Source organism: Prunus dulcis, chromosome 4 (assembly GCF_902201215.1).
Source record: "Prunus dulcis chromosome 4, ALMONDv2, whole genome shotgun sequence".
Taxonomy (NCBI): domain Eukaryota; kingdom Viridiplantae; phylum Streptophyta; class Magnoliopsida; order Rosales; family Rosaceae; genus Prunus; species Prunus dulcis.
The window spans coordinates 14,470,590-14,539,383 of record NC_047653.1 but is presented as its reverse complement, the minus strand read 5'-3'; the positions used below and the strand labels follow the sequence as shown (position 1 = coordinate 14,539,383).

The following is a 68,794-nucleotide window of genomic DNA, read 5'->3' as shown; positions in this document are numbered from 1 at the left end:
ACGCTTACAGAAAAGAACAGACGTTTAAAGGATATTACATGTCAAGAATTATATCGTAACTGACGTAAAATAGTTTAATCACGACACAGGGGTAGAATGACCGCCGCTTATAACATCTTACACGTCACCATCCAGGAACCCACCGCCTTGTTAAATGTATTCCATGTTGCAAAAAATCAAGAATTGACGTTCAAAAGCAATATTAACATCATAATATGTTAAACACTTATGTCTGAAGTCTTTAGCATGGCACAATTGCACTCTTTAGACCACGGTAATTAATATCTATTAGCCGTCATGTAATTTATCAGTAGAAGTAGTGTTTTCCCATAATTCGTTGGTTGGAGCACTGTTTCGTCGTATTATTTTTAAATCTACGAGGTGAATTATTTTCATGACCGTAGTTGTTGTTAATATCTATTAGCCGTTGTGTAATTTAATTTTAATTAACCGACATATTTTCTTTTTCAAATGGCAGTTTTTATTTCTTTAAGGTCTTTTGCATAGTCATTCCACGTTGTTTGTAAAAATACGGCGTTGGTTACAATTTAGACGTCTGTTTTTGCAATTTATTAACTGGACCGCCGTATTTTACATTTTAACCCAGTATTTTTAATATTATCGTGCCCAAAGCCTGCATAATGAAAATGTGATCAGAATAATGTCAAAATTGAAATTTGTTGCAAAATTAATGTCATGCGGAGCTATTAATTAATGTCATACAATTAACTGCATAACTAATGTCATTCATTACAACAATCAATCAATCCATATATCTTCACCCCCATCTCTAATATTTTCACGCCCAAACTCAGCCACTAGGTCATCAAATATGTCAACGTTAGGTATCCCTCTAGTAAATGGCTCACACTCAATTCTAATATCACCTAGCACATCATCACCAATAACAACATTATATTCTCTATTAGGGATTGATAACACTACCGACCAACCACGATGCATTGAGTCGTCAACAAAAAATATTTTGTTTAACTTAAGAAGCCATAACAAATTGGTCATTTCTATGTCCAATTTTACTCAGATCTACAAGGGTAAATCCAAGTTCGTTGACTACAAGGCCCGAAGTGTTATCTATCCAATCACACCTGAAAACTGGGATTCTAAACTTTTGGTAGTCAATGTCCCAAATTTCTTGAATGACACCATAAAAACCCATATTGGAGACAATAGGGTTTTTATCCTTAGCACTAGCAACTTGTATAGTATGTGCAAGTAAATAAACTCCACTATTTTGGATAGTTCACGCATCATCTTGTGCCTTGGCGTTAAATTTAACATCATTAATAAGATAGCTCATATATGATGGCACTGCCATGTTGGACTAGCTGGTAGCCATCTCAAATTTTCTGATACGCTATTATTGTCTTCCCCATTAAGTTCACTTTGAACCTGCAAATTAATCATATCTTAATTCAATCTAACATAGAAAGAAGAAAATTAAAAGTCCAATATGTTATTCAATAACATATACCTTAAAGTGTAGTCATTGAATGAAAGCTATTGTACTTATCTTGCATCCACTTTGTTCTCTTTCTAAATTTGGATAAGTGGTCTTGATGTGGATCATATGCTCCCTACATGACACGAAAAAATCAAGCATTACGGTCCGTTGTATATAAAATAAATATAAGGAATAATTTAAACTGGCTACTTAAAGAATAAAACTCATACTCGATATAAGGTAGGACTTCCTCCGTATTCTCCAAGACATATAGACGTGTCTGGTTCAACAGGTCCCGATCAACTAAGCTCACTGTGCAACCTGATAATGACTTTGAAACTCTCATCTTCTAGCTTGATGGCACTCCAACTGTACTAACATCAGATAAATATTCGATGCAAAACTCTACAGCTTCTTTAGCTTTATACCGTTCAGAAAATCAACCTTCGAGACGAGTACGGTTCTAAACATACCCCTTTAGCACTTTCATATATCTTTCGAACGGATACATCCATCTAAAATAAACTGGCCCACATGGACGAACTTCTCTAACAAGATGTACTACTAGATGAACCATGATATCAAATCATGAAGGGGGAAAGTATTTCTCAAGCAAACACAAAGTAAGTACTACATATTCTTCCAACTTGTCTAGCTTGGAAACATCTACCATCTTTGCACATATAGCATTGAAGAAGCACAATCGAGTTATTCCATACATTGCTGGCTTCTCCAAAATAGAACGAATTGCCAGAATGAGCAATTGTTGCATCAATGTATGACAATCATGAGATTTAAGGCCAAGAAGTCTTGAATATTTTAAGATACAAGATTTTTTATATTTGAAAAATAACCTTCAAGGACCTTCATACCATAGAAAGAATTGCAAAACACTCTCTTCTCTGCTCTTGACAAATTCCAAGGCCCTGGAGGCAAGTGAGTACATTTTTCTCCATATTCGGGTTGCAAATCAGTTTTGACCCCTATGTTCAATAAATCTAACCGAGCAGCAATCCCATTTTTATTTTTTCCAGGGATCTCCAGCAATTTACCAATGATACTATCGCAAACATTCTTCTCAATGTGCATAACATCTAGGACATGCCTCACAGGAAGTTATTTCCAATACTCGAGATCAAAGAATTTTAATTTCTTCTTCCAATAAACTTTGTCACCATCATTCTCACCAACACTTTCCCTACTTTTCGAGCCCCATTTGTAATTAATACATTCAACCATTTGCAGCACTTCTTCTCCTGTTAATGGCTCGGGAGGCGTGCCATATTCAGGTTTCCCATTAAAAGCTACATGCTGCCTCCGATATGAATGATATGTTGGTAACCATTTTCAGTGCCTGATGTAACAAATTTTGTGGTCATTTTTCAACCTGTGACTAGGTGTATCATCACCGCATATTATATAAGCTTTATATCCTTTAATGACGCAACTAGATAAGTTCCCATAGGCAGGAAAATCATTAATTGTCTACAGTAATACACCTCTCTGAGTGTAAAGTATTCTCCTATGTGTGCATCATACACTCCTCTAATCCCATCCCACAGAGATTTTAAATCATCAATCAAAGCTCTAAATAGACGTCTATATCATTTTCGGGTTGTTTAGGACTGAAAATCAATAAGGTCAAAATCTGAACTTTTGTTTCATGCATAGCCATTGTGGGAGATTATATGTAACTAAGATAACTGGCCAACAACTTTATCTGCTACTTAAAGAACTGTGGGGATTGAATCCATCATATGAGAGAGCTAATCTCAAGGTTCTCGGCTCTTTACCAAACTCGGGTTATTTATCATCAACAAGTTTCCAAGAAAGGGAATTCGTTGGATGAGGCATATAATAGTCAACTGATTTTCTATCAACATGCTAAGTCAAACTCTTAGCTGTCTTACGTGATTGAAACATCCTTTTCAACCTTGGAATTGACGGAAAATACCACACCACATTCGCTGGTACACCCTCTTTCAAGATTGAATCTTTGCATTCCTTCCACCTTGAGATACCACAAGTAGGACAATTAGTTGAATCTTCATAATCCTTCCTATACAAGATGCAGTCATTGGGGCATGCATGAATTTTTTTTCAACGATCCGAACCATCTATTTTTTGAGTCTACATTCATAGATCACCCTTGTAAAAAATTGGACAAATTAGAAACCGTTTCAATATCTAATTATGTCCAACAAAATCAATAAAAACGGTTTGATGAGCACAAATTTATTACATTTATTATCATGAAATTGTATTTGTTAGTGGCGGATTTGGTTTAATTAAGTTAATTAATTAGTTGTTTTTGTGTCTCAATAGCGTATATTGTTGGGATAAGTAAAAATGCATTCTATTTTCATGATTTCTACCAACTCACGTGGTTTTATTGGGTTCAACTTCATTAGTTATCTTTTTAATTTCTTATTACATTTAAATGCAGGAGTGTGTTATGTGGCAACCAAGTCATATTTGTGTGAAAGCTTTAGAACAGTAGGATGAAAAGAGAAAAGCAGATAGGATGTATCACAGGCCCCACCACCTTTTGTCTTTCCAACTAATGAGAAATTGATGAGGTTCCTTAAGTTATTACATCGGAATATCTGGGGCTCTGATTCACAATCCATGAATTCCTACACGATCTTAGAAATTCCTAGATTAACATATATTGAATTCAAGATGATCCAACGGTTCAAACCTATCGAACCCGGATAATGCACAATAGGCAAAATCCGTTCGGGGTCCAAACGTCAACCAAATTGAAATTCGAGCACACCGACGCATTTGAGACAACAAGGGGATTGCATCGGGACACAATGCACCTTTTCTGCAATACCCACGCTCCGCCATGCGCCCCAACAACGAGTGGGTGTCCAAAGCGATTACACATTGCCAGAAAATCTCAAAACCACGGCTCAAGACTCCTACTCTAGGTGTAACACTCTATTTGGAACCACTTTTGTTCTTGTACCTACCCCAAAAAGTGACCGGAAGTGGCCAGAATCGGAGGCCGCAAATCGGCCAAACATTCATCGCTTAATCGACCTTCAAAACGCAGAAATCTCTCAAATCTAACACAACAGGCAGCAAGAACAGCTCGAGAGGTTCAAAATCCATAATTGGATCGTCAGAAATGGTGGCCGGACGACGGCAAACAAAGCCGGCGAAGTTTCTGTCAAAACTAGCGCGATTCCGAGCTTTTTCCAACTGAATTCTGTGGTTCAAGGGGTGGGGCTGGTCAGGAAAGGAAGGGGGAGAAGCGACGGTTCGAACAAGACCAGTCTCGAGGCCGGTCGTGTACGGTGGTGGAGGCGGTGGCTTTTAGAAGCCACCGGCTGTGCAGAAAACGAAGGAGGGTTCTGCTCACAGGAGAGAGAGAGAGAGAGAGAGAGAGAGAGAGAGAAGCCAGATTTTTATCAAATCCTTTTCTCCAAAATTATAGTTATGCCACTGAGGGTATTTTGATCGTATCCCTCTCGTTACAACTCCGATTCAAGCCTACCACGTGTCTATGAACTCATCTCGCCGTGCCCTACGCACTGGTACAGTCGAAATTCCCAAATTTCTCCCCAATCAAAAAGTCAGCTTTAAACCTAATAAAATATTCTAGGGGCAAATGGTCTTTTATCATGTTTAATTAATAATTAAACATTTATTTAGGACCGGGTCGTTACGCAGAAACTAACAGGTTATCTAATTCTCAATTTCCGTCTCAGCAACACCAGGCCCTCCTTTGCCGTGGTGGCCGTGGCCATATCCTCCATGTCGGTGGCCATACCCTCCATGTCCGTGGCCATAACCTCCATGTCCGTGGCCATCACCGTTGACTGTACTCTCCTCTGACTCTGAGAGAACAAACAAAAACTTTATATATAAAGCAAAAACAATATACATAACTTATAACAATCATAGATCGGTTTGTATTTAATAAGGTGCAAATTAAGTCATGCAAGTGCAACAACCACTAATCCTACATGCAGAAAAAGAGTTTGAAGCATAATCATTTTCACGACCAGTGCACCTTAATTAAAATGTGCATAATTCACAAATCATTACTGGAAAGAAAGATACAATTACTAATTTAATATATATGATTTAGTTAAGAAAGTGAGAAACTCACGAGTTGGAATAGCTGAGACCTCAAAGGAGATGAGGAGAACAGCAAAGACAAGACCAAGAAGAAGAAAAGCCTTTGAGGATGCCATGTTTTGCTTAACAACAAGCACGATAATGTATATATGAAAGTATGCAAGAGATGATTGCTGAGTGAGTATATTGTGGCTTGGTTCTCCCTATTTATAGACCTTTCTGAGATACCAGTGGGGTTGGAAAGATAAGGAGAGAGAAGAGAAGAATTTGTGACTCTTGTGGTGATTAAAGGCTAAAGAGCGCCAAATTCAACCCCTACTTTGATGGTAGGGATTGATGGGACTACGTATTAAGTAAGCTTTTATTAGAGGCGGGACGGGGACGGCAAAAGCTAGCTAAGTTGTCTTGTGTGATCAAGTTCAAAAGAAGTTGTTTTTGTGTGATTAATTGGGTGGGATACTTTCAAGGTATGTGGCAAATGGGGTGAAACTTAAGCTGCTGATTCATCATTCAGGTCACAATCTTGTAGAGTGATCACGAGAGTTATTTAACTGTCAGTTTTCATTCCTAATTTAGCATTTTTAGATTTTCACAAAAGGTGTGGTGTGTATATATATACTGTTAGAAGGAGACTGATATGGCTTTAGTTGAGGGATTTTTCAAATAAGCTTATTTGAAGGACACCCTTATAAGACTCACCATGTATTTCAATAATCCAATACCATCTAGTTTTTAGAAATTTCTTCAAAGATCATCTATGTGACAATCACTTGGATTCGAAACCATTTGATCATTATTCAATTAGATAGTTGTTATTATAGTCTTTTCTTGAAATATCATGTTTGTCTATTTTGTTGATTTCATCCTACCGCAATAATCATCTAAAAACAAGGGTAGTTTTTATATATAAGTTGTTTCAAACAAATTCTTATGAAAAGTAAATGGAATTACAAAAGATAAACACAAATGTATCCGTAGGTTTTCTTTGCAAGTCATAGAATCCGTATATCATGTATAAATATGTTCAAGATTAAAGATTTATTTTGTATTGGATATACCTAATTATATAGTAAAAGGACATTTACACTAATTGTATTAGTCAAGCAAAAATGCACAGGTAGTAGGACCTATATACTGCTTCCTTCTGGTCCACAGTTATTAAAGTTTTGGTAGCCTTTGTGGTAAGTTGCTTCGTGTACAAGATTACATGAATGTGACCAACGCAGAAGGGTTGAAGATGTAGCTAAAGCACACCATGAAGAAAAGTCGTTCACACTGTCATTGTTGACAATCCAGAGCCACAATATCTATCCCTCATGTCCACAAACTTTGACGATTTGTGCTTTTTCAAAGTAATTTACCTAATAATTGATATGCAAATCGGGACCCCACCAACCAACACTCATTAATAAGATTGACAAGGTCAAAGAATACACACAACTTCCATACCCACCCACGTAAACCATTATATTTGCCTTTGGGTTCTTAATAGCCCTTTGATTAATGAAAATGTTTAAAGTTCAATAATTTCTTTATATTATTAGACGGATGGATTGAACCCTTCAATACACCTCATGAAGCTCAACGCAGACTCCTCGTTGTCGAAGGTCCATTCAGGTTGGGCTTCCCAACAAACTTTGGACCATGGGCTTCATCAATAAAAACTAAACGTTAATAAGCTCATTTGAAATGGAGTTTTGCACTTTTTGGCCCAAAAGGATATTGGGTTAAATCTTGGGTCCGAGTTTGTTTTCTTTTGAATTAACAAAAAAGCCTCTGTCCTTCGGATGGACCCACGACCCGGCGTTCCAAAATCGAGTGTAAGATCCCCAAATATTTTTCGTTTCTTTTAATTTCTTTTCCCACACTTTCTCGGCAGCCAAACAGGCCGGTAGGGTTTCCATTTCTTGTTTCATTCTGAATTATTTGCCCTTTATTTTTTCTGATCTAGCTAAATTAAATTATTCAAAATTTCAAATCCTAAATCGCATTCAATTTCCTTTTTGTTTCTCTTTTCTATTGTAGAAATTGAACTTTTCTGGTTGTGTGCATCGAGATCGAAGAGAAATCCAACATGGGGTTTTTGGTAACGACCTTAATTTTCCTTGTGATTGGGATCATTGCTTCTCTGTGTACCAGAATTTGCTGCAACCGAGGACCTTCTACTAATTTGTACGTTTCCCCATTATCCAATTTCACTGTTTTCTTTCTCATTTCTTCTTTTATTGTTTTTGGTTGTAGCTCTTAAATATGTTGGGTCTTTTTCTTTATGTACAATATGTGTTTAGCTGCTGAATTTGTTAATTTTAAGATCACACTAGTCTTACAATTTAAGAAATATTTGGTATTGGGGAGCTTAGGATTTGATTCATGTCAATGTGCTTAGATGTTGTTCAATCATACATATGATTAGGGATTTCGCTATTGAATTAGTTGCAGTATTAGGGGACGCGTTTATGCTTTGTTACAAGTTAATTGGTTGAATAACTGCTCATTTATGCTTATATATGACTTTGGAGAATTATGCACTTCTTGTAATGTAAAGAGCTTTTTTATACTGGGGAACTTGTGTGGAAACTGGGTGAATTTGGTTAGTTGGTTCGTTTGCTCTATGTTACAATTAAATGGTTTATCTGTGTGTACTAAGACTCTCGATTGTAGATTCCAACCCATTCATGTGTAGATGTAACTCGAAACCTTCATTCCACCTGGGGCCATCTATAAGCCACTGGCGCAGGGGCTTTCAAGGCCCTTGGCCTCGAATTGTTCAATTCTTAGTTCTTTGTTAAGACATTTTGTTTTGTTGAATATGATTGAATTTATAAAAATACGTAGTCTTATTTTGTTTTGTGAAAATAAAAAATTCAGCTTAATATATTTGCTTTCACAGTTTCTAGTTGATCTTGTATGTTATGTCTGCTTACGAATGTGACAATTCAGAATATCAGTTCGTGAAAGTTTATTGTTCAGCGTCTAAGAGTGGTTTGAGAAAATATGTGGTTTGATTTGGTTATTTTGTCTTGAACGTATTGATACTTTTCTCCTTGTTAATACTTCTTTTTGCTTCCTTATTTATCTAAACTCATGCTTTTCTTGTGCAAAATACTGACCTTTATATTTTTATGCAGGTTCCATCTAACATTGGTTATTACAGCAACAATCTGCTGCTGGATGATGTAAGTTTTTGTGCAAGATGTATATTTTATCTCTTTTTTCTTTCATCGGTATTAAGAAGGTTTTTCATTAATCAATAGGTAGTGGAACATAAATTTGTGCCAAACGTCCTATATAAATTTGTAGTTGTGCATCTTAACGTCCTATATAAATTTGTAGTTGTGCATCTTTGGACTATATTTTTGCTGTCTTGCATCTACGCTGTGCTTTATACATCCCTGTTTGAGTGCAAGAAAAGGGCGTATGGCCCGAAACAAGCAGTTATGCTCAATTATTGGATTATTTCCATTTTGTTCTCACCCTTAATATTTAACGAAGCCTTTGGAAAAACAATGTGTATGTTATATGCTTCACATTGAAAATCCTCCTCCTCGGAGGCCTATAGAGCTTAGCCCATATAGTCATTTGACTCATTGCAACAGCCAATCCACCCCCAGCAGTGACATTGTGTCACATCATGGTGGAGGACTTGTTCCAAGTTCCAAGGGGTAGAGAAAGGAAAAAACTGAATCTTCTTGTTTCAAGTGACATGAAATAAAAAACCCCATGCCTTCCTTGATCCGTTAGACTGCATGAATGTGGTGGCGGCAGTCATGTTGTTACAGTGATAGCTTAGGAAGAGTTTGTCATTGTGCTTGATAGTGCTATTGCCTATGAGGTTAACTTTCTTTCTTTCCTCTCCTGCCTTGATATGAAGATGTAAAGACTCAATTGGGGCCTGTTGAGTTTATGTATTTTCTTATTTTGTTTAATCTGTTACTATGTGGTATTGATGAGTGTTTTTAATCATTATTAATCTTTGATACAATTTCTTAGTGTAATGTCCTTTTCTTTTCACCCTTAATCTTCCTGACATCATTTTATTCTTTGGCGTTGTTAGGTGGGCAATTGTATATCTTGCACAAATGAAACCACTCATAGTTCCTATTCTAAATGAAGGAGAGTGAAGTTCTGTTTCGAAAAGCATAGATTGCCATATTGGTTACGTGCCAATCGGATTATGGATTATCTTCAGAGAACAGCAAGTTTTAGTCCAATTGATTATTTAGCATCTTCTGGTGTTGGATTTGTATGTAAATGTTGGAGTGTCAACTTTGAAATTGTTTGGCATTGTTGCCCTACATCACCTGCTATTAAATGTTATATGTACCCTCATTCATTTAGAATTCACTGTCAGACAGTATGAAAAGTATAAATGTGATTGGAATGGAATAAGTTATAGAGATCGAATGAGCTGACAAGTTTGATTTACTCGTGTTGCCAACTTTAGCCTATGAATGATGCTTTAGGCTTCTGTTATTTTTTTCCTACCCTCCTTTGATTGTCATCTTAGATTTTCAAGTTACCTATGACCAAAAAGAATCCAAATTCCCAATAACCAAAAACCTCTTAATTTATTCCTACATGGTTTTCAATGATCTCAATTTCATACCCAACACATAATTTGAAGATCCTTTTAAAAGAAAACAAGAATTATTTCATAAAATCCACATATTCGAAATCGAGTAATGCTATATTCCCAAAACAGAAGTGAAAAAATCCAAATTATGGGCAGAATTGAGGAAACTGTTATTTTTTTAACTATAGTATTGTTGTTTGAGTTCAGCTTTGCTGTAAAGGTTGGATAAGCATGTTTTGGATGTGATTGTGTTGGCATGGGATTGTAAATTGAAAATTGAGTTTTGTTTAAAAGATAGGTAGATGATGGTTACACTCTCAATTTGTCATTCTATAATTCAAAAGTAATAATTTTATTATATTTTTAAAGCACTCAAAGGGAGGAAAAAAAAAAAAGTAGAAGGAGAAAATGAAAGATGAATTTTGAAAAATAAAATAAAATTTGGCAAAAGAATTAGAGATAAAAGTGTTTTTGGTGCAACAAATTGTGGAGTTGTTTGCTTCTTTTACATTTTTGTTTGTTTTATGCATAAAGTGACCTGGAAATAACTCCGGAAACGAAAACGATGCATTTCTATTTTTGTAAAACCCTAAAAACCCAAAACCCATTTGTAAATCCTTGACTGAGAGAACCAAACACGAAAACGATGGCTACATGGACAAACCCAAACGAGCTAATCTCAACGACGTCGTCGACAATTCCCACAGCATTTCACCACCATAAGGCAGTGCCCTCCTTCAGGACATGCATTTCTCTAAGTAGCAAAAGAAGAAGTGCACTGAAACGGCGATGTTTTGGAGTTGTGAGCTGTTCATTTGCACCCATGGAATCGGCCAAGATTAAGGTGGTTGGGGTTGGTGGCGGTGGCAACAATGCCGTTAATCGCATGATTGGCAGCGGTTTACATGTGGGTTTTCCTTTTACTTTTTCTGGGTCTTTGCTCAAAGTTTGAACTTTTCTCTCTCTGTAACAGGAAAATAGGGTATTTTGTTTGAAGCCCATTTCTTAATGTGCATAAATTTTGCTGTTTATATATCTCAGTTTGTACATTGTTTGTATTTTAAACATGTATCTCTTCTTGGGTTTTTGCAATGTGTTATAATTGCCTTACTGTACAAACCCTCTTCTGTTTCATAGTTGTTAAATAACTTTGATTTTTCTTTTTCTTATTTGTTTCTGGTACTGGATTGGCTTGATTGAGTAACCAACATTAGCATGGCATGGTAATTTAGGCCTAAAAAGGAATTTTCTGAAAGTAGTGTTAGCAATGCCTTGAAGATTACTTGCAATGATTTGATTCCTGATGGTATGTTGCTTATTTTGACATTAGGGTGTTGATTTCTATGCCATAAACACGGATGCTCAAGCACTATTACAGTCTGCTGCCGAGTACCCACTTCAAATTGGAGAGCTTTTGACTCGTGGACTAGGTCGGGCACTCTCCTTTCGATATAGGAAATCTTCATAATTTATGTGGGCGTGTACATTTATATGTCAATTCATGATGTATGTATGAATATAGTTATGTAGCACCACATTTAATATTTGCACCTACATCTGGTGGTGTTTGCAGTATCACGGATCTGAATTTGTTGTATACTCTATGGGGTTCTTTGATTTCAATCATTTGATAGAGATGCAGGTACCGGTGGGAATCCACTTTTGGGGGAGCAAGCAGCTGAGGAATCAAAAGAGGCCATTTCAAATGCTCTGAAGGGCTCAGATCTTGTGTTTATAACAGCTGGTATGGGTGGAGGCACAGGGTCTGGTGCTGCCCCTGTTGTTGCACAGATATCCAAAGAGGCAGGCTATTTGACTGTTGGTGTGGTTACCTATCCTTTCAGCTTTGAAGGGCGTAAAAGATCCTTGCAGGCAGGTGTCAATTTGGTCCTTATTTTTATATCTTACGTTGGCAACTTCATAAGTGCATACGAGGGATCTCTATTAGTAAATACTTGATGCACTTTTCTTGAATTGTATAAAATCAAATGTTTCCTTTCCTAATATGCTTAGATAGTTTATTTATATTATGAGTTTATTACTCACTACTTAGCATACACATCTTCTTAGCCTGTTGTTATGTTGTTTTGAATGTTGTATTCTTTAAAATCATTCTATGAGACTTTCATTTACATTAGTTAAATAATTGATTCAGGGGGTAGCAGAATCAAAAGATCTTCATGTCATCTTGACCAATTTAAAAATCCAAGGAAGTTGATGTGACTGTAGTTCTTCTTTAATGGTGCTTTTGGGCCTTAGGCCGAACTACGATAGTATCCTACTTCCCTATATCTAAATCATAACTGAAAGCTTTTACATTATCTAAAGTTAACTAAACTATTTTCAGTTATTGATTGTTTTTTCCATCCATTATGAGCATTGACGAGAATTCTTACATGCATTCATTGGCGTCAGGATGATGTGTATGCAGGCTCCAAATTTTGACATAAAACCAATATTTCCGTTTATCATTGACATGCATATAGATAAGATTATATGTTTACCAGTATTATGGATTGAAGAGAATTATAAGTTTTTAAATGTTCGGCATTATCTAAATCATAGTGCCACTTTCTTTGTCATCCAAAATTTTAAAAATTGTTGTCTTGTTTTTGCTTCTGTCAGGCATTCGAGGCCATTGACAAGTTGCAGAAGAATGTTGACACTCTTATAGTGATACCCAATGATCGCCTTCTTGATATTGCTGATGAGCAGACACCCCTTCAGGATGCTTTCCTTCTTGCTGATGATGTTTTACGTCAGGGAGTGCAAGGAATTTCCGACATAATCACGGTGAGTACTTTTTTGAGATACTGAAACATATCAGAAGTTCTAATTTATTGACAACTAAATTCAATTAAGCATAGCCTTGCCCTATTAATAGTTATATTATAATCGGTTAAATACATGATGATTTGTGAATAAGAAAGGAGTGAGATGCTGAAACTATTCCAATTATTTTAGAATAGCTTTATTTGTATACTTTTGGATTTGAATCATATAGTCACCATATTCTGATAAATTAAAGTGTTGCTCCCTTTATTTGCAGATACCTGGACTGGTAAATGTGGATTTTGCAGATGTAAAGGCAGTTATGAAAAACTCAGGAACTGCAATGCTTGGAGTAGGGGTTTCCTCCAGCAAAAACCGTGCAGAAGAAGCAGCTGAACAGGCAACTTTGGCTCCTCTGATTGGATCTTCAATTCAATCAGCTACTGGCGTAGTGTATAATATCACTGGAGGAAAGGACATAACCCTGCAGGAAGTCAACAGAGTGTCTCAGGTACACTTCAGTGTTTTATGAATAATTTAATCTCGAAGGCCCTTATAATTTTCTGTTTATTTAAAAATGTAACAAGAGCGTTCAATTTATTGAGAAGTGCATGTTCTTGTATAGATGCTCCTTTCCTCAAAAAGTTTCATGTATTTATGCAACTCTCATCAGTGTATGTGATATAAAATGTCAGTCTTTCCCCCAAAATCTTAAGAGAAAAGGTAATAAGTTCAATATGCTCCTCAATTAGTTTTGCAAATTGTCCTACCTCAGTGTTTTTATTTTTAAAAACGAGGGGAAGTTGTAAATTTTTGTTTGTGGTTGGTGCTGGTGACAGTTTTTTATTTTTCCCTTTCCAGTCTAATGAAGTTTGCATATTAATGTAAATTTTCAGGTTGTGACAAGTTTGGCAGATCCTGCTGCTAACATAATATTTGGAGCTGTTGTGGATGACCGCTACAATGGAGAGATCCATGTGACTATTATTGCAACAGGCTTTTCACAGTCGTTTCAGAAGACACTGCTAACAGACCCCAAGGCAGCAAAGCTGTTGGACAAAGTAGCAGGGGGTCAAGAAAGCAGGGGAATTCCCCTTCCCCTGAAGTCCTCAACCTTGCCACCCAGCAGTTCATCAAAGCCATCTCCCAGAAAGCTTTTCTTTTAAATCAGTTTGTTGTTTTTTAGTCTCTTGTGCATTTTGCCTTGTAATGATATTGAAGATCCGATTTATGAAATGTCGTTACTTTTTATCCATTGTCCTTGTCAAGATTTAGCGCGAATAATAAACCTTTTTAAGAAACGCAACTAGTGACTATAAGGTGACTAAATTCCTATTCTATTTTTCAGCCAGAAACTGTATAAGGGGACTAAATCAGTAGCTACAAATATAAGTAAAACCATGATGTTTCAATCCCCTTTCCTCATGAGAAGAAATATGTGTTTTTTTCTTTGAAGTAAAAAGGGTGAAACTTATACTGTCAAGCACATCGATTCAGCACCATTCGACAGCATAGAACCTTAATGCTCATACTGCTGGGGTGTGGGAACTTTGTGAATCTTAACGTTATGATTGTGGTATGCAAGTGGCCATTAGCTGTATTCTGGTATCAAAATTCCAAGCAAGGTCTGTAAGTTTAATTTATCTAATCGTTAGGGCCTGAGATACGAGTACAGCCACTGGAACCTACAGATTACTTCCAATGAAAAAACCAAATAGTTTTGGTATGGACACATCTTTAACCTACAAGATTTTCTTCTTCCTTCCACAAAAGAATCAGAGCAGTAAAACATATGATTTACACGTTCTTGAGAACAATAAGTACCACTGACCACAAATTAATCACAGGAAAAGAGACAACTCTGATTTGGGCATAAAGGTGAACACACTTTCACCAAAATATTCAAACAGGGATGCCAGTAAATGTCCTGCATCCGTCTCCTCTTTCCACGCCTGAGCAAGAACTGTAGAACCCTTTACCATTTGACCACTGACCTCCCTTCCTGACATGTGTTCCTTTGGTAACTGGTGTGACATGGATGGTAAACCAACATTTAAACCCCCAACAGATGAGGAAAATCCACCTACAGCCCCTTGCATGTCAACTTGCATGGAGTTCATTGGCATTGCTCCCCCTGTGCCATCGGAAGCTAATTTTTTGAGTGGTGGTTGCTGCATCAAGTTGTCTGTGCTTGCTTTGCGTTTATCTTGAATGAAAAGAAAGAGGTTAAGCACAAGGATGATATGGGACAAAGTAGATATTCGAGTTAAATGAGGTAAATCTCGTCACCATTTTCAAACCTTGTTCAATAGAGGCTAAAGCTACCATGTGAATTGAAAAACAAATGTGCTGTATATTGTTGTGTATGTAAGCAGATTGCTCTTACAAAGGAACCATAGAAGTTCAATTATACTCCAGTTGCATATGTTTGACCCATGCAAGGCACACCCAGAGAACAGTACGCATGTGCACAAAGAGAGAACGCTTCCAATAACATAAAAGAGGCATTTTAGATTTAAGTATTCAATCAAAGTTACAGGTATAATTTCACCTTTTCCATGTTCCTTGAAAGTTCGAAACAACAAAGACTAGCAGAACATTAAATCCAACAACCAAAACCCTTCAACAAAGGGGTGGAGCTGAACTGTAAGGTTTGGGTGGGGGGCGGGGCGGTGGTGTGCCCGAAATAGAAAATACAAGTATGTCAAATACATAAGTTTTCAAGAGTTATGTGTTAGAGCTAAATATTTCTAGCTTAGTATGTCTAATTTATTTTAGAGGGGCCATTAACTTAAATTAAAAATTGTCTATTACTAGTTGTATGTATTATATGATATATTAGAGGAGAGATGAAAAACTGGGGGGGGGCCAGTGCCACTGCTTCAACAGGTAATTCATACCATTTTGAAGTTTCTTCTAATCACACCCTATTTCTTGTCAACTCTACAAACACACACAAGCTGCATGTGCATACCTAGGCCAAACAGAAGCAAACTAACACCAAATCTAAAATCCAACACGCTCAACCTACATGCAAACTACAGAAGCATGCAATATAACGATTCTGTCAGAATTACACTTCAAAGCAAACATCTGACATCCCCACGTTTATAGGCCATGACGTCACAAAACACATCCCAATCTTTTTGGTAACGTATGTTTGGCCTCATCATGTCGGTGGCTTACACACTGTATACCATAAGTGCATACATGCATCACCTTTCCCTGCCTTCAACCATCTTCCAAAGGAGGACAATTACAAGTCACACTACTGGCCATTAGAAACTCTCTTTTCAATACATCCACAAATACGATCTTGCATCACACAGCAATGTGAAAAAAATACACATACAACTCTGAATATATATAATATATATAGGGTTCCCTTTTTTTTCTTGCAAAAAAAGGGGGGATGACTTGGGGCCTCACTCTGCATTGTAATTCAATTTTTATCACGATAACTTTAGTGTTTATCAAAAACACCGTGTTTACCTATATTACATGATTGCATTTAGTTGGGCCCGAATGCAATCCCTTTCTTCTCTTATCAGAGAGGAACCCTCTTCTTAAGTTCTTCTGACACCGCACTCAAAAACACTGTGTTTACCTATATTACATGATTGAATTGAGTTGGGCCCGAACGCAATCCCTTTCTTCTCTTATCAGTGAGGAACCCTCTTCTTAAGTTTTCCAATATGTGTCTGTGTGTGTCTGTGTCTCTGTGTAATGTACACATAACCCTGAATACTGGACGCACATCATCGCACACACACAGGAGCACTATGAGGGGATCAGTGTATCTCCAGGCATGTAGCATAGCAACTAAACAAGTTAAAGGAAGGCATACTTGTCATTGTTGTTGCAACCCTTCCCTTGCTCTTCCAAATGGCATGAGCTGGAGGAGACAACAAACTGTGGAACATCTTGAGCCGATCATGCATGCATTGGCCAGCCGCTTTCTGGAAGTGGCTTTGTTAGTTCCATGTCATGTCAATTTAAAAGCAAAACCCATAAACATAAAAACAAAATTCCAATTTGAAATATGAACTCACCAGCAAGGCCCCATAGACACGCCAAGCTTCATGCCTCTTTATTTCATTCTTTGGCTTCTCTAGTATCATTTCTGGTTCAAGAAGTTGCATATACGAATCAAGATTTGGTAGTATAAGTAGACGAACCTGCTCAAAGTTGAGAAGCATGGCAATTAGATCAAACCCAAAAAAAAAAAAAAAAAGATGTTTCCACTAGGTTAAGCAGAAAAACACACAGAGACAATGAAGGCAGCCACAACTAAAACTAGATGCAAATATGCTAAGAAACCATGTCCAACACCAAGACTGCAGCCTTATTAGAAAATCCATGTAATATAAAAGCATGCAGAAGAGCATACCACACTAGGACCAAGGGCTGCTAGCCCTTGAATTGCACCATAATGCTGAGGTAATGTTTTTGTTGGGTCCAAGAAAGCATGAAGCAGAGTCCTTGTCAAACGTGGTTGAAGATTGTGATAAACATGCCCAAATCTGCAAAAATACACTGCTAATAAAAAGATAGAAGCATCTCGATGTAATGAGTAAATTTTATAATGCTCAGTATCTCATTGTTTTTAAAGAGTCTTGATATCTCTGCGTGTTGCCAAATTACTTAGCAAACTAAATTACCATAGGTAATTGGTCACAGTGTCAGACAAAGCTTTACTAGAATGATAAATTCCACAGGCCAAGTCAGCTAGATCAGCTGAAACATGGTACTTGGTCTATGGAAATGGAGCCCTGACTAAAATGTACAATGCACATGTGTTAGAGCATATAATTAGTCAATAATGACATATACACATGCCCCCTTTTAGCTCTATGTGTGTAATTTTCTGTTACAAGAATGACCTTGAGGCAATATGGACAAGATTTGCCAGGACCCAGTGGACATGATAAACCAAATTGAAATTAATAATAAACTTTTCTTCTTTTTGGTACACATATCTTACTTGATAGTTTTCAAATACATATATAGCACAACATTGTTATATTTGTTGCACGTGTCTTTGCCTTAAACAAAGAAAGAGGTTTAACAAAATAAAAAAAATCTTCACCTTTTGCAAATTGAAGAAACCAGGTTTGCGGTAAAGTTTCTAAGTTCCCAGTGATTGTCAGTATATCTATTCCCTAATCTTTTGGCAACAAGGCAGGTAATAACAGATGGCATCAATTGTTGTAGCTGGAACAAATTACAAAATTAGATAGATAAAATCTCACTTGAAATGAAACATGTAAGTATCAGATAGACAAAGACTATAAATTCTTCTGAAAGGTTATATGGCTATAAAACCTATGTACTTAAACAGTTGATAGAATTAAATGCTTACATAAGGTTCAATATGTATGTGAGGATTTTGAAGAAGGCTCCGGACAAGGCGCATCAAAGCAAATAGGAGGGGGAAACTATTCAAATTCCTTGTAACCTGAGATGATTGCAGGAAAACATCATGTAAAATGCGTAACAAAAAGTAATTAGACCAAGATACCATCAGAATGACTACCTCATCAGCAATAAAGCATGTGAAGTAAGGAACCAACGCATGGAGTCCTGAATCTGTTGCCAAGCTGACTAATGCTTCTTTGAAGAGGGTGGAACTAGACCTGCGAGTAAGCTCTGTAATCTTCTCAAAGTAAAGCTGCAGAGGCAACCACAGAGAAATTATGGCATTTAATAGTATTTTACGCAAGGTGCTTACAGAACATGGAAAATAATATACCTGAAGTTCCCTTGACAGTACATGCTTAACAGGCAATTTAATGTCTACAGGGATTCCATCTTCCTTGTATTCAGATTTTTTCACATCAGAGTATGCTGCTAGTGCTACAAAACAAAGCATTATGGCAATCCAAATTACTATTGATGGTAAAGTTAAAATTTCAAATAAAATAGGTCATACATAAGAATGCAACACAAAGATTATTGCAAACTGTAAGTAAATTATTAGACAGGGTTCATATCATCGTAAATCAGAAGTGAACATGATTAAACAGGTTTTATGTAATCGATATGCAAATGATAATTCAATGCATGATGCCTGCCTCAGCATGGTGGTCTAGAATAAGAATTTGGTAAAGATCAGATCCCTAGTTAGCCAAGCAATCTTGCACGTAACTTTAGCAGGATACCTTCAATAGGAGCATTTTCTGGAATTGCAGGTTGAACGCCTTCAATTGCCAGCCAGTGAGCAGTAACAGATACACCAAGAGGTGCTCTTGGTAAAGGTGCTTCAATGACCTATAAATATCATGCAATATATGAAACGTCAAAAGATAACTAGTAAATGTAGCATAGAAAACCATGTTTAAATTCATCAATAAACTCTTACATCTTTAAATTCCACGTCATTGTCATCGATGTAGAACAAATCCTTATGTCCCGCAGCTCTCTTGAACCTCAAAGGATCTCCAGAGGCAAAGCCATATATCGGCTAAAGCAGGTAGAAGACAAGGAATCTTTTATCTCTTTTTTTTTAATAAAGAAAAATGTGAAGATTGAACACAAAATTAAATAAACAAAATCGGAAAATGAATGAAGGCCAAGCTTTTCAAACTTAGACCTTGTCAGCACAGTATCCACATATGAGACAAACATAATACACTTATAGATGTTCAAGGAAGCACCGAAGCACACACCCCTAAAAAAGCAAAAGGGAGCAACGGTTGACAAAGACATGTGGAGAACTTCTTCTCCACCACTCTACCCATCACGTGAAACCCGTCCCACATTACACCAGACTGCGTCACATAATGTCACCCTCAGGAAATTGTCTCAAGATTTCATTCCTTATTAGAGTACTGAATCCATCTAGCATTCCTTTCCCATATACTTTCTATTACAAGTCCCAGGAATCATTTTCTGTTTGCTGCCGTCCAGACTTACTTCCATGAAGATTCCAGAGGGTTCTCCCAAAAAGACTACAAGTTCTAACATGTGTCCTCGGTCGCACGGACATCATAATACTAATCATGCTACAGACTAACAAAATGCATAAAACAACAGCTTCCAACAAAGAAGCTCAAAGCATTTGACTTAACAGAGCTTAAAAAAACAAACAGAAACAATTAATAAGCTTTTAGAATGAAGGAAAATCAATTTTGCATTTCCAACTCAAAGAAAACCATAGAATTAAACAAGCACAACAAGGGTAGTCACATCTGAATAACAACACAGCTTACCTCCACATTTCTTAATTTAAGTGCACTATCCACATCATCTGTAGTCAGAACAGTTCGCCTTGAGTGTCGCATGCATTTAATTGCCTCCTGCGATTTTAAAATGACAACCATTTATTTCCTTCCTCACAGGCTCTATATAAATGGAAAGCATACACCACACAATGAGCTCAACCCTCATATTTTCTTCATAATCTACCTTAATGAAGAAAACAAGAAGTTGCTGCTGTAGTTGAATCTTACCTTAACTTAATTTACAACTTTAAAAAAAATAATTTAAAAAAACGTTCAGGGGATATTTTACACAATTAAGATTTTAGGGTTATATTTGGCAATGAAAGATAAGAATTTACACATTAAAACACTGGGGATATGTCTGATTCCTCTATCCAAAGCTAGCAAGTTCTTCTATTTTTGTAGCAACTAAAGGTTGAAAACTCCACAGCACTACAAAATGACAATTATAACTAAATAAAATTTAAGAAAAAGCTTTCTGTAACCGCATTAACCAGGCAGATACCTGCATGATCTCTCGGACCCGGTACTCGACATCTGGGGTGAGAGCAAGCGCGACATCGGGGGACAAATTGGAAATGCCAATGCTCTGTGCTACGACCTCTATCGCTTCTTTAGGCACATTGCTCATTTTTATTGTTTTTTTCTTTGGTAATTTTTTTTGCTTAATTACTTCACAAAGCTCTTGCACCAAAGGCCACCCCACTGGTTCTGCAAAGCAATTATTAAAATAATAAGTAAAACCCTACTTCGTTACGGAGCTGGGTATGCTATTTTCAAGCAATATATACATGAAATTGAGATTAGGCACAAAGAAAGTCGCAAAAACTCATCTGGGTTCGGTCAGCTTGATGATTATGTATTTATATGTATACCAATATAGGTTTACATATTGCTCAAGGCAATTCAAACTGTAAAGAGAGAGAATTTTGAAAAGAAGTACCTGAAAATGGCAAGCCAAATCCGAGTTGGGGTCGACTGTCAATTATGGACGACGAGTTCCGGTGAGGAAGTTACAGGCTTAGAGCCATGGTTGTCAGTTCATGAAAGAGGTTTACTGGGCTTTTATTTATATAGGCCTAACAGTTGATGAACCCAGTCATTCGTTACCGGACTGGACACTAATGAGAATACATAAGCCAATTTGGGCTAACAAGGACTGAATTCTTTTTTTTCTTTGTTCATCGGTAGGAGTAGGAGATTTGGAACAAAAAATAAAAAAATTTAATATATGCGATATTTAGGGAGGTGGATTCAAACACAGAATCTAGAGATAACTGTGTTGAGGCCCAAAAAATTCAGGGTTAGGCTCAAATGAATTCTAGGGCCAATGCAATGCCTTATTAAGAAAAAACTCGATTTGGAGCACGCGAAAGTATGTCATTCATGCTTTCACGAGCCACGACCACGTGCCATGCCAAATAAATATGCAATTTATCACGATAAGAATTAAAATGAGCCTATAAAAGGCACTAGCTCTATAAGCCAATGCTAATTATTCCGTCAAGCATTATATCCCACTTCAAAGCGACAAAATTCAAGTAGGCCAAGCAACATGCAATGCCAAACGAAAAATTATTATTATTACATCTAGCCACGCTACAAGTTTAAGTGGATCCAAGTCACGCAAATGTCCGGGGCTTGCTTAAATGGGTTCTGGTATGGATGGTAACGAGCTTTCATAAAGCCCATTGATGAGCCAAAAAATGGAAGTTTTGGGCTGCTTGGGAGCCCCCAAACTCAAGCCCATTTCTTAAACCCAAATATGTGGGTAAGCATAAAAGAGAGAAAAAAGCTCAATACTCTAGAAGAGATAGCCCAATACTTTAGGAAAAATAAGCTCATCATCTCAATAAAAATGGTCCATCACTTAATAGGTTGGCCCATTCCCTTAACACACTAACCCATCACCTTAGGAAGGCCCAAATAGCCCAAGTGGCTTAGAAAATATCCCAAAAATCTCCAGCACATGGTTTGAAATGAAACCATGATAGAAAACTAGGAGATGTTTGTACGCTCAGAAAGCTGGGAGACTCCAGCACATGGCCAAAGACAAACCCAACGCAAGCCATCAGAAAAATCAAGGGATACTTAAGCAAAACACTCTTCAAACCAGCGTGCATACCCATTTCTTTCCCCCCCCCCCAAATCAGATCTAGTCATGGAAGATGGGAGAAAAGAAGGAAGAAAGATGGCTGAAAATTAGATTCTCTCACTGGAACAGCTGCCGGAAAAGCCTAGAGCTCCCCAAACCCTGTTTTTGTGCGATTGGGTGTAGAGAATTTCACCAGTCAAAGGATGAGAACAGAAATGAAAGGAAAGACTTGGCCAAATTGGATAGAAACCATAGGGTTTCTTGGGAAGGAGAAGCTTCCAACGGCTATAAAAAGAGGTACCTCCTACCTATTAAACTCAACCAGAGCAGTCAAGCAGGCTTATTCTCTAACTGCTAACATCAAGCCCAAGTGCCTCACATTCTATCTCCTTCTTCTTTATCCTAACCTACACATTCAGAGAGCAAGCTTCATCTCTTATATCTGAATCCTCTGCAAGATTCAAGCTCTGTTCTTCCATCTTCTCATTATATGTATATATATATATATATATCTCTCTCTCTCTCTCTCCAAAAACGATATTACAGATCTGAAACACTTATCTTCTGAAGCCAAGTTGAAATCATGGGCATCACCTTTTTGGTGAAAAATCCAAAGGTGTAACCAAGCATTCGTCAAGTTGCCAGAAACCCAATCAAACAAGCTGTTGGAACACCTGTTCTACTATGTTTCAAGCAAACCCCGTCTAACGTCTACTGCACCTGTATCATCAAGCAATAGCTTCACAGTAGCTGATGTATCCTTCTCATCAAAACTTTCAATGTACTGAAGAGCCATTGAAGAATACCAAAGCACTCCCTAAGATCTCAACTCTTTCGGGGTGTTTTGGGGCCTGGTGCGGCAAACTCAGACAGGGGCACAACAGAGCTCGATCTACTTCGCAGTAGTCCAACAAGCCCATTGTAGCTCTGAACAAAAAGACCCCAACAAACTGCTACTAATTAGTTAAGCTAGCCTCTTACAATTTGCAACCTCTTTTAATATTAGGGAGAGAAAAAAAATAAATAATTTTAGGAATCGAACTCGGATCGTATGATAGTTACAGGACTAACACAATGGTCATTAAATTTATCACTAATTTGTTCATCATATATGTGCACATGTGGATATTTTACTTGTTAAAAATAAGTGCCCGTTTGGCATTGCTTATTTAGGGTGATGAGTGATTTTTAAAAAAATTTGGGAAGCCCAATCCGTTTGGTAAACTATGAAAAAATCACTTATTGTTAAAAATTGTTGTGAGACAAAGCTATAAGGAAAAGCAGCTAATGAGTTGCTTTCGTTTTCTGATTATGCAGGAATCAGTTTCGAAGAGGTGTTGAGTTTATTGATTATGCGGCAATCATTTTCTGATTATGTAGGAATCAGTACCAATAACACTTTTAACAAAAAGTTGACCAAATGCCAAACTACTTTATCTCACAGCAAATCTGACAGAGATTATTTTCATAGCACAGCACAGCAATACCAAACTGGCACTAAATAGTGTTAGGAATTGAACTCAGAATGCTAGGTGCACGGACAATTGTTGTTAACCACTCCAGTATAATATTGACATTTCATTTATTACTTAAAACACATAAATACTAATTAGTGCAGAATATTGCTTGCCTCCTTTCCTGTAAGGAGATACTCCTCTTTTCTGTGAATCACAGTTTGACACATATTCAAAAATAATTTATCAAAAACACACACAAAAAAACTTATACATACACATCACACTGCTAGTGACATGAACGTAAAAATTCCTACATATTGTAACAGTACTTGAAAAAGAAAAATTACAAACTAATTCCATTTTTCCGTTAAATTATAGGACTTCTTGACAAGCGAATATTTTCGTCTTCTCAAGTTCTCCGATGTCCTCGCGTGATTTTACCCGTTTGTTTTGATAGAGAGATGAGCTCTGCCTCCATTAATTTATCGAGAGTCAATTGAACGGGAGTGAAAAAAAAAAAAAAAAATACCAAAAAAATATCAGATCTCCTCTCCAGTTAACACAATCGTGAAAGGATTTTTTAGTCCCATTCCTCCAAAAGATGAGAATAGTTTGCAAAATCCCCTTCCAAGCAGCAGAAGCATTGGACTTCTTAGCAATAGAAAAGAAACTGGAATTTTCTCTCTCGCACACAAGTGAAAAATGGGGAGTTAGGAACTTCGAACTTTGGTGGTCTATTTGCTCCGGAACCTCCAACAATTAAAAACAGAAAACATTATCAACAAAATATCGTACTTAAAGGCGCCAATGAGCCATGCAATTTACAATTATTTTAACAACACACAAATTCACAAAACTAAACACCAAAGAAAGCCGCATGCAACATCACAACCAAGACAGCACTCCACAACAAGACACACAAACAGGAGGTCTTTGTGTTCTGTATAGACTTATAGTTGGTAGTAGATTACAAGTATTTGATCAGCAAAAATATAACGGCAAGCAGAACCACAATCCCGACAACACATAGAAGCATGCACATGCACGAGCAACCACCCTTTGTGCGCTTGTTCAAAACTGCCAAGTTCTTCTGCACCCGCTGTTTTGACAATATCAGATAGACAAAATAGTATGTGATTACTATTTCCCCATAATAAAATATTTTAATTCTTAATAAATGGAAAACAGAAAAATCAAATAATCCAATTTAACTTCCGTGACTGCCCTTGGCATGATACGGTATACCCTACAATGCCTACAACATGCTCCAACTGCTTTGGCATAAAACCTCATATCAATTTGGAATCAGATGCTTTTTTTTTCACTGTGACAACACTTACAAACTCAGATCAGATGCCATCCTATTTTAGTTTTAGTTTTTCCTTTTCTAATAAAGCAGAAACCACCCAAAGTAGTTGCAGCACAATATTGAAGTTTAGTTTTGTTGACAAATGAAGTGAATAGTTTCTTCTTTTACCGGTCACCTAACCATTTTCTTCCTTTTCCCTTCTTTTGAGTCAACCAATAGAATATGAAATTCAAAGGCCAACATAGCAGCATAAAGAAATGCAACTGGGACTCCCAAACATGCTACAACAAAAGTATGATAAATTGATTTATGTTAACATTTGAGTTTTAAGCTGATAAAACCCAATGATCTTGTGCACCGAGCACATTTATAGCCTCCTCAATGCAATTTAATGACAAATATCAGTGCTGAAGTCGGTTCAAGTTAACAGCACCTATTTCCAAAAGAGAATATAGGTTTCCAATAAATTAAATTTCTATTGGTAAGATTTAGCCTAAGAGCTATCCAAACCCTACGCCATCTGTAACGATCTCAGTCAAGACCCTTGAGAGTTACATATATAAAAAATGAACCATTGACCGCCAACAAGATGAAAAGAAAAATTTATAACTCAAATCCCCTTGCATTTCTTTTCTTCTATTTCCCTAGTGATTAAGCGTGTGCATTCTATAATTTTCCCTTCACAATTTGACAACTAAATAAAAAGGCATATACCAGAGTCATTCCAAACATCTTTAATATATCTTTTTTCTTTTTTTAAAAAATTTCTCCATAACATCTATTTTCCTCGTGTCGATCTTACTTTTATTGATAAGTTTTTCCTAAGAAATTCAAGAATGAATTAACTAAGACTGGACGGATCACAATGCATATAAAACCACACGAAATATCCACCCAGCACACACCTTTTGCTTGTCAGGGTACAAGAAGGGGACAAGCTATTTTAAAATACATGAGTTAGAACATTACCCGTAGCCGGGAGTCTGTAACTTCCACATGTTCATCCAAATCATCCTGTACAGTGGGCCAGAAAGAATAAGTAATAGTCAGAAAAGCGAAACACATTTTAGATAAATAAGTAATTACTTTTTAGATGGAAGAGACAAAGACAAAAAGATTTGGATGCAAGAACATACGATAAGTCTAGCGTGTAGGTCAAGTTCCTCATTGACTGCCAATGCAATATGTTTTGTGCTTACTACAGTCTCCTCCAATTTCTCAAGCCCCTCATCTTGCTCTGCTTCAAAGGCATACCATGATAAGATCAATATAGTGAAATCCAAACCATGTGAAAGAAGATTAAAGAATGTTAAAAGGTTAGAACTTAATATTAAGGAACTTGCCTTTCATAACTTGTCGCTGCAGACCAACAAGGCCATAGTTGTCCAGACCAACTGTTCTTCCCATGGCATCAGCTTTATTTATTTCTGGCCCAAGCAAGCTGTCTCGGTTCGCAGAGTGCGACGTCAGCGTTGTTGACATCTGTTGAACTTTCGATCTTAAAGTTCCGATCATATCCTTCCGACGATTCAGCTCTTTCTCTGATCTGAGTATTACAATAGGCAGCACACAAAATTTCATATGATGATAGCCAGAATCATTTTTGCATCAACAGTTGAAATAACTTTTATCACAAAAGAGGATCACATGAAAAAACCAACTTAAAAAACTCATAATATGGGAATAAACCCCTTCACATGACATTGACAAACACACGCAGGAAAAGAAAGAAGAGTTGACAACATTGTTAAGTTCTAGATATATTTGCTCCAATGGCAGGTTGTTTTATGTAGTAATACAATTCACCTAAGATGACTCACATGGGCTGCTTTCCAGGGAGTTTTGATAAAAGGGACTGTAAGCTATCAAGTCTAGTCCCTAATATTGTAATCTTCCTCCGTATGGCAGACACATAACGCTGAGCGTCTGGACCTGATGCAGGCAACGTACTCCGTTCAGATATCATACCATTGATATCATCTGCAAGTTTTGTTGCTTCATTATATTCCTTCATCCATGAGTCCGAAGAAGATGCCATTGAACTGCAATATATCAGGCATACTAATTCATCAACAGCATATTCGAGAATTCTTTATAAACAAATAAACACAACATCTTTACATATACTTGGACCTTGCATAAGATTATAAAAAGGCAATAACAAGAAAAATACAAGACTAAACATATACAGTTGATATAAGAGAAAATGGAAGATTACATTTAGAATAGGATCATACAACGATATTTCATCATTCTGTTTAGCACAATTTTCTTTCCCAATACCTCCTCTAAACCACCCTATTCTTGACCTTAAGTTAAAATCCCAAGGATTATTTTGGTAAGTGCAGCACAGCAGGAGCGGAATATGTTTGGTTGATAAACGCTTAAGAAACAAAATAAACTCAAATAAAAAATCAACAGTTCCCTCTGTGATCCTACTGCTAATTTCCAAAAAACTTAAACCTACCAATCCCAAAGCAGTGTCAACTAGTTATAAATTCAGCCAAAACTACTTGGTGCATCTTCAGCAAAGCATGCAGTTACACTACCATCTGTATAGCATCTCTGTATAGATAGTCTAATCCTACCAAATCTCAAAAAACTACAATATCCATGAAGCAACCTATACATGAACATACATCATGAACATTGCTACTTCCAGAAAAGTAATATAATTCCACTTTCTCCCAGCAGTTGACCACAAACCTCCAACGACATATAAAGGACCTCTAGCTTGCACCCACTAGCTCATATAACCCAAAAAAAAATATCAAGGAAACAGGCTATAAAATAAATTGCATCAGCTCATTATGAAAACCCTATTCTTTCTTTTATTCCCAAATGCGGGGACACCAGCCACAACTAAGCTCTTAATTCTCCTAATTCTAAGTAAGTTGAGTGGACTACATGCACATTCTTGCACCAATTTTGCTCTATCGAGAGCAACAAAGGTAAAAAAGATTATCAAAGTCAAAAGCCGCAAATCCAGCTCTTTTAGTGCTTCAAATCAACAAACCACAGAATTCAAGCTAAGTAAAACAATTTGAACCAATTCAAGTAAATGTTAATTCAAAGCAACTCATACCCAAATTCGGCATGTATAAAATGGATTCAAATGCAAACTTTTAATCAAATTATCACTAATTTTAAAAAACAAAAACAAACCTAAACGATCCAAAATAATCCATAATTCGCCCAAAAAAAGAAGATGATCGATTGTAAAATCCAATCACGAAATTGATCTCAAACATAAAAAGGACAGGAAAAACAAGATTCCAATACAGATGATCCCAATGTAGTGGGTGAGGAATTACCTAATTTAGGGATTGCGATCGTGGGTCGCGGAGAATGGGATTTGGTGGTGACGAAACGGGGTCGTATAAGGATATAGATGAGAAGGGAGATGAGGGAGACAGTTTAATTGTTTAAAAATTGATGAATGAAAAGGGGTTTGAGCTGGAACTGGAGGCGACCGCGACCGCGACGACGCCGTACGGCACAACCAACACAGGGAAGTCTTTGTCCGACCCCGACGTGTACTTCACACTCCGTTGTATAAACGTTGAGCTGTCCAACCGTCTTTATTATTGTTGGAGTAGCCGAAGCCTTTATCTCTATCGGGAGCGGATCTGCAGTCCCCAAATTACATGTCCCCTTGTGTTCCCTATTTAAGTGTTTGACACATGTCCATCCACTTAACCTTGAATTAACACCGTTAACTTAATAAAATTCAGAAAGATACCAGTGAATGAATCTCAGAAACGTGTCAACAAATTATACAGCGTTATTATTGTTTTGTTTTGGGTTTAATTTCTTTTAATTTTTATTTTATTAAAAATTAACAGTGTTATTATTGGAATTAAGTGAATAGACATGTGTCAACAAATTATACAAGGAACTCGAAGGGACATGAAAAATAGGGACAGCGAATCCCCTCCCATCTCTATCAGTTTAGAGAGAAAAATAAGGCTAAAACGCATTTTTGGTTTGTCATTTCAATTTTAACAATTTTAGTTATGTAAAAGTATCTTTTCTAACCAAAAAATTAAAAATTTAGTCTTGTAGTTTCATTTAATTAGCAATTAAGTTCTATAAATCTAATATTAATAACAAAAAGGAAAATGATAGAATTCCCACATTTTTATACCACATTATATATCCTCTCTAATAAAGGTGTGCCCTATTGTATTTGTGGATTCCAAGGTCTTAAATATCGAGGGTTTAGGAAATATCGGTGGTTCAAAAACACAGAAATATCGATGAAAATATTGAAAAAATATCGATATCGATGAAAATATCGATATCGATAAAAATAGGATAAAAACCACGAAAATTGTGATAAATACATGGAAATTTTTAATGAAACTTTGTAAAAAGTTTATTTAGTCAATCATCTATTATTTTAACACAAAAGATTGGAAGGAAATGCATTGCATAGCATGTTTGAGTGATTTAAGTTGATTATATTGCGAGCTGACAAACTCTATGACTTAGAAAATCTAGAGTAATTAATGAAAGAAAATTATACACCCTCTAGTAATTTATTTATCATTTTTACTACAATATTTTACATTTTATAAATTGCATGATAAAATACATGAGTAACTTTATTTCACGTTATTCACTGGACATCATGACATGGTACACGTTCTTATATTTATTATTTATCAAAAATTGAAAAATAATTAAAGATGTAAACCAACTTAATTTGTCATGAAAATTAAGCACTTTACCATGCTTAAAAATTAATAGTGAAGATTGAAAATTAACTAAGGACATAAATAAAGTTATCCAATGATGAATTAAATAAGAAAAAAAGAAAATAATTATAGAGATTTAATTTATTAAGCAACAATTTGAAAGGGAATTTAGTAATGTAAGTACTTACAATGAATAATAAAATAAACAATAACATTAAATATATTTAATAGGAAAGAAAGAAATTATATTAAGTAATTAAATATTTGATCAACAATATAGAACAATAAGTAATTATTTTCTATTTTGAGAAACAGCTTGGAAGAGTTATAAATACCATATTACATAAGTACTAATTACAAAGTGATGACTAGCGTGGTGGTTAAGTGGCTCAAAACTTGGAAGTGGGGAGGAGTTCGAACCCTTCTGTGTGTGTGAGTTCAAGCGAAATATTTCAGATTTCAGATAAGATTTTCACCCTCTAAAATTGTATTATGCTTTGTTTTTAATTATGCTTTATTTTGTGTGTGGTGTTTTTTGGAATTATATTTTTTTTAATATTATTATTATAATACTTTTATGTATGGTTTGTTTTGTGTGTTGTTTGCAATAAATTAAGGTTTGTTTTTAATTAATCTGTGTTTTGATGCTCAAATGTTTTTAATAAATAGTCGTATTATTTAATGAAAATGAAACAATACAACAAATTAAAGGATAATACAACAATACAACATATGGAAAAGGTGTTTCAATACAACCTAATGGTTTTCATCATTTAACCAATCCGTATTGCTAGGTCCGTCGTCATGGAAAAGTTTTCTTCTCATCACATCCCTTCGTCTATGCTTCCAATAGGCCTTTGTTTCAGGAGACATATGGCTCGTATCCATGGCCATGATTTTCATCTCTCTATCATCCATGTCTTTTTCTTGTGCCTGCTGCTGTTGAATTGCAAATGCTTCCTCTCGTGCCTTGTCCGCTTCATCTCTTTTCAAGTCTCTCTCAATTCTTAGTGAGGTGTTCTTAGCTATTTGCTCCAATAATTGTACACATTCATTGTTTGAAGTGCCCCCTCTCTTGGCCTTTGCCGCCTTTCTCCCAATAGGTCTCGGCGGACGTGGGAGTGGTGACTCCGTTTCCATTGGGGAGTCCAATGGCGAATCGGTTGATGGTGAATCGTGGAGCGGCGTCTCATTCAACACAACCGGCGGACCGGTGGGAATAATTTTGAATCTCGAACAATCCTTCACAACTTCCCAACATTGGAAATGCACGAAACTTTTTTTGCCTTGCCCCATGGCACCGAACCACATTTGTGCTTGTATGATCTATTAAAAATAAATAATTGGAAGTGCAAGAAAAAAAAATTATTATGCAAGAAAATATAAACTATTTTGAAATGCAAGAATAAAATTGATTATGCAAGAAAATATAGACAAATTGGAAATGCAAAAAGAAAAAAAAAAGATTATGCAAGAAAAAGAAATAGAATATGCAATTACATTAAATTGATTAAAATGGCAATTATAAATATTTTACCTCATCGGATAGATTTTGACCGCTTCGAATGTTCTCCCTTGCTTTTGTCAAGGCATTTCTCCATTTGCCTAACTCTTTATTCAGAAGTTTCCATCTACTAGACAACGCCATTTCGGTCCGAATGGAACCCGATCTTTGACAAAATTCTCCATGAATTTTGCTCCACATATGATGGAACTTCATCTCATTGCCCGTGATAGGGTCATGACTAACGTTCACCCAAGACTGACACAACGCAATATCTTCCTGAGTTGACCACGAGCCTCCGGTTTCGACAGAAGATGCCATTTGTTTTTTTTTTTTTTATACAAATGGAAAGTAGTAGAAAAATGTGACTAGAGAGTAAAAAATATTGAAAGGAGAAGAGTTTGTATGGAGAATTGGTGTGGGAAGTGAAAAATGTGAGTGGAGAGTAAAAAAATATTGGAAGGAGAATAGTTTGTATGGAGAATTGGTGTGGAAAGTGAATAATGTGAGGGGAGGATAAAAAATATTGGATGGAGAAGAAATTGTATGAAGATTTGGTGTGGAAAGTAAATAAAATGGTTAGGTATTTATAGGGAAAAATACATAATTTTTTGGTATTTTTTTAAAAAAAATTCAGAATTTTTTTTTTTTTTTGCAATTTTTTAAGCCAAAAAAAGAGGACCGTCGTATTTCTGGAAAAAAAACAAATCGGAGCGTTCCTGTTGCGACACGTGGCACATGCCCATTGGGTTATGTCAGCGTGCGGAAGTCAAATTTTTTTACCTTTGGCGTGTGAGTTACAGCGCGCTGACGTCAGTGCTGATGTCACCAACCCTCGGGTTGAAGCCTAGGCGAAACTTGCCCTTGGCCCTGCTCGGGCTGGTGGGACCCAACTCTTGCCCGGGCCTCTTCTCTCGCGCTGGAGGGCGTTTGGGCTCGGTCGGGGAGCCTTTTGCCCGGGTTTGAAGCAGCGCTAGAGCTGCTCTTAGAGAGGTGGTATATAATGTGGTAAGTCTAGCATTGCTCAATTGGTAAAATTGAATGACATAAACTAGAGTGTAAAATGAGTCATTCAATTGAATGACATAGGCTAAAGTGTAAAATGACTCATGAACATAATTATTCTCAAAGAAATCCTAGTTGTTCTCTCTTTCTTTCTTTGAGTTTCACAGAAAAAACTCAATAGAGAGGAAGGATGAAGAAGCGTCACAACCTCTCCTTCCATTTACTATTTTCCTTTCTTTGAGCCTTATGAATAAGAAGCCCTATGTGGGAATTTTTTCTGAGTCATGCTTAGTTCGAAATTCCCCATCACCTCTTTTGGGCTAATTCTTCAATTGAATCATTCTCTCAAAACCATCTCTCTACAACTTCTCAGCTTCTCTAAATTCAATTCTACCTCCCATCTAATCCTAAAAACCGCAAAAGAGATTCCATCAGAAGGCTGGCCAGCCTAACAAACCTGAGCTTCTAGTTTTGCTGCTTGGAGCCATAGTTGCAGCAGGGAACATAGTACTTTTCCTTGTCTATGACTTACTACTCCCTAAAGCCATTAATATGTGAGTAAATTGCTGAAACACCCCCCTCCTCTTCCATGAACTAAAAAATTCAGCCAATTTAACACACAAATTAATTAAAATGGCCAATTTCACACATTACGTTAGATTTTAGATAATTTCATCCAATTCTCCATTAATATTAGGGGTATATTTGTATTTTCAAATAAAATAAAAGTTAAATACATTAAATCAAAATAAATAATAAATAAATAAGAGGGGGAGATTTAGGAAAGGAGAGAAGCTTATGCCAGTTCATTTTTCTATTTTCTAAATATTTTAGATAGTAAAAAAAAATCAAATAGTAACTCACATGCATAACTTCTTCTTCGGGGTTGAAAGTGGGAAATTTGTAGAGCGCATTCGTTTCTTGACATTAGAGAAGGTTGTACACCAACAAATCAGTTGGCTTGACGTTTGACGACCCTAAAAATTCAAGGTGCGTATAAGAACAAATCATTTTTACGAGCTTTGAACTATTAATATGTTTAACTGAAATCTTTTGTGCTTCCAGTGATTCAAATGTAGGATCGTCAAACCAATTGATTTGTTGGTGTACAACCTTCTCGAATGTCAAGGAACGAATGTGCTCTACCAATTTCGCACCTACAACTCCAAAGAAGAAGTTACGAACTGACGACCAGACCAATGCAACCCATATACATGCAAACACTACTGCCCATTTTTTCGAGTCACTTCCTAGCTCATTATAAGGTTGATAGAACATATTAATGGCTTTAAAGAGCTAAATATAGGTAAAAGGACTCCATTCCCTACTGCAGCAATGGCTCCAATCAACAAAACTATAATTTATAAGCATGTGTTCATATATTGGCATGAAAAATTGTGTAAACCATCATTGTCTACAAATTAGGTAGTACAGGGAACATAATTGATTCTGTTAGTTTGAAAATTGAGAGGTTTTTCTGTCTTTTTTGAAAAAGCTTTGGCTTTTTCCAAAAGTGAAAGTTTTTTTTTTGGGTAAAACCCAAATTTACTCAAACAAAATTGGATTCAATAAATAAAAAAAACTAGAAAATCAAATTCCCAACAAATCAAAATATGAAAATCCAGTTTCTAGTATAAGATAAAGTTTATACCAATATTGATACCTCAATTAGTCAATGAATACCTTATCCTAAAATCTCATAAAATCGTGTTTGATTATTTAAGTTGTAAGAAATATAAATAGCCAAAAATATCATTGAAAACATTAAGGCCTGTCCGGTAACGTTTTCAGAGAATGTTTTCTTGGAATATTTTCAGAGAATGAAAACAAAAAAACGAATTTGCATTTTCAGGAAATAAAAATGCGTCTGGTAGATTAATTAAAATACATCTTTAGAAAACAAAAACAATGAAAACGTGTCTAGTAGTACAATTTGAAATAATAATATGTGAGTTATTTTTATGAAAACATTTCCCATGAGAATGAAAACAACTTTTTTCTGTTTTCTACAAGTACACATGAACTTGTTTTCATTTTATGAAAACATTCTCAGTGTTTTTTGTTTTTGGGCCACCGAACGTGTTTTTGCCTCATTTTTGTTCTCTGAAAATGAAAACAACCCCTTAAAACATTACCAAACGGGGCCTTATAGTATTTCAAAAGTCTATTTTGCATTCTTAGTCAAATTTTAAGAGGACAATTTTTCAAGTATGATATGTAGTAATCTATATTATTGTTTAAGAGTTATGTAAGGCTAACATAATGCAAACATTATTTTTGTACCTTAAGTTTGTAAAGTGCAAGTGATTGATAAGTGTGTAAGTGCCAATTTAGTTGAGATATGTATATATTTAGTTCTGCCAACCTAGATCACTACATATCATACTTGAAAAATTGTTTTCTATCAAAATCTGATTTAGTATGAAAAATGGACTTTTGAAATACTAATGTTTTCAATGACATTTTTGGCAGCTTATATTCCTTACAACTTAAATAATCAAACATGATTTTATGAGATTTTAGTATAAAGTATACGTTGACAGAGAGTAGTAGGTTTCTTGGATTGAAATAGCATAGTAATCTGACAATAGGGTGTAGAGGAGTTTATGTTTTTCTAAAACTTAATATGAAGAGTGATGGGTGTGTGTGCATAGATGTACTAGGGTTAAGTATTAAGTTGGATGACATTTTTTGTCTTTTTACACAATAATAAAACTTAAGAGCTTAATGATTTAAGTATTGTGATGAACAAAGAAAAATGTGGAATTTAAATAGAAAAACTCTAAAAAAATAATATTATAATTACTAAGGGCTTGTTTGAGGCTTTCTGATAATCAAAAACGCTTTTTAACAATGTTTGGTAGAAAAATTTAGAAGTGTTTTTAGGTCATAGGAGCAATTTCCGAAGAATCACCTACTATGTGCTTCTTTAATAAGTATTTGGATTGTTAGAAGACATTACATAGAAGATTTTCAACCATTTGAATGAGCTACTCATCTATAAGAGCTCAGATTTTTATTAATTAGGGCTTATTCCTACTCTATTTCTGTGGCAAGAGGAGAGGAAGTCTGAATAATTTTGTTCATTTTGAGCATTTAGCAGCAAAACTCTAGACGCCAATTTTGCACCTCAAAATATTGGCTTTGTTTGCATCTTCATAAATAAGCCACGAGGGGGCCACATTGGAAAGGAAGTGCATAGGCAGCAAAGAACACCCTTTCTGGAAAATTTGTTGTCTCAATGGAAGATGGAAATACATGCATTATTCAAACTACAAAACACGCGGTACTGAGTAATGACCCTAAAAGAATCATCTTACACATCACACACCTGATCTAAAGAAAGGGCAGGCGATCATAGGAAAGATTTTCCCACGAATATACATTTATTTCATCTCATACAGTCAATTCTCAAGCTTTAAGAGACTCCCCCACTTTAACAAGTTCCTCGAGTGCCTTTGAGATCTGTGGCTCTGTCAAACCTTCCAAACGAACGCCCCTCTCAACACCCATGTCTGTTTAATAATCAAAGGTTATGTAAATGGAGCAAGGGTGCAACATTCAAGTTAACAACACAGGACTAAAGAACCAACAAAAGAACTTGCGTAGCTTGAACAAAACATGAGCAATACCAGGCCATTAAGCATACTGGAACGTATTGTACTTGCACCTAATTGTGAAAAGAGAATTTGTTTACCATTTATCAAGTACTCATACCCAGAATTATTACATGGCTGTTAATCCGCACCTAAAATGACAACTAGATGGCTAAATCGTTATCCACTAGGGTGAAAGCAGGCAGACTGGGGTATCTCTAATGTTGATTGTTGCAAAGTTTCTCCATACTTGAGTTACAATTTTAAAATGACCTATAAAACTCAGGCCATGCATCCCCATAACATCTGCAATACTTTTCAAAATAGAAGCAAAGCCAAAACTTTGGGATTCCTAAGAGCATTTCTTACAGAAGAAAAGAAAAAAGAAAAAAGCTTGGCTTCAACATAGAACAATACTGAAAATCATTTGCTGGAGGTTAGCTAGAACAGTCATAGTTGGCTATCCAACAAAGACATTTTCTGTTGTCATGAATCATGCTCCTCTAATTTCCCTCACCTAAGTTCCGCCCACTCTTGATCTCTGGTTGCATTTTCAACTTAAATAAGATAAATAAATTTGGCACCACCAATCAAAACAGTAACTGAAACGACTATAAGTTCATAAGAGTAACAGAGGAGACATTTGTCTTTTTTCTTACATAAATTGTTGCTTGAATAAACCCTACATCGTTGAAAAGTTAGTTTAGGCATTAACTTATTTTTAAAGTAATCAATTACCATCTTTATTAGACATTTTCAAATAAGGCTTTCAATACACAGTTTAATTCATAGACATGATATGGTGAAGAAAACAAACACATGACAGGTGCATATTCAAGCTCGTTAATAAACAATTGTCACTATATCCTAGGCCATACAAGGAAAGATAAAAACTCAATTTCCCCACTGAACTTAACAGACAATGCTAAATAGTTTTAACCAAATAATTTTAAAATGTTCAACGCACTTCATGGAGCAACTCACAAACACTGCTGCATTTCCTTTCCATTTAGCAGCTTTCACAACTATAGGTAACATTTTATAATTACTCTCCTAATTGAAAAAGGTAACATAGATCTAGTTATAAAAAAAGGGTATTATCACAAGTCTAGAGCAAAAAAATCTAGAAGTTCCCCAGATTTAGAAATCTCAAATTCCTTTTGTCGATCCGCTCTAAAGAATTGATAGTTAAAGGGCCCGTCTGATAATTCATACTGTTTATGTTGGCTTATAGTTTTTTTAGTTAAAGAGATGGAGGGAACTACATAGAAAGGAGGGAGGAAGATGAGATATGAGAGATGCGGAGAACAAATGAGGGCAAAATGAACAAGACTAAAACAAACACATTAAATTGTTTTTGGTTTTTAATTTTAATTTTATTTATCAATCCTCACATATACACTTTCTAATCTATCATCTCTCTTCTCACTAATTTCTCATTCTCTATCTTCCATTACAAATAAAAACCAAACTGAAAATTGCTACCTAACGGGCCCTAACATCAGCAGATTCCATCAGTTATGCGTGTGTGTCTCCTTGGCATAGCATCTTATCTTATGAACCAACAGAAAGACTGGAAGCGAAATATCACAAAACGAATTTGGTCATATATACCAAAAAATAAAAAAAATAAAAAAAATGCAGCATGAGTTGAAATCTAACCTTAAACCAATCATAATATATCCATGAACTTGAGCATTCTAAATTCCAAAAACATTGAGAAATGTAAAAGAAAAAAACCATCAGAAAAAGAAAAGAAAAAGAAGCTAGGGAAGAATGGAAATACCATATCTAGCCCATAACTGAGGCTCAATCCCTCTGCATTCACGAATCAAGATGGGCAATTTGGGGTTCAAACTCTTCAGATCCTTGTAATTCTTCTCCACAAATGTTCTGCACATACAAAGAAAGAAGATTTATCATTTTTATTGATGTTACAAGCAATAAACAAAGAAATTAAGAGAAATAAAAGGCATGAGAGAATCAAAGGACCTGGTGGTTGCGCTTGAAGGGGAAGATTGGCAGAGCAAAACCCTAAGCTCCTTTAAGTTCTGAGATAGCTTTCCTCTCCATGCCATTTTCTTGGTCTTTTGGGTTTCAGACTCTCTCAATCTCTCTCTCTCTTCTTCGCTTCAGCTCAAGGATGAAGCAGATTCAGGTTCTTTATGCCAAAGGTTTTTATTCGCTTGGTGACTTTGGGGTCGAACGACTTGTCGTGTAAATAGACGACATGTCGTTGGGAGTGTTTGAAATTGGGATGGGCATTTTTGCGAGAAGAAAATTGAAAACGGGGGTAAAACTGAAATAAAGCAAAAATCTGGAGAGTTGAGGGAGAGCCCGCAGAAAGAAAAACTGAGAGTGAAAGACAAAGGCCGCGGAGAGAGGGATATTCACAGATTCACAATCTCACAGTTTTAAGTTGAGAGAGAGAGGGGATTCGTGGTGGTGGTGGTGGTGGTGGTGGTGGTGTGATAAAGGAGAAGAGGGGTACGGTAGAGAGAGAAAGTAGGGAGGGAGAGAGATGTCAGACCTAGACAGGCAAATAGAGCAGCTCAAGAAGTGCGAGCCTCTCAAAGAGTCGGAGGTCAAGGCTCTCTGCCTCAAGGCCATGGAAATCCTCGTCGAAGAGAGCAACGTTCAGAGGGTCGATGCTCCTGTCACTGTATTTCCTCTCTCTCTCTCTCTCTCTCTCTCTCTCTCTACTTGCGAACTCTTTGATTTTGCTGGGTAGTCTTCGATGTAATAGTTCTTTTTTTTTTTTTTTGGGGTTTGGTTGATTTTTGGGTTATGGATTTGATTTAGCTATGATTTCGATTTTCTATTTGTTTCGGACAAGTGGGTTTGTCTTTATTTGTTAATACTTGTGGAATAGTAATTTTGTGAAGAAAGAAGATTGAAATGGTGTTGGATTCCAGAGAATAGATAAGGTTTTTATAATATTACTTCAATTGAATTTTCTTTTCTTTACTGGGAAAACCATATGGTTGAAAAAAAAATACATGTTGTAGGGTTTACGAATTGGGAACGAAATACAGTTAACAGTTGTTACCATTTATTTTGCTGTAGGTAATGATAGTTTACATTTCTTTCTAAATGGATTATGGCTGTTTTATAGGCTGAACTTGTATGTGTCTTTAGCATAACGAGGAGCCCTATTTTCATTCTGATTCTTGTTCATTACTTTATATTATGAGCTAGTTGGAGGTAGTGGGGTTATAAACAAAATTTAGCAGGGAAATAGGGCTAGTGGAATAATTTCTTTGTAGTGAAGATATGGTGCTTTAGAATATGAAGTTCAAATCCTAAATGTTGCAGGTTGCATGCTAACCGGTTGTTGTTGTTGTTACTGTATGCTTTGTTACATAGATTTGCGGTGACATCCATGGGCAGTTTTATGACATGAAAGAGCTTTTCAAAGTAGGAGGTGATTGCCCAAAGACTAACTACTTGTTTCTTGGAGATTTTGTTGACAGAGGATTCTATTCCGTTGAGACATTTCTACTCCTACTTGCACTCAAGGTGATAGGCTTATATACTTCTCTACTTTGATTGATTTGTTGAGCCTTCAGATATGCTCTACTTGCTCTTTAGATCATTAAGAAGATTAATGGTTTTTATGTGCATTTCATTTGATGTTTTAGCCATATTCTTCAGGGGTTCTAGTACAAGTGTTGTTTCTATTGCTTTAAAACGTAACCCTAAATTTAAAGATTGGTGTCTGTTTAAAGATTGTGGAACACCAAATTACATGGCAATTATTTATATTGCACCCTCTGCCTTGGAAACAAAAGGTGATGAAGTAGCTACAACTTGGTTAGTGAAGAAGTAGCCCAATACTTCTCATTTGCCAAACTTGAAAACTAAGGCTTTTGAGTTTTAAGTGAGATGTCCATGATAGTGCAAGAAAATAAAAGCATAGAGTAAAAATAGTAAGTGAAAGTGTCAGTATAAGCGTTTATGCCAAGTCTTATTAAGAGTATTGATTTTGGTCAAGTGTTATTTAGAGTCTACTTATTTGGGTTTTAGGAACACGCAACGTCTGAAAGTTAGTAATGAGTTTTTAGTATTATACTATTTATTTTTACCCTTAACTGTTCTATTTGAAACCTATAAACAAAGCTATCCGTTGTAAAGCATGTCAGATTGAAATTAATGATAATTGAGTGTTGATGCAGGCATGGTGTGTTTGTATCTCCTCTACTTTCTTCCCCATCCCCGTCTCTTCTAAAATACTTTATTTCTTAAAAATCATAGAAAAAACCTACCTGTGTTTTCCTGCATCACAAAGGCTGTTTGTCATAGCCCCTTCTTGTACTAGTGCTGATGCAAGCATGCTTTGCTCTATCATGGAAGTACCTAGGAAATAATAGATAATCATGTGCACATTTTCTTTTCCTTCCACTAGCATTTCTTCTAGATGATAAGAACTTCGTGCAAAATTTTATGGCCACTTTAAGGGCTTATCTTACTTCACTGGACTTTTCAGGAGTCTTTGATGTTGAACTGCTTTCTCTGAAGTTGTAAATTGCTTGTGGATTGAATGCCACTTCATGATGGTTTAAGGCAAAAAAAATGATACCTTTCATTTCATTTTTAAGAAACCGTGGTTTAGAAAAAAAGAAAATACTAGAACTGCATTATGTGATAGCACACATAAGGCTATGGCTACAAATTTGCTATCTGAATTAGTAGGAACATATCTAGTCACCCTGTCCAAACAAACAGGGAAAAACTCAGGGGAAACGGAAAGGCCTATGCAACTTGTTAGGGAGTATGACCTCAATGGATGATTAGTAGATAGAGTGACAAGAAAAACTTATCACTTGTTCCCCAAAGAAAAAAGGAAAAAAACTAATCAGATAAAGCTAATTTATAATTTGATTGGAGTAGTCTCATTTGTTTATCCATCTAGGCTCCATTTAAGTTCTTGTAAAGTCAAGGGAGATAACTGGAATCATCTTCCTTTTTTGATTAGGTTTAGTTTATGAGACCATCTTAATTCCCAGTGGCCGATCATGGATATAGATTGTGCATTTATTCTCATGTTGATCGAAGCCTTTGATGGTTATTCATAAGTTTATTTTTTTAACTAATAAATTTACTTCAGGTTAGATATCCAGATCGGATAACACTTATTAGAGGAAACCACGAGAGTCGTCAAATCACGCAGGTTAAGTCTCTTTTACTGGTGCCTACTTTTTATGACTTACCCATTCATAATATTTACTGAGTTATCCTCTCTAGACAGGTGTATGGATTCTATGATGAGTGTCTACGAAAGTATGGATCTGTCAATGTTTGGAGATATTGCACTGATATATTTGATTACCTAAGGTTTGCCCTTTTCTATCACATAAACTCTGTCTGTTTAAGGTTAGGCAGCTGACAATATTATGACACGGAAACTTGGTTTCATAGTGGGTGATGGTAGGCCATTGTTTCTGGGAATATTTTAGCAATACCACCTGAACTTTGCCACTTGTGACACTTGACCACCTGAGTTTTTCTTTTGTTGACAATTTACCAGCTGTAACTAAATCTTTTTGCACCAAAATACCACATACCATGAAGACCGTTAAGATTTCTGTTAAGAAAGAGTCACCTGCGAGTCACATGACCGCTATTTTGTTTCGGTTTTCCACCTGAACTTTTTTTGTGTCAGATTGCTACCGCAAAGTTTTTCATTTTGTGCCGAATTACCCATAAATTGTAGGTTTAAGCCTTGGGGAAAATAAAAATAAAAACTCCTTTTAGGGGTTGAAAAAGATTCCGGTGGAAATCTGGCACAAAAAAGAAGTCAATAGGTCAAAAAGTGAAACAAAATTTGGGTATATTATGTTGTTTCTCTTTTACAGCTTTTGAGTTTTGATGGCGGCTTAATGCAGTTTGTCAGCTCTCATTGAGAATAAGATTTTTAGCGTACATGGTGGTCTCTCTCCTGCCATTTCAACTCTGGATCAGGTATGATAATCCAGTTTGAGTTGCATCTTTACTATGTTGATTTAAATTGTAATCTTCAATCCTTTATATACTAACCAATTCACATGTTCTATTTGGCAGATACGAACAATTGACCGGAAGCAAGAAGTACCTCATGATGGTGCCATGTGTGACCTACTATGGTCAGATCCTGAAGATATCGTGGATGGTTGGGGTTTGAGTCCTCGTGGTGCTGGTTTCCTCTTTGGTGGCAGTGTTGTTTCTTCATTTAACCATGCAAACAACATTGACTATATATGTCGTGCCCATCAGTTGGTAATGGAAGGGTATAAATGGATGTTTAATAACCAGATAGTTACAGTCTGGTCAGCACCGAATTACTGTTACAGGTAAATTAGCAATCTGCAATTAACCTTTTCCCCCATTTTTCTTTAATTTGAAGGTTTATATTATCAATGATGGGTCTGTTTCAGATGTGGTAATGTAGCTGCAATTCTTGAGCTGGATGAAAATCTTAATAAGCAGTTTCGTGTCTTTGATGCTGCGCCACAGGTTTGCACATAAAATTAAGTTGCAATTGATCACCTTTTCATTTTCTTGAAATTGCTTTGGTTATTTTGAGCAGCAGCACGAAACTTTGTTCGTGTTGTCCACATTCCATTGTTATGTGGGGTTCCATGCGTCCAATGATGAAATGCACTGGTTCTTTTAGCAAAGGATTCTACTTGATATGATTGTCAATAAAATTTGGAAAGAGTTGGGATGCTGACTATGAATGATTATATGGAAACAGTAACATCGGGTATGCTAAGTAACAACTTTTGTGTTTTACCAATGCACAAAAGAATGACACTTCAATTCAATGCATGGACCTTGAGTATATTGTCCTTCTTTTGGGTCCTCTTTTCCTCTTTAACCTTTGGCATTGGTGAATGCCTGGGTGGCCCCTCCAGACATCTTGTCTCTGTTCCCTCATATTTGATTCTGAAAGATTGTAATGAAAATGCAGGAATCAAGAGGCACGCCTGCCAAGAAACCTGCACCAGACTACTTTCTATGAGATTGGTAAAGCTTTCCTGTTATTATTCAAGGGGTTAATTCATGGGCAGCCTATACAGACACAAGGTGGATGCAGGATGGTATCGCATGGTACACAGAAATTTATGGGTGGTGGGCGTCTTGTGATTGGCTCCTCCAATGACCAGCAAGAGTCGTACTTTTCTGTTTGTCGCCGGTTTGGATTGTTGGTTTTGCTTTTCTTGTATGCCTGCTGCTTCTACCAACTTTCATTTTTACATGTATGAGTAGTGTGCATTGCCTAGCCTACCATGTGAATTATAGAATCCTTTTCCTTGTGATTGCCAGAGGAGGGAGAGACAAAGGGTCTTGGATATGGAGGCTTTTGCTTCTATCCATGGTAACCTGAATAGAAGGATTGGATTGAAATAGGGACAAAGGGGAGGATTAAAACAATTATTTATGTCCTTCTGGGCAATAAAAGCTAGTTATGATTATCTTTTTGTTCCTTAAACTTGTGAGGGAAACAAATATTTTATGGGGAAGAAGGATTGAAGTGCTTTAAAACAGAAACAATGTGTCCTTTAAGACTGAAGCAACAAACTCAAGTTCTCTCTTCTGGTCTCAGGCTCGGCCATTATATGTAAATGATGACAAAACGACAATGTTTGGAGTGACAATTATGTGGTCAGACTACAAAACCTTGCAATTGTTCCAGCGTTTGTAGCTGTCTTCATTCAGAGTGCAAAGTTCATGGAGGTTCCCATCTGAGCACCAGAGCTTTCCAATGTAGACCAAAGCTCAAATCCTGGGTGTTGATGGTGATTAGCAATTGGTATCAAATTATTAACAAAACCTGCAACATCTTGCTGCCATATGAAATGTATCCCGCACCCTTTTACTTCCAAGTCTGGTCGATTCGTTGTAACAGAAGCTTCAAATTGTCGACTCCCTTCATTCAACAGCCTTGCAAACTGCCTGCCTCGGGGCTTGTAGCAGCAAAGTCCATAGGACGACCCAACCCTGTAGTCTTCAAAGTTTTGAAAGACTATGGGGTGTTCAAGACGACCTTCACGGGTGGAAAAATGGCAAACAGTCTTTTCCAATTCCCAACTTTTCTGAAAATTTTCATTCTCAAGGATTTCGAAAGCAACAAATAGGGCAAACCCCATACACCTACTATTACTACCTTCCGTATCAATAGGTAGTTTGGCTCTTACAGAAGACCCACTCATGCAATGTCTGCACCAGTGTGGAACTCTCGTACCATGAGGAAAATGAGCACGAATTTCAAATGGCTTTTCATGATAAATTCGGTCCTGTACAAAAAATAAAAACCAAAGAGAAAAACAATAATAAAGATGTTCAATATGAGAGAGAGAGAGAGAGAGAGAGAGAGAGAGAGAGAGATAGTCAACACCTCAATGTATTTAGAAAAGAATAGTTCATCATGAAGTTCTTCGTGAACTATAAATGGGTTCCTTGTTCTATCTTCATCTTCATTGGAATTTCCACAAATCATGAAACTAAAACCGTTAATAGCAGTCCATACTGTCAAATTCCTTGAAATTGGCGGCATAGGACAATGACGTACATCAATGAACTTTATACTCAACGGAAGTTGTTTTGGCAACGACTGAAGGTTGCTAATCCCAAACAAGATGAGTTTTTTAGGCTCAGAAATCTTATAGATATTTTCTCAGCCCACACCATTTCCAGTGAAATCTAAACGCTCGAGTTTAACAAGCTGAGATGGTTTAAACTTGATGCGTTTAAACTTGATGCCGACATTACAAATCTTCAAAAATCTTAGCTTGCGCATTTTAGCGAATGGGCAGCATCCAACCGTATCTCTTCCGTTGCCAGCTCATTGAACAATACAGAGGATTCCATTTGCACATCTCTATGCTCAGTGGATACAGAGGATTCAGCCAGCTCATCTTTATGTTCAGCGGATACAGAGGATTCGACTGGCACATCTTTGTTTCCGCGGAAACATAATCGTTTAAGGTTCGGAAGTAAAAAAATGGAGCCAGGCTCTTCTCTTATAGCAGTTTTACGGGCATCAAGCTCTTGCAACTGTTCCAAGCTCCCCAGGTTTTCCGGCAGTATGTCAATGCGTGAGCAGCCAGACATATATATATATATATCTCAAAGATGTCAAACTACAAATGGCCATAGGAAGACTCATAAGGTTCTTGCAACCAATTAAATTTAACCAAATAAGGCCCCTCAATTGCTGGATTGATGCTGGCAGCTTCCTTTTAGCCGTTCCATCTAAATAAAGTTCTGACAAAGCTTCCATGTTTCCCACAATCTCTGGAAACTCTTTGAGTTTTGAACAACCAGAAAGATTAAAGGTTTTAAGAGATTCTAAGCTGATGGAGTGGGGAAGGCTCTCTAGACTTTCACAACCTTTCATATTCAATACAACGAGACGTTGGAGATCCCCAATTTTTGCGTGAACCTCTGATAATTTTTCACAACCTTCAAGAATCAACCTCCCAAGATTTGGGACCTTTCTGAAGTCTGGGGTCTTGATCAAGAATTTGCAGTTGGAAAGATCCATTTGTACTAAGTTTTCCATCATGGTACACTGTTTTGGAATTGGAAAAGAAAACAGAGTTATTAGACAACTTAGTAATTATTGGGAAGATAAGCATTCTAGCTTTAACTTTATCATAATTAATTGTCACCCTAACTCAGTGCAAGAAATATATATATATATATATATATATATATAAATTCTCTTATGAAGACATCCGGACGTTATTATCATGCAAACGCCAAGTATTTTCTACTACCTCACCCTGCTTTCCTCCCTATTTACAATGGCATCCGTATAATAACGTGCGGACATACGGAAGAGAGAATAACTATATATATATATAAATGATCTTACACTTTCATGCCATAGTTGGGTAATGCGACTGTTAGGCATCTTGAGTTCAACAAGATGACATGGTTTAAAACTTGATGGCAGAGATTCTAAAGGATATTCGTGCCATTCCAGAAGCCGTAACTCTTTAGAGAAATACTCAGGGCATCTAGAAAAGTTGACATTACAAATCTTCAACAATCTTAGGTTGCACATTTTAGCGAATGGGTCAGCATCCAACTGTATCTCTTCCTTTGCCAGCAAGATTAGGAATATGCCTTCGACAGCAGTTGTTCCCTGTACCAAACGATAAAGTTCAAATGCAAGACATAGCATGCTAGACAATAAGATGAACAAATAACCTAATAATTAAATCACATCTATTATCTAGAACATAGAGAAAATGTAAAGGAGAACAAGTGAAGACAGGCAGGGAGGAAGGAGGGACGGGAAAGGATAGATGAGTGATAAATGGTATGAAAACCAAAACACAAAAGCTAAAAACAATTTTAAACAGTTTTTTGTTTTAAGTTTTTTATTTCACACATTCTCTTTTAGTTCTTCCTCATTTATTCCTCCTCCCTCCCTCCTCCCTTCTTCCTCCCTCTTTTAGGGAGACCACATTTGTGTTCTTCAAGGTTTTAATGTTTTTTTAATTACTATCTTAAGGGTTTACTTTTCAAGAAAAGAAAAAAAAAAATTATGCTTGTACTAACTAGGATTAACACGTACCGTATTCTCTGCAAGTACTTTATCATGCCATGACCTGTTGCGTTTGTAGGCATTCTCATTAATCCACAACCTGCTGCGCTTTCCAGGCTCATTAGGAAATTGTCTATGAACAATGTCCTGACCCATTTTCCGAAGTAAATCATGCATCCACAGTTCATTTCTTTCGTTAATTTTAATTAGGGCTTTATCAAGAAGGTCACGCATACCACTTCTAGGATAAAACCGGCAACTTTCTAATATCTTCTTTACACGAACTTGATCCTCTCCATTAAAGAAGCATGCAATGTCCAGAAAGATTTGTTTCACTGTGCCCTTTAATGCGTCAAAACTTATTTTAAGCACATTCATAATGTCTTCTTCAGGATCTTCATCAAGTCTATCAAATGCTTCTGACCATTCTATTACATTTTTTCCCCTCAAGTATGATCCCAGAACTATAAGAGCTAAAGGAATGCCACCAGCATATTCTACAAATTTTTTGGACAACTCTTTATAATCATGTGGAGCATCGTTTTCCTTGAAGGCTTTTCGACAAAAGAGCTGAGAATCTTCACCAATCTTCAGCTTGTCAACCTCGTATATACTATCTGCAAGTAGTCCACACGTATCCAACTCATGCTTCTCCCTATTTGTTATAATGACTCGACTCCCTGGACCCAACCAAGATTCATCTGCTAAAGCCTTTATCTGATCTAGTTTATCAACATTATCCAGAACAATAAGCACCCTTTTATTCCTTAGTCTAGTACGTAACAATTGGATCCCCAAATCAGCATTTTGTATATCTTCATTGCAGTGCAGCAAGGTTGCAAAGAGAGATTTTTGCATGCCAACTAGACCATTTACTTTTGTGGATTCCTCTCTAACAGAGGAAACGAAGCATTTAGCATCAAATTGGTTCCTGATCTTCTTAAAAACTTCGTTTGCGAGAGTTGTCTTACCAATGCCCCCGAACCCCCAAATCCCTATGGTGCGAACATCATCCGACCTGCAAAGAGCCAAGTACTCCTCCATTTTCTTAATACGAGAATCCATTCCAATTAAATCGTTGTTAGAACTTGAGAGTTTGTCGTTCAATATATTTGAAATCTTGTTAGCTATTTCCTCAATAACTTCTGATTCTTTCCTGCAAAAGAATTCAATAACATTTTGTGGTTAGCTGATCACAAGTGACATGCAATAAAGAAAATTAGAAATATTAATTGTTGTGTCGGAAATGGCTATGTCAGAGCTTTGCTTTCGTTGTCAGCTTATTGATTAATCTAATGGAGTTCAATTATGTTGCACCTTAATACTAACCCATCCCTCTGTCTATTTCCTTTTCCTTTCTCTCCCGGTCTTCCTCCTTTCTCTTCAGCCCCAGAATTTGAACCGCTCAAAACCCTTCTGCTGCTGCTTCATAAATATCAAAATCTGGAATTTGCTTCCTACATATCCCCACCGCATGCACCACCTTTCAAAACCACGCTAATGACACCCATAATGTTTTTTTATCATAAAATATCCAACCTCCGACCACCATATATTCCACCACCTCTGACCTCTCGCTTTCACTATCCCTCTCTTTCTTCTCCTCTTTCTCTCACTCAATCTCTCCTCACCAGATGTTCCTATGTTAAAAACATTAGTATCTCCGAAGAACAAAATCTTTTATCAGAGATCAGCCACGTACATGATATTTCCAATCAGATCACCTACGTGCTTGCTGCATATCTTGCTATAAATATTGTATGTAATCAAGCCACAAAACTTAGGTGCACCGGCTCCCTCTTTCTCACACAACTTAGGTGCATGATGTGTGAGAAAGAGAGAATCAGTGTATGCAACTGGTACAGGAAAGTTTTCTCCCATTTTAGTTTATTAGACAAGGCCACAAGTTGACATTTCCTTTTAAGCATCAAATTTATAAGCAAGCTTTGATTCAATTTGCTGCATCAAGCAAAAAAAGAATAGGTATATAATAAAGAGAACCATAAACATCAATGGGAAAAAGAAACAAAATGAACAAGTATAATCATCTAATCAAGCAGGGCATATGTTATTAAAACAGTTAAATATAAGACTACCTTGTAATTTCAATTGAAGAACAAGAGTACTAGAAATACCTATTTTTCAAATCCCATCCGGGAACTTTGGCTACCCTCCTCAGAGCTCTCCTCCACTTTTTCACCTTCCCTTTTTCCTTCTTAAAATTTTCTTCATGCTTAGCAAAGGCTTTTCCATAATTTCCTGTTTGCTTTCTTACCTTGGATGCCTCGATGTGGTAGAAGACCGGAAACACTTCTAGTCTCCCTCTTTCATGCACTGAACAATATGCGCAAATTCATCCAAACACCAAGTTGAAGAAGCGTAGTCTTCTGAAAGAACGACAACTGCAAACTTGGAGTGTTCAATTGCTTTCAGGATTTTTGGTGCGATGGGTTTTCCCCTCTTAAGCTTCTCTTCATCCATAAATGTATCGATTCCTTTCAGATTCAAACCGTGATATAAATGGTCCGTAAAACTATTGCGGGCGTCTTCCCCCTAAAACTGAGGAAGACATCAAAGTCCAAAGTTTCAGGAATTGAAGATGAAGAAGATGAAGGCACTGCTTGGGGAGCTTCCTCATGCTTCAGTTCAAGGGTTGAAGAAGGAAACTCAGCACGTCCTAGGAGAAAATTAACAAGGTGAAGAAGAATACAAGGAAGGAGGAGGAGGAGGATTGTGAACATGATCACTGACGGATCTACAGAGTCGCTTTGGAGGTGCCTGAAAATGCCCCTCTGCTAGTGCCACATGATGATGGGTCAATTCAACAGAAGGTTTGCATCATGAGAGGAGGAGGAGGAGGAACATATATTGCTTTTATTTGGTCTACACTCTGCAGTCGGCAGCAGCAACCGAGCAAGCAGCTTGTCAAATTTCCGCGCTTTGGGAAAGCAGGTGAAAGAACGTATGGGGTAAAGCGGAAACTTCCTATGCGGCCTCATAAAAAACAATGACACAATGACTTCTTTTACCTTTCAAACGAGACGTGTTTTTTTCCTTCTTTCTTTTTCTTCTTTGAGTTGACTGAAGGTCAAATTGGTTGGTTTCAAGTTATATATCATTTTTCATCTTCATACTTTATTCCACAATACGTGATTTATAAATTAGTCAGTTCTACATGAAACGCAGGATTTTGAGACGAGAGATTCTAGTGCGCCCCTGCAGCAAATGGAGGGGCAAGCCAAAATATTTTAAGCAATTGTCCAGATTACTCTTGAGCACCAAAGTTTAAAAACAAAACCTGTAATCATTACCCAACTCCTTTGGCATCACATGCAACGGAGTTATGGCTTACTATCCACTTTCTATTCAAACTACATTCAAAGAAGTGAAGCTACACGAGATCAAAACTGAATAGCATTTTACACAACTTTCACAAATCTTGAGTAACAAGTGCGGAACTGTCTTTCAGAATCTTCCGTGCACGCCAATAGACAGCAGAAGCTGTTTCAGATGTTCCCATCTGTAAAATTAGTGGAATATGCTAAACTTATCAGTAGGTTCTTTAGATTACATGATAAAAATGTGATTAAATAATGAACATCAAGTATTATTAAAAATCAATTCTGAGAACAAAGCCGTGCAAAAACGATAGTGGCATGGCAGTGTTCACAATTCCTGTCTCGGGTCAGGACACTAACAGAAACAGAACTGTTTTTTAAAATGGAAACTGTAGTTTTCTAGATAGTAGATGCCTATATATAAAGCCAGTTAAACTAAAATAATAATAAATAAAAAAGAGCCAGTCTGCTCCGCTGATAGGCACAGACCGCAAAATGGTTGGTCTGCTTCCAAATTTAGTCAAACAGTAAAACCCCAACCTTATGCATGCACTGAATGGACTTTATGAATGCATTGTTAAATAGATGTAAAACCATAGGAAAGCTCACCTTGGTCTCCATACAATAGTAATCTCGCCATAAGCTCAGATTTTGGTCGTAATTTTTAAGTGCAGATTCATATAACTTTCGGGCATTAACAAGACTATCTTTATCGCCATTGGATGCAAGGTTTGATTCCAATTCAATGCAGGTCCTATATATAGCAAGCCCAGGGTGCGGTAAAGCAAGAAAGCTGCAATTCAAACAGGACAAGCTTAAAAACTTCTTGGAGAGAACACTGCAGAAGCTATGATCATCAAATTTTATGTACCAAATTATTTTCGTTAAAGTCAAAATGTATAGTTAATATGGTTGTCAAAATCTCCTTGGGGGAAAAATCAAGCTCATGATAAAATGACATACCGCTTATACACATCTCTAGCATGTCGAACTCCATCCTTTTGAAGAACAAAATTCACAATGGCGGAAGAAAGAGAGAATCCATTTTCAGTGCCACCATCTTTAGCTAATGATTTAACAGAAATCTCAACTAATTTTTCAAAATAATGCTTTTGATTTGCAAAGATTTTGAGGGCCTGCAATATGAGATAATGTTAACTTTCCTCACAAAGATGCTGCATCAGCTAATGACTCACAGTCAAACATGGAGTTCAACAGAAGAGAGGGAAAAATTCAAATGTGCAGAGAACATACCATTAGCCACAGGCTCTCAGCTTCTGAAGTCGACACTCTTGTCAAAGCATCTTTTAGAAGTTCAAAGATGGATAGCAGCTCGGCTTTACTTGGAGAAGTGGAATCCCTTGTCAAATGCCTAACTTCTATTGAGACCCTTAATAGACATAACTGTGCTGAACTCGAAAATTTTTCACGACAAAGCTTTTCTGCCAGTTTCCGGGCTTCATCCAGTCTTCCTAGTTGCAAATGAAATGAGATATGCTGACAGGCAAGATCCTCGTCAATGCATCCCATTGTTTCAGCCTTTTCATAGACTCTTAAAAGATGTGAAATATAACTAGCAGACTGACTGGCTAACCCGGAAGGTTTGTTTTCTCCTTTTAGAAGAGCAGTAACACCCATTAAAAATTTTGCATACTGGTTGAACATTATGGCGGAAGGCAGATGTTCTACAGCCTCCTCATAAACCTACTCATAGCATGGCAGTTAACAGGAACATAAGACAAACACAATTAGAAAATGCATGTGTCTTATTCAGATTCATCTACCATATTTATTGAATAATTAGCCAATAGAAGACTACAAAAATAATTTTACTACTATAGGATTTAAGCAGTCCACATGGATTTATACCTGAACTGCTTTTTCCACTTGAGAATGCGTATTTTCTTCACTGATCTCCTGTGTGGTTGCAGGATTGTATTCAAGTCTTGCTAGCCAGTCCCAATACTCTGGCTGTGTTGAGAAGTCCCTCTTGATGTCACTTAGTATTTCCTTATGCATTTCTTCTGAATTAACCAAGTCAGTTGCATCCAAAATCTCCAAAAACTGCTTTCTCATACTAAAACTAGAGGGAAGCGCTTCAACTGCTCCGCTATATATGGTTCTTAGAATGCTAAAACCTTGCTCCTGAAACTTGTCGATTTTCTTCCTTGACTTCTCACTTTCGATGTCTGATCCTTCCTTATGTTCTCCTTTTTCATTAAAGGGCATGTATAAATCTTTATTTTCATCTCTCCACTGTTTCTCATCGGCACTTATCTGATCACGAGCCAGAATGCCCACATCCTCACCAAGAGCAACCTTTCGGGCCTTCAGCTTATTAAGGAATGTGAGTTCCATCCGAAGATACTCTATCCAAAGATCTTCTGAAGTTGGGCAGACTCTCAACCCACTTTGCATGATAGCACGGGCAGCTTCAACATTTAAGTTATGGTCAAATTCCCAAGCTGCAGCATATATCCAAACTCCTGGGACCTTTGGGTGAAACCTGATTACTTGTGCCAGGACCTGCAAAAAGGCACTCCTCCTTCAACAATTGAAAATTTGATAAAAGTAAATAAAATGACAGGTCAAACATTCTACTTATATGCAAATTTTCATAGATCGTTGTAATAGGAGAGAGAGTACAATTGACTAACAACCATTTTCTATATAGCAAATGTAGAAATGCAGTAATCAACTATGTAATAAATTCAACCCACAGATACAAAACAACTCCCAGAAAGTTGGAGCCATTTTAGGGGACTGAGTATTACCTTCTTCATCCTACCATGCCGTCGCTCTCTACAAAACTCAAGGTACCGAAACCAGAGCTCAATGTCACCCTTAAACCTCATGACCGCAAGCCTATATATATCAACGATCCTCCTTACTCCAGCGAAGTCAGAAACTGACTTCTTCATCTTCTTATTGGTCTTCAGCCCCTGTTTTTGCAGCTCACGCATCACCGACTTTTTCCGGAGGCGACGGAGTGAGTCAAGCTGAGTCTCATACTCAATGTAGGCAAGGTAGTCTTCCTTGAGTGGGCTCGGCCGCTTGAGACGGTATTCGAACTTCCGACGCTGCTTGACGATCTCAGCAATCTCACGGCGCGTGAAGATCATCCGTTGCTCGAGGTCATCGAGCTCGTTGATCATCCGCTCCAACCGGTACTGGACCACGTCAGCCATTCTTTGTTAAGGTGTTGTAAGTCAAGGGGATCAATCTGAGAACAAGGCAAATAAATCCAAACTAGACAAGAACAAACAAAATTAGCACTCCAAAAGTAACTACTAAATCAAACATATGAATAAAACCAGGAAAACTATTACAGAACAGGTGCGTACCCAATCGCGGTACGGTATCGATCTGGAACGAAAGATTTAACGACTCAGTTCCAGAGACGAGAACAGTGCCTGATAGACGACGTCGCTGCTACCGAACAGTACCTCACCGCCGACAGCAGACGAGCAATCTAGGGCACACGAGGGAGAGTGCTATAGCTGATGAGCCCACGTTTGAATCTCGGTCTCTTGGCGTAAGGCGTACGAAGATATTGGGTTCGGAGAGGATTTTTTTGGAGGACGAATGGATTCAATGAGTACAGCCCAGCCCAGGAAAAAGTCCCCCTGTCTCCGAAAATCAGCTCCAGCGGTGACATCCAGCCCGGGCAAGAGCTGTGGTCCATCAAGTCCAGGCAAGGCCCAAGGCAACATAACCCAAACTGCAGTTTGAGGGCTGACGTTAGTGAAGAAATTTTAAAAAAAAAATAAAAAAAATGTAATGATTTCCTCACTCTAATTTTATCCACTTATACTCCTTTTTTAGTTATAAAATGCAGTGTAAGTGGATAAAATTGGAGTGGAGAAATTAGCACTCTAAAAAATATATTTTTCATTTATTTATTAATTTTATGCATATAAATAAAATTAATCTCATATGAATAGTAATTACTTTTGGATTGCCATGACAATGGGTGAAAAAGCACAAAACAAATTGCTATGGCATATACTATTTATGTGAACAGTAACCGCCCTTACTTGTCCTAAACCTTTATCATGGCAAATATGTAGAAGTGCTCTAAGGGGTAAAATACTAGAAGGGTGGATTGGTGTGTCAATATAATAAAAGTATTGCTCGTTACGACCTCTCTGCATGGCGGGTTGCGTGTTTGCTTGGCGTGGCATGTAAACCATAACGTGCGTAAGCACATATGACAAATTCTTGCATACCCAAGTCAAGCTTCTTTCCCGATTAAGTGTTGTATTAGGTCAAAATTATATTTAGGCCCAACCTTGAATTTTTGGGCCTCAACAATAATTTTCACCAACCTTCAACTTGTCAACCTTGTATATATTATCTGCAAGGAGTCCACATGTCTTCAACTCATGCTTCTCTCTAGATTTTATAATCGCTCAATTCCTTGGACCCAACTAGGGCTGATATATTAAAGCCTTTATTTGATCTACTTTATCCACATCGTCCAGAATGATAAGTACCTTCTTATTCCTTAGTCTATCATGTAATAATTGATCCCCAAATATTTATTACAAATATCTTCATCGCAATACATCAAGGTTGCAAAGAGAGATTTTTGCATGCAAACTTTACCATTTACTTTTGTGGATTCCCTTCTAATAGAGAAAACAAAGCAAATAAAAGCAAACTGGTTCTTGATTAAAACTTCTGCTACTTGATCTACAGTTTGACGGTATCATATGGATGGTTTGGCCCAGTCTCAGTCTCGGGCCTGAGCGTGGCATGAGCACGACCTATTTCATTGCAGACTTTCTAATATCATTTTTACATAAACTTAATCCTCTCTATTGAGCAAGCATGCAGTGTCTAGAAAAACTTTCTTCATTGTTCCTTTTAAGGTGTTAGAACTTATTTAAAGCACATTCCTAAAGTCTTTTTTCAGGATCTTCATCAAGTCTTTCAAATGCTTATGATCATTATGTTATTTTTTTTTTCCCCGTATGAATCCAAAATTACAAGAGCTAAATGAATACCACCATCATATTTTACAAATTTTTTGGACAACTCTTTATAATCATGTGGAGCATCGTTTTCCTTCAAGGCATTTTAACATAAAAGTTGAGAATCTTCACCAACCTTCAACTTGTCAACCCCGTAAATATTATCTGCAAGTAGTCCACTCGTCTCTAACTCATGCTTATCTCTAATTGCTATAATCACTCGACTCTGTGGACCTAACTAGGACTCATCTGCTGAAGTCACTACAAAAAAAGAAAGCATTAGTCACATTTTTATAGCAACAAAATATTTTGGTGACATTTGAATGGGTGGTCAATGACTTTGGTTACTAATCACCATTATTTGTGACTAATTATCTCACACTTTAAAGAATTGGTGAGTATTGATTTAAATATAATAAATGTAAACCAGCTGACATATGAACAATAATTTGTTGAATATAATATTTGAGGATAATCTTCCTTGAGAGTAGTAATCCAATTAAATATGTATAGAACACAGCAAAAAGAAAATACGTATACAAAACCAATTAAATATTACAATGGTTAACCAATAAAGTATTGCAAATTTATCCAGATTCAAAGAAAGAAATTTATTACAATTTAAATTAACTTTCCAATACTTCCAGATAAACAGAAAAACACTTCAATAAAATTACAATTCACAATTGCTTTTAATTGGTAATAAAGAATACAACTTCTTGTCGCATCCATCATTCCCTGTTAATAATTTTGATCGCATCCATTCCCAGCGGCGGCTCCATTCCCAGTGCTCTTGAAGAACATAGTTTGTTCTTGCCCAAGTGGTTTCTTCAAAGACTATCTTCTTACTCCTACTCCACAGCGTGGGTTGAATTTCTAAAGGCTCCTCCATTCCCGATCCGAGACTCTACCTCCTTATTTTTGTATGTTGTTTTATCAATCATAAAATCTTAATCCTTACTTGTTAGGGCTTGTAGATTCTTTTTTGAAATGGGGCTTGTAGATTCTTAATTTGATTTTCATGTATTATTTGGATCTTAAATGGTTAATATTTACATCATCAAATTTGAGTCCTCCCTGCCTTCTTGACAAATTTGATACTATATGTTTAATATTGGTATAACCATGTGGGGTTGCCTTGATTAAATTTGCATTTATGAACTTTTTGCCTGATGGGGTTGCCTTGATGAAATTTTTTATCTTGTGATTGTTTCCAGTTGTTATGGATAAATCTTGGGTTAAATTAGATAGGGCAGGTGAAGAATATAAGACGTGTCTGCAATAATTTATTGATGATTCATTGCTTGTGCATCTCACAATGGGATGCTCAAATGTCTTTGCAAGAAGTGTTATAATCGGTTTTGGCGTGAACCAAATCTTGTTTGGACACCCTTATTATATGAAGGGATGGATCCACGTTATGAAGATCAAGTCTGGGTTTTTCATGGTGAACATTTACCTGACCCTGACTACATGGAGGATGTAGAAGAACAACAATTGTGTGAACCCACAGTTAATGAAATCCACAATGTCTTGTATGATGTTTTTGAGAGCGATAGCCCTGCGAATGATCGCCATGTTGATACAAAGGGTCAAACTACTAATGTGCGAGCCGAGTATGCAGAAAAGTTTTATGACATACTCAATGATGCAAACACACACTTATACCCTGGTTCAACAACGATGAAGAAGTTAGAGTTTCTTGTTAAACTGTACCAAGCCAAATGCTTGTCAAGTTCGATTGATAAGGGAATGGATATCATGTTAAAGTTGGTGAAAAGTATTCTTCTAGATGGGGAGACATTAACATACCAAAAAATTGATGCGTGTCCGAATGATTGTATGCTATACTTGAAAGAATCTATACTTGATGATTCTTGTAAGCATTGTGGGCAAAGTAGGTACCGAAAACAAGATGTGAAGGAGACTGGTGATACCAGAAAAGTCCCGGCTAAAGTGCTTAGATACTTACCACTAGCACCTAGATTGCAGCGCTTATATTTGTCAAGGTATACAGTCGATCACATGTCGTGGCATGCAAAGGAAATGACCGATGATGGGATACTTCGACACCCAGCAGATTCTCCTACATGTAAACATTTGGATAAAAAATAACCCTTTTTTTTTTTTTTGCAGATGAGCAGCGTAATGTTCGTTTGGGGTTAGCCAGCAACGATTTTAACCCTTTTGGCCACATGAGCTCATCTCATAGCACTTGGCCTGTTGTGATCATAGTGTACAATCTCCCTCCTTGGATGTGCATGAAACAACCATACATGATATTATCACTCCTAATTCCGGGACCTACGGCTCCTGGAAATGATATAGATGTTTATATGGCTCATTTGATTGATGAGTTGAAGTCTTTGTAGAAGGTTGGAATACCTACTTATGATGCTGCTAATAAAGAAACTTTTATTATGAGAGTAGCGCTATTGTGAAATATCAGTGATTTCCCTGCATACGCAAACTTATCTGGATAGAGCACCAAAGGAAAAATGGCGTGTCCTAATTGTAATGACTCAACACATTCGTTTTGATTAAGTCATGGGAGGAAATTCAGTTATATGGGTCATCGTCTTTTTCTCCCACTAAACCATTGATTTCGCAGACAATTTAGACCTTTTAATGGAAAACAAGAACAGCGACCAGCTCTAGTTCCACTTTCAGGTATTGATTGTCTCTTACAATTATCAAGTTTACAATTCAAGTTTGGCAAGGGGGCAAAGATAAATACTGTTCCTATTGTACCATGTGTCAGGGAGTATAAATGACCGTGGAAAAAACAGAGGATTTTCTTCATTCCGACTTATTGGAAAGATTTGTTGATTCGCCACAATTTAGACGTCATGCATATTAAAAAACATTTGTGACAATGTTGTTGGGACTCTTTTAGGTATTGATGGAAAAAGTAAAGACACTATAAAGGCACGGGCAGATTTAAAACTATTGAATATAAAACCAAAGCTTCACCCAGTCAGAAAAGGTTCAAAAACATATCTGCCCCCAGCAGCTTTCAACCTTTCGAATGCAGAAAAGACCACTATTTGTGAAGTATTAGCTTCGATTAAAGTGCCAGATGGTTTCTCGTCTAATATTACCCGATGTGTTCGTGTCAAAGAGAGAAACGTAATTGGGCTAAAGAGCCATGATTGTCATGTAATGCTGCATGAATTTTTGCCAAAGCCATTCGTTGTGTGCTTAACAATCATGGTTATGATAGAGAGGCATCAAAAGAATTTATCAGTGCTGCATTTTCACAACTCATAGCCCTAACTCTTTGTCACCTTGGATCTTTCCACCTGTTCTTCACCATTCGCTGAAGAAGCCTAAATAGGTGCAACCACTATCGGTAAACAAATCCATTATTTCCCTTATGTTTATTGAACAATAATGCTTTATATACGTGCATATTTGTGTTATCATAATTTTATTTTTTTTGCTACAATAACATAGGTTTTTGAGAACTTTGAAAAAATACGTGCGTAATAAAAATCATCCAGAAGGATCAATTACATTAGTATATATTGCAAAAGACACTATATCATTTTGCTCCATGTACCTAGAAGGTGTCGAATCAAGACGCAATCGACCGAACCGAAATGCTGATCACGGAGCTCGAAATGTCCCTGATGGATTTTCAGTCTTTCTAAATTCTGGTCATCACATTGGTCGTAAGGGTTTGTTAGTGCATATGGATGAGGCCAGTGGGAGTGTATCTCAAGATATGTCTTATCCAATTGTCCTGAAGTGCAACCATTTGAAAGGTTTGCATTACTTCAACTAAGTATATTAATAAGATTAATTTATAATAGTCTAGTTATTATGCTTATAACCTACATTTTTCTTCAGAAGGCATAAGCTTGTTAGGAGGGCAAATAGAGGAAGAAGGACATTGTGGGAGGCTGATCGAGAATCAGCGAAAAATTTCCCAAGTTGGTTTAAGAAACATGTAACAAAACAATGATTTTAGCAGTATTTGAAACGCCTGCCTTTATTGAGTTTTGAATTAAAACAATTACTGTTCTTTTTTTTGGATATGTTGGTAGGTGAAGAACATGCAAGTACATGAAGCTGGTTCTGTCCGTGAAGACTTGTGTGCATTGGCTTCATGTCCTAGTCATTGGTGTAAGAAGTATAAGAAATATGTTATCAACGGTTATTGGTTTCGGGTGAAGAAATTTGATAAAAAGAATAAGACTCAAAATAGCGGGGTATTTGTTACATCCGAGGTTACAAGTTATGCAAGTACCCATGATACTAATCCAAATGATGGTAGAGTTGACTACTATGGGGTTCTTACTGACATTATTGAGCTTGACTATCATAATGATTTGAAGATAGTATTGTTTGATTACGATTGGCCAAACACCAATGGTCGTAATAATGGGGTCAAAGCAGATATATATGGCTTTCAATTGGTTAATTTCAATAATCTTCAAGGCCCCTGGAGATACACTCATACTAGCATCCTAAGCACAACAAGTTTATTATGTGCAAGATCCTAAGGAAAAGATTGGCATATTGCAAGAAAAACCAAGCCCCGAGATTTGTTTGACATGAGTAATACTGGCCACATTGATCATTGTGAACCCCAAAATCTGGACGATGCATTGATTGAAAATGAAGAAATAGAAGTAAGAACCGATGTTCTTGGAATTACTGTAAACAAATTGTTGCCATTACAAGTCCCTGCTTATAGTGAAGGAGGAACTGATGAGGAATCAAATTCAGATGACTAATCAGGTTGACATATGAGTCTATGAATTCATATGTATAGGGCAGGTGTCCTTGTTTTGTTCTCTTTTGGCCTCCTTTGGATGAATGCTGCCTTTATCTATTGGATTTTTATCTTGTGTGTAGTAGCCTTTGGCATTTATGGTAATGAATTTCAGATGAAAGAAAACGAAAACTTCTTATTCCTGAAATTGTTTATGTATTGAAAGTTTGAAAGCAACCATGTATACTTAAACTTTGCATTTATATTAATGACATAAGAATACAGTACACATACAACTAAACATTAATAACGTGTATATAGAAGAGAAAATTATACAGTTCATACATAATTTTAAGGGAATACTACTCCCCATCATCAGATAATTCTTCCATTGATTCATACTCACTCGTAGAACCATATTCAAGAGTCTTCATACACCCGTGTTGAATTGTAAGTAGTTTTACCCTCAAAACATCACCTTTTTTTTCGGGGGAAAAATTCAATTCTACCAGTTTGATTGCAAGATGTGCCAAAACATTCAGAATCAGTATCAAAGACAACATTTAAAATTTCAGACTCACCATTTTTCACAGGTGTTGATTGATTAATTAGTGCACTTGCTGAATATTGCATAGTAATTGGATGAGTTGGAGTTTTCATCAAGGTGGTTGATGACTTATTGCAACCATGATCCATGAATCGTCCTCTTTAAACAACATTGGCAACAAAATCTTTAGCATTTATTCGCGAACATCTGCTACGGAATTCCTGGATGATGACCTTGACAAGGATTCAGTTGAAACCTTTTCTTTCAACCTATCACGCGGTACTTTTCCTTTATTAGAATGGGCCAAACCTTGGTCCAGACATATCCCTCAGGCCTAGCTTCCATTAGTAGGTCACTATGATTTTTTATGCTATAAAACAAGCCGGTGTCGTCTGCATATTCAAACAGATCCACACATAGCAAGTTGGAGTAGGGTGTGGAGATCCTCTCCGGATTTTATGAAAAATTTGTGATGTGAAACAGCAGTATTCATTACTTCATTCAAAGTTTCCTCAACAACCAACAAATCGTTAGTTGCCTTTCTGAAATTTGAGAGAGCAACTTGTAAGGCAATTGGCATTTTCGGTAACTAGAACTTGGCTTGGGCAAAAAGTTTTGCGTGTGTATGATTGTAATATAGTTTTCAAATGTAGAAAGCCTTTCCACTAAGAGAGAGAAAGAGAAAGATATGTACATATATATATATATATATTGAAAGCCTCACATCCAGGAGGCCAGGGTCTCGTCAAATCCTCCATGTTCTGCGACGTTTGGTGGACCTATGTCGATCTATTTTTCCTTTGGTAGATCTATTGTCTCATACTTGGCTGGCTTTGTTATGCCTCATTTTGTTGATGATGGTAGATCTACTGTTTATTGGTGCGTTGGAGCCTTGGAGTAACTAGGTGGAATTCTCTATGTCATGTCCTAGAGGAAGATTAGCGACAATTGTCTTTTTTGTTGGCGTTATTTTAGTTTTTGAGTTTTGGTCTAGTTTATTCAATTTTGTTGTTCTTATAAACTGTTAAGGATATATATCGAAGAACACTGACTAGGATGATTTCGATAGCTTATAATACAAAGTTCTTCTCCTCAATGCCAATCCTAGTGTTGTGCTAATAGGCCAAATAAGAGATCACTACATGTCCAAACCATGTACCAATATTGTCCCTACTTTAACCACCTAGGTCCAATCATTAGGTCGGGTGAAGCCTAATAAACCTCTAGGTTTGGGGTTTTAACTTAAAAGGTGTGGTTCAATTAGGAGTGGTCCACTTATATTTGAACCGTAGGCTATTATTGTATTCTCTGATGTGGGACTTACACATCATGGCTTGTATCGAGCCACCTACACTAACAATTGTGTCGAAGGACAAGGTCCACAAGGGTGAAGTCAAGATAAGGGATAATGGGGAGAATGTTGTTGAGTCGATGGCAACCGAAAAAGTATTTCTTATCAATGTGGTCATGGCAGAAACTCCAAGACGAATGATGACACAAGGGTTGAAGAAGATGGACATCAACAACAAACTCATCAAGAGGTTCTACTTGAGATGAAACCGTCATCGCTAGCACAATCTAGGCCTAAAGAATCTATCAAACCTTCCCCAAGTTTTGGATTGATGGACAAAGAAGATTCAACTACGTTATAGAGTATTTTGGCGAGCATGAAGCGGGAAAGTTGGATGGTGCTTTGATGAAAATAGAGGATTACGATGAGAAATTAGTTCATAAATCCAAGAGTCAAGAACGTGACAGTGTGAAGATTTATAGAACAAGGGTTAATATGCAGTTTGTGTATCAATGCATGTCAAGAATTAATAGTTCTAAGAAGGGAAAGAACAAGGAATTCGGAATGAGGGATCTCTCTTTTGTACAACAAGTTCTAGTTGCCCAAGTTTAATATGGGTGAAACACAACCTCACCTGAGGTGTATTGAGGTAAAAGGTTTCGTGTCATGGTGGAGTTCTTGGAAATTGCTAGAATGGCTTCCAAGAGATTGAAGAAGTTACATGGGTCAACAATTTTTCATAGGTGATTTATTATTCACCAATGTGGAGATTGTTGAAGTTGGTTCACCTTTTATGATGCAAAGTAAAGAATCAGTCTCAACAAGAAAACGATTGTTGTTTTGTACAGAGAGGTCTAGTTCGCGAGGAATGAATAAGCGATTCATTATTTTGGTCAACCGATAGATCGTCGTTGGTGTAAGAAGTATAAGAAATATGTTATCAACGGTTATTGATTTCGGGTGAAGAAATTTGATAAAAAGAATAAGACTCAAAACAATGGGGTATTTGTTACATCTGAGGCTACAAGTTATGCAAGTACCCGTGATACTAATCCAATTAATGGGTAGAGTTGACTACTATGAGGTTCTTACTGACATTATTGAGCTTGACTATCATAATGATTTGAAGATAGTATTTTTCGATTACGATTGGCCAAACACCAATGGTCGTAATAATGGGGTCAAAGCCGATATATATGGCTTTCAATTGGTTAATTTCAATTATTTTCAAGCCCCTGGAGATACACTCATACTAGCATCCTAAGCACAACAAGTTTATTATGTGCAAGATCCTAAGGAACAAGATTGGCATGTTGCAAGAAAAACCAAGCCCCGGGATTTGTTTGACATGAATAATACTGGCCACATTGATCCTTGTGAACCCCAAAATCTAGACGATGCATTTATTGAAGATGAAGAAATAGAAGTAAGAACCGATGTTCTTGGAATCACTATAAACAGATTGTTGCCATTACAAGTCCCTGCATATAGTGAAGGAGGAATTGATGAGGAATCAAATTCAGATGATGAATCAGGTTGACATATGAGTCTATGAATTCATACGTATAGGGCAGGTGTCCTTGTTTTGTTCTCTTTTGGCCTCATTTGGATAAGTGCTGCCTTTGTCTATTGGATATTTGTCTTGTATGTAGTAGCCTTTGGCATTTATAGTAATGAATTTCATATGAAAGAAAACTATCGCATAAGAGCAATTGTGAATGCCACTACAACAGTTTACATGCGATGAAAGAAACAAACTGTTGAGATGCACATCTAGAAATTATTTTATTATTAAATTTGGCTTCTTATATAGAAACGAAAGGATTTTTCTTGTCTCTTGACTTTTGAAAATGACATTATTTTTTGTATAGTTTTCTTATGATAATTAGAGTAGGCGTGTAGCAAAATATAAACTATCAAAATTGAAGGTGAGTATACGTGTTCCTAAATTATGCTAAAATTTGTCAATTACAAATTTAAAAGTATATGTTTAAACATGGTCTCATCTCATGTTATTTATGTATAAATTGACAATGAAAAAGTGAAAGATCAATTAGAGAGGAACGGGTGGCACAAGTGGTCTTGATCATTGCATGTCTTCGTCCTATGTGCATATTATGTAAATATTTATGTCAAGAATCTAAAACTACAATGTTGTGTAGAATGAAAATATTATGTTACTTATGATTTTCCTATTAATGTTCAATTTGCTTTGGGTAATATTAACGTGTGAGTAATTAATTGAATAAGAATCCCCTTAGCTCCTAAAGTTCATTAGACTAGCCTCCTTGCACGCGCTTTCGCACGTGCAAGATGCTTTTTTTTAATCATGCGCGCTACGCGTGACTTATATAGTTTCACAAATATTTTTTCACAATTGTATTTATATAGATGTCTGTTTCAACAGTTTCATATTTTAATCGCGCTCGTCTGATAAATCATCTTCTTAAGAGTTTTCCTTTATCGCTCGTATTTTTTGGACCTCCATTTTAGCAGTTTACATGCTATAAAAGAACAAAAAGAAACTGTTGAGATGGACGTCTAGAAAGATACGAGCGATAAAGTTTAAACTCTTAAAACGAAGATTTATCAGATGCGCGCGATTAAAATATGAAAATATTGAAACAGACATCTACATAAATACAATTGTGAAACTATATAAGTCGAGCGTGATTGAAAAAAGCCCTCTCGCATGCGCGGAAGCGCGTGCAGAGAGGCTAGTATGTAATGAAGCCCAAAATTGTAACTGCATTGTGACTATTGCTTTTACTCACCAAAAATGGTGACTAATGATGCCAACAGTCACCAATAAAAATGTAACAATTGTTGACTCTTTTTTGTAGGCAGTCTTTATTTGATATACTTTATCCATATTGTCTAGAAGGATGAGCGCATTTTTATTTCTTTGTCTATCACATAATAATTGGATCCTCAAATGTTTATTTGGATACTTTTATAAGAAGGCTGAAAGAGATATTACCGTTCAATTTTTTTTGACAGAGTAAGCACGTGTTCTTGATATAATGGACAAAATTGAAAGAAATTTGTTGGAACTTGTAATTTGTCCTTGAAAAATCACAGAAACCAAAACTCACTTTTTACCCTTGGAATACATTTGATTGAAGTGAAAAATTGACAAACTACATAAACCAAAACTCACCTTACCCTGGAAAAATCACGATCATGTTTTTCAACTAGGGGTGGAGCATATTCTTGCGTTTGCTACTCTGGTTCCCACAGTATGTTAAACTTCGTAAGCCCGGCCAAGTGTGTTAAACTTTGTAAGCCCGGCCAAGTGTCAACTACCTCTCAAATAATGAAGAAAACTCCAAAACCTCAAGTAACTAACTTTTCCACACAAACTCTTACAATTCCCACCTGTTGCTCTCACAGTCTCAGTGGTTCATCCCGACACCAAATACCGAAGATGGATTTTCTCAAAAACCCAAGATAAGGATTTCTCTCATATCCACTTCTCTTGTTTTTTGAGTTTCCCATGGTCCGTGTTGAAATTTGACTTGTTTTTTCATTTGGGTTATCGATTTTTTTGTGAAAAATTCTTGTTTTTCACTCCAAGTTTCGGAAGGACCATGCTCTTTGCAATTCTCTAGTTCCGTGGTGCATGCTGTATGTAGTAGCTTAATCTAACTGTTTTCTGAGATGGGTTCCTTCACAAAGTTCATGGCATCTGCTATTTTCTTCATAGTTTTATCATTTTTTCTTGTTCCTACAAGAACCCAAGAAGAAGGATTCATATCTTTTGTCATATCCAGCAAGGGTCTTGAGTTTTCCAAGGACTTGCTAATAGAGCAGGCTGTTTCCTCTATAATCCCCCTTCAACTGCCTCAGATTGAAAAGTCTGTGAAAATCCCACTTGTTGGCCAAGTTCATGTTGTTCTGTCCAATATCACAATCTATAATGTTGATATTGCTTCTTCATATGTGGAGACTGGTGACTCAGGTATTGCTTTAATTGCTTCAGGAGCCACGGCAAATTTGAGTATGGATTGGTGCTATTCTTATAGCACTTGGTTATTTGATATTTCAGATCATGGGGACGCCTCCATTCAGGTAGAAAAGCTATTCTTTGTTCTTTATAAACTTTTTTGTTCCCTTTTATTTTGCTTTGATCTTGCTTTAATGGCATTTGAATTATGAATTAGGTGAAGCTGTTTTTTTGTTTTTTTTTGTTTTTTTGTTTTGTTTTTTTTTTTTTTTCTGGGTTGTCATTGTTTGTCATAAAATGGTATAGGAGGTCTCTTGTTGGTTTCTTTTGATGAATTCTAATCGATACGTCCCATAATTTCATATCATAAGTCAAATTAACAGATTTGTTAAGTAGAATAGAAAATGAAATTATGATGCAGTTAAACAAAAGTGCAATTATAGTGAACTTTCTGTGGTCAAATGCTGTAATGAGCTGCAATATGTTATGTGCGTTCCAAAATCATTGAGTCATGAGAAATTTCATTGAGCTTGAATTGTTGAAAGGAAAGAGGTAGAGGATTGGAATCAATTAAACTAAGATACAATGTTCTTAGCAAACTTAATCTTCTTTCCCCCCAATTTGTTTGATTTACCTTGTTAAAAAGTGGTGTTGCTTTTGAAAAGGTTGAAGGTATGGAAGTGGGTGTTACCTTAGCTTTGAATGGCCAAGAAGGAACTCTTAAGCTGTCTGTTTTGGAATGCGGATGCTATGTGAAAGATATCTCCATTAAGTTAGATGGTGGAGCATCTTGGCTTTACCAAGGGTATGCAATCCTCTTAATCAACTTTGCTATGAGAAAGACTTATGTGCCTCTTTGTTTCTGTCAAAGGTCGTTCCATACACCTTCCCCTGTTCCCAATTTTTGTAGTTGGATCTGCATCTATATCAACCAAGGCCACTTAAGGTCCATTCATATGTTTAAAATCTTTTTTCTGACCCCAAATATTGCAGTTGATCCTCTAACATTCTCTTTCAGGTTAGTGGATGCTTTTGAAGGTCAAATAGTTTCTGCAGTTGAAGACAATATTTCCAAGAAAATCAGAGAAGGAATAATGAAGCTTGACTTCTTACTACAATCACTTCCAAAACAAATCGCACTGGATGACATTGCTGCTTTGAATGTTACATTTGTGGGCAATCCTGTATTCAGTAATTCTTCCATTGAATTTCAGATCAATGGTCTATTCATGGCTCCCAATGATGATTTTGCTTCCAGCCTATACAATAAGGGTTCACTAGATCCTGTTCCCTTCAATGCTCCAGCTAAGATGGTTGAGATATCATTACATGAAAATGTCTTTAGCTCAGTGTCCTTAGTTTTCTTCAATGTAAGTTTATTCTTTTCACCTCTGTTTTTTTTTTGTTTTTTTTATATAAAAGATAATACTAAACAATAATCATTCATTTATTCCTTTTTTGAAATTTGCTTCATTCTTCTTCCAAAATGTTATCTATAGTTATCAAACTTCTGTGTACCAAAATCTTACTTCACCATTTCACAACGAACTGACCTGTGCCTGGCCGGATTTGTACCCTTGTAGTCCTATATTTTAGAGTTCAAGTACATAGTTAAACTAAGATATTATTTTTCCCCTTGTATTCGTTTAGGCAAATTATATGCAATGGGTGATCAACAAAACAGCAGATCAGTCCCTTTTGAACACTGCTGGATGGAAATACATTGTTCCTCAACTGTACAAGCAATATCCCAATGAAGATATGGAGCTTAATATATCTGTCTCTTCTCCACCAATAATGACAGTTGTTAACAATGGCATTAATATCACTGTTTACTCTGATGTGACAATTGGTGTCATGGATGCTGATGAAGTAATACCAGTTGCGTGCATATCATTGGTATGCTTCCTTGGAGTGTTTGTATCCTCCCATTAGTTTCATGCACAAATACGTCGCCTTGTTCATTATGATTTTCCATATGTTTTTTGTTGGTGCAGGAGATTCATGCTTCATGTTCTCCAGATATCTTAATAAATAAACTAGCTGGTACTGTTAAATTGAATCATGTTACTGCATATTTGAAGTGGAGCAAAATTGGTAACCTTCACATGCATCTTGTTCAGGTACATTCCTTTGTTTCATGAAATTATTGAAATTATTGTTTTAAGCTTCGAATGCACTTTACAGAGCGTTTTTCTTCTTCTTCTTCTTTTTTCTTTCCTTTTTTTCTTTTTCTGTGTGACTTCGCATAGCATTGTTAATACAGTTTTGTTAATAGAGCCAGCCTGTCAATCACAGTTGAATATAAGCATTTCCTATTATATCAAGTAGTGTAGAGACATAGTACAAGCTGCAGGTGAATTTTTGGGCCTCTTGGTCTTAATTACTTGTTAATGAGCCCCAACTGTGAGTGCTCATGAACCCGTATCAACTTGTGGGGCAAAAGAGATTTGATATGTTATGCAGAACGTTTATAATTTTTTTTTCCGTGAGAAATTTTTAAGTTGAATTCTAGTAGATAGTCTACAGACTAGAGCCTAGACAACAGTTACTTTAAAATGCATTTTTTATGTCAAATTTGTTCCGTGTATTTTTTATGACAATGTATCTTATGGAAAATTTAATTTATCCTCTCCTGTACATTCTCCTCTTATTATAGAGCCATTGCTCCATTTGAAGTCAGTACCTGAAAGATTTTTAAACTGCAGGCCGTATTGTCAACAATTCTCAAAACTGTTGTGGTGCCATATGTGAATTTACACCTCTGGAAGGGACTACCTTTACCACTCCCTCATGGGTTTACACTACATAATTCTGAAATCGTCTCCATCAATTCAAGGCTTACGATATTCAGCGATGTTGCGATTGCAGAACGATCACCGACATCAGTAAGCAAACCTTTAATTTCAATCAGATAGTATGTAAACTTTGTATACTAGTAGGTGTTTGTTTTGCTTTGTACATCATTTTAGAATAGTGAACCCAATGCAAAGTCAAAAGATTAGTTTAAAACGTTTGTTGTAATGAAGTTTTGTTATGATTCTGTTGTAAAACTATGCTGCATAAGTTGTTCGGTACAAATGTTTTTGACTCTTGACGAGCTAAAGGCTCAAAGCTTAGGCCGATTTCTCCTACCGGTTTTAACTTATCAACTACTGGTTTACATGACAGAGCCTTCTCATACCCCATCCTTCCCAACTTCTGTCTCTCCTTCCCTCGGTATTTTCTGCATTTGGATGAACTGGGTATTTTGGTGTCTGGTGCATGCACGTCCTCAGTCTTTGACAAAAGTACAAGATATTGAAGAGACAATTTGTTCTTTGGGAATCTGATGTTTTTATTCGAAACCATAAAGTGGGTCAAGTGTGATTACAAATTTCCTTACAGTTTCTTATGTACTTAGTAAGTTTGAAATAGTTATGTTTGTCCACTTTGTTTAGCAGTTGGCATGATTTTAAGTATCCTACGTACCGATTGCCTAACACAAATCATTTTTATGTCGTGTTCGAGTCAAACTTTATCAGGTCGGGTTGGTAACAAGGTGACATGATATTAACACATTTAACGATTATGACCAGTGTTCATTCTTGAAACATGATAACGACACGTTACCTTTGTGAAATATGTTTTTATCTTTTTTGAAAAAACTTT

The 68,794-nt window shown here is 36.5% G+C and overlaps 9 protein-coding genes across 12 annotated transcripts; 4 read left to right on the top strand and 5 right to left on the bottom strand.

Moving 5' to 3' along the window:
• The first annotated feature begins 7,299 nt into the window (after positions 1–7,299).
• On the top strand, positions 7,300–9,979 carry LOC117626049 (V-type proton ATPase subunit e1). 2 transcript variants are annotated; one of them, XM_034357688.1, is made up of 4 exons: positions 7,300–7,374; positions 7,580–7,726; positions 8,683–8,730; positions 9,609–9,979. In XM_034357688.1, exons 2-4 carry the CDS (start codon positions 7,629–7,631, stop codon positions 9,673–9,675), a joined length of 213 nt encoding a protein of 70 aa, XP_034213579.1. In that variant the 5' UTR covers positions 7,300–7,374; positions 7,580–7,628; the 3' UTR covers positions 9,676–9,979. The 2 variants fall into 2 exon arrangements, with proteins under 2 accessions (XP_034213579.1, XP_034213578.1); XM_034357687.1 differs by having other exon boundaries at positions 7,312–7,445.
• Positions 9,980–10,636: 657 nt separating this feature from the next.
• LOC117626048 (cell division protein FtsZ homolog 1, chloroplastic) lies at positions 10,637–14,154 on the top strand. Its single transcript, XM_034357686.1, has 6 exons — positions 10,637–11,034; positions 11,458–11,557; positions 11,770–11,999; positions 12,753–12,920; positions 13,177–13,410; positions 13,796–14,154. The coding sequence occupies exons 1-6, from the start codon at positions 10,774–10,776 to the stop codon at positions 14,063–14,065; spliced, it is 1,263 nt and encodes a 420-aa protein (XP_034213577.1). The 5' UTR covers positions 10,637–10,773; the 3' UTR covers positions 14,066–14,154.
• A 353-nt stretch (positions 14,155–14,507) lies between these two features.
• LOC117626047 (transcription initiation factor TFIID subunit 6-like) lies at positions 14,508–21,253 on the bottom strand. Its single transcript, XM_034357685.1, has 13 exons — positions 21,066–21,253; positions 20,628–20,833; positions 20,111–20,197; positions 19,261–19,362; positions 19,061–19,169; positions 18,652–18,755; positions 18,436–18,570; positions 18,262–18,357; positions 17,989–18,113; positions 17,290–17,422; positions 16,952–17,077; positions 16,747–16,858; positions 14,508–15,105 (listed from the first exon to the last, which is right to left on the bottom strand). The coding sequence occupies exons 2-13, from the start codon at positions 20,751–20,753 to the stop codon at positions 14,741–14,743; spliced, it is 1,620 nt and encodes a 539-aa protein (XP_034213576.1). The 5' UTR covers positions 20,754–20,833; positions 21,066–21,253; the 3' UTR covers positions 14,508–14,740.
• A 3,180-nt stretch (positions 21,254–24,433) lies between these two features.
• Positions 24,434–28,668, bottom strand: LOC117625041 (syntaxin-51-like). Its single transcript, XM_034356606.1, has 6 exons — positions 28,298–28,668; positions 26,804–27,025; positions 26,327–26,529; positions 26,120–26,220; positions 25,953–25,997; positions 24,434–24,773 (listed from the first exon to the last, which is right to left on the bottom strand). The coding sequence occupies exons 2-6, from the start codon at positions 27,019–27,021 to the stop codon at positions 24,642–24,644; spliced, it is 699 nt and encodes a 232-aa protein (XP_034212497.1). The 5' UTR covers positions 27,022–27,025; positions 28,298–28,668; the 3' UTR covers positions 24,434–24,641.
• A 6,712-nt stretch (positions 28,669–35,380) lies between these two features.
• On the bottom strand, positions 35,381–37,947 carry LOC117625152 (NADH dehydrogenase [ubiquinone] 1 alpha subcomplex subunit 2). Its single transcript, XM_034356754.1, has 3 exons — positions 37,781–37,947; positions 37,575–37,681; positions 35,381–35,707 (listed from the first exon to the last, which is right to left on the bottom strand). Exons 1-3 carry the CDS (start codon positions 37,864–37,866, stop codon positions 35,604–35,606), a joined length of 297 nt encoding a protein of 98 aa, XP_034212645.1. The 5' UTR covers positions 37,867–37,947; the 3' UTR covers positions 35,381–35,603.
• Positions 37,948–38,123: 176 nt separating this feature from the next.
• LOC117625150 (serine/threonine-protein phosphatase PP-X isozyme 2) lies at positions 38,124–43,259 on the top strand. 2 transcript variants are annotated; one of them, XM_034356752.1, is made up of 8 exons: positions 38,134–38,450; positions 39,155–39,307; positions 40,896–40,958; positions 41,037–41,122; positions 41,674–41,749; positions 41,849–42,117; positions 42,202–42,280; positions 42,738–43,259. In XM_034356752.1, exons 1-8 carry the CDS (start codon positions 38,310–38,312, stop codon positions 42,786–42,788), a joined length of 918 nt encoding a protein of 305 aa, XP_034212643.1. In that variant the 5' UTR covers positions 38,134–38,309; the 3' UTR covers positions 42,789–43,259. The 2 variants fall into 2 exon arrangements, with proteins under 2 accessions (XP_034212644.1, XP_034212643.1); XM_034356753.1 differs by lacking the exons at positions 41,849–42,117; positions 42,202–42,280; positions 42,738–43,259 and having other exon boundaries at positions 38,124–38,450; positions 41,644–41,752.
• A 69-nt stretch (positions 43,260–43,328) lies between these two features.
• LOC117625149 (disease resistance protein RUN1-like) lies at positions 43,329–49,286 on the bottom strand. 2 transcript variants are annotated; one of them, XR_004585419.1, is made up of 5 exons: positions 48,461–49,286; positions 46,356–47,481; positions 45,648–45,920; positions 44,166–45,341; positions 43,329–44,064 (listed from the first exon to the last, which is right to left on the bottom strand). XR_004585419.1 is itself a non-coding variant. In XM_034356751.1 (4 exons), the coding sequence occupies exons 2-4, from the start codon at positions 47,388–47,390 to the stop codon at positions 44,859–44,861; spliced, it is 1,791 nt and encodes a 596-aa protein (XP_034212642.1). In that variant the 5' UTR covers positions 47,391–47,481; positions 48,461–49,286; the 3' UTR covers positions 43,329–44,858. The 2 variants fall into 2 exon arrangements, 1 of the variants encoding a protein (XP_034212642.1); XM_034356751.1 differs by having other exon boundaries at positions 43,329–45,341.
• Positions 49,287–49,528: 242 nt separating this feature from the next.
• LOC117626109 (U3 small nucleolar RNA-associated protein 6 homolog) lies at positions 49,529–53,213 on the bottom strand. The gene is made up of 7 exons (XM_034357763.1): positions 53,008–53,213; positions 52,438–52,912; positions 51,533–52,189; positions 50,918–51,367; positions 50,627–50,799; positions 50,273–50,456; positions 49,529–49,845 (listed from the first exon to the last, which is right to left on the bottom strand). Exons 2-7 carry the CDS (start codon positions 52,849–52,851, stop codon positions 49,756–49,758), a joined length of 1,968 nt encoding a protein of 655 aa, XP_034213654.1. The 5' UTR covers positions 52,852–52,912; positions 53,008–53,213; the 3' UTR covers positions 49,529–49,755.
• An 11,249-nt stretch (positions 53,214–64,462) lies between these two features.
• On the top strand, positions 64,463–68,490 carry LOC117624329 (putative BPI/LBP family protein At1g04970). The gene is made up of 7 exons (XM_034355499.1): positions 64,463–65,268; positions 65,809–65,948; positions 66,162–66,513; positions 66,794–67,042; positions 67,141–67,266; positions 67,852–68,031; positions 68,315–68,490. The coding sequence occupies exons 1-7, from the start codon at positions 64,858–64,860 to the stop codon at positions 68,381–68,383; spliced, it is 1,527 nt and encodes a 508-aa protein (XP_034211390.1). The 5' UTR covers positions 64,463–64,857; the 3' UTR covers positions 68,384–68,490.
• The last annotated feature ends 304 nt before the right edge of the window (positions 68,491–68,794 follow it).

Coding starts and splice junctions, on each gene's coding strand:
- LOC117625041 (XM_034356606.1), bottom strand. CDS start 27,021: ATGGCATCTTCTTCGGACTCATGGATGAAGGAATATAATGAAGCAACA. Junction 26,221..26,326: donor GCAGCGACAAGTTATGAAAG/GCAAGTTCCTTA, acceptor CCTTTGAAGCAG/AGCAAGATGAGGGGCTTGAG. Junction 25,998..26,119: donor ACCTACACGCTAGACTTATC/GTATGTTCTTGC, acceptor CCCACTGTACAG/GATGATTTGGATGAACATGT.
- LOC117625152 (XM_034356754.1), bottom strand. CDS start 37,866: ATGGCATGGAGAGGAAAGCTATCTCAGAACTTAAAGGAGCTTAGGGTT. Junction 37,682..37,780: donor CCTTCAAGCGCAACCACCAG/GTCCTTTGATTC, acceptor TTGTATGTGCAG/AACATTTGTGGAGAAGAATT. Junction 35,708..37,574: donor TCAGTTATGGGCTAGATATG/GTATTTCCATTC, acceptor ATTATTAAACAG/ACATGGGTGTTGAGAGGGGC.
- LOC117626048 (XM_034357686.1), top strand. CDS start 10,774: ATGGCTACATGGACAAACCCAAACGAGCTAATCTCAACGACGTCGTCG. Junction 11,035..11,457: donor TGATTGGCAGCGGTTTACAT/GTGGGTTTTCCT, acceptor TTTTGACATTAG/GGTGTTGATTTCTATGCCAT. Junction 12,921..13,176: donor GAATTTCCGACATAATCACG/GTGAGTACTTTT, acceptor CTTTATTTGCAG/ATACCTGGACTGGTAAATGT.
- LOC117626109 (XM_034357763.1), bottom strand. CDS start 52,851: ATGGCTGACGTGGTCCAGTACCGGTTGGAGCGGATGATCAACGAGCTC. Junction 51,368..51,532: donor AAGTGGAAAAAGCAGTTCAG/GTATAAATCCAT, acceptor TGCTATGAGTAG/GTTTATGAGGAGGCTGTAGA. Junction 49,846..50,272: donor ACTATTGTATGGAGACCAAG/GTGAGCTTTCCT, acceptor CTAATTTTACAG/ATGGGAACATCTGAAACAGC.
- LOC117624329 (XM_034355499.1), top strand. CDS start 64,858: ATGGGTTCCTTCACAAAGTTCATGGCATCTGCTATTTTCTTCATAGTT. Junction 65,269..65,808: donor ATGGGGACGCCTCCATTCAG/GTAGAAAAGCTA, acceptor GCTTTTGAAAAG/GTTGAAGGTATGGAAGTGGG. Junction 68,032..68,314: donor CAGAACGATCACCGACATCA/GTAAGCAAACCT, acceptor TTTACATGACAG/AGCCTTCTCATACCCCATCC.
- LOC117626049 (XM_034357688.1), top strand. CDS start 7,629: ATGGGGTTTTTGGTAACGACCTTAATTTTCCTTGTGATTGGGATCATT. Junction 7,727..8,682: donor CGAGGACCTTCTACTAATTT/GTACGTTTCCCC, acceptor ATTTTTATGCAG/GTTCCATCTAACATTGGTTA. Junction 8,731..9,608: donor ACAATCTGCTGCTGGATGAT/GTAAGTTTTTGT, acceptor TGGCGTTGTTAG/GTGGGCAATTGTATATCTTG.
- LOC117625149 (XM_034356751.1), bottom strand. CDS start 47,390: ATGGATTCTCGTATTAAGAAAATGGAGGAGTACTTGGCTCTTTGCAGG. Junction 45,921..46,355: donor AAGTACTTGCAGAGAATACG/GTACGTGTTAAT, acceptor CGTTTGGTACAG/GGAACAACTGCTGTCGAAGG. Junction 45,342..45,647: donor CCCAACTATGGCATGAAAGT/GTAAGATCATTT, acceptor ATTCCAAAACAG/TGTACCATGATGGAAAACTT.
- LOC117626047 (XM_034357685.1), bottom strand. CDS start 20,753: ATGAGCAATGTGCCTAAAGAAGCGATAGAGGTCGTAGCACAGAGCATT. Junction 18,756..19,060: donor AGAAAATGCTCCTATTGAAG/GTATCCTGCTAA, acceptor TTTGTTTTGTAG/CACTAGCAGCATACTCTGAT. Junction 17,423..17,988: donor GTTTCTTCAATTTGCAAAAG/GTGAAGATTTTT, acceptor GTATTTTTGCAG/ATTTGGGCATGTTTATCACA.
- LOC117625150 (XM_034356752.1), top strand. CDS start 38,310: ATGTCAGACCTAGACAGGCAAATAGAGCAGCTCAAGAAGTGCGAGCCT. Junction 40,959..41,036: donor AGAGTCGTCAAATCACGCAG/GTTAAGTCTCTT, acceptor CTCTCTAGACAG/GTGTATGGATTCTATGATGA. Junction 42,281..42,737: donor TCTTTGATGCTGCGCCACAG/GTTTGCACATAA, acceptor ATGAAAATGCAG/GAATCAAGAGGCACGCCTGC.